General features: G+C 33.6%; 4 protein-coding genes across 6 annotated transcripts; all 4 read left to right on the top strand.

The window, feature by feature from the left end:
* The first annotated feature begins 11,546 nt into the window (after positions 1-11,546).
* LOC123555301 (uncharacterized) lies at positions 11,547-14,583 on the top strand. The gene is made up of 5 exons (XM_045345959.2): positions 11,547-12,282; positions 12,510-12,552; positions 12,711-12,887; positions 13,175-13,319; positions 13,563-14,583. The coding sequence occupies exons 1-5, from the start codon at positions 11,707-11,709 to the stop codon at positions 13,795-13,797; spliced, it is 1,176 nt and encodes a 391-aa protein (XP_045201894.2). The 5' UTR covers positions 11,547-11,706; the 3' UTR covers positions 13,798-14,583.
* A 6,333-nt stretch (positions 14,584-20,916) lies between these two features.
* LOC123553907 (uncharacterized) lies at positions 20,917-26,769 on the top strand. The gene is made up of 6 exons (XM_045343648.2): positions 20,917-21,054; positions 21,851-22,721; positions 22,945-22,987; positions 23,369-23,563; positions 24,966-25,113; positions 25,257-26,769. The coding sequence occupies exons 2-6, from the start codon at positions 22,038-22,040 to the stop codon at positions 25,486-25,488; spliced, it is 1,302 nt and encodes a 433-aa protein (XP_045199583.2). The 5' UTR covers positions 20,917-21,054; positions 21,851-22,037; the 3' UTR covers positions 25,489-26,769.
* Positions 26,770-31,044: 4,275 nt separating this feature from the next.
* On the top strand, positions 31,045-49,710 carry LOC123553908 (uncharacterized). Of its 3 annotated transcripts, none has more exons than XM_045343649.2 (6): positions 31,045-31,177; positions 32,365-33,270; positions 33,543-33,585; positions 33,986-34,174; positions 35,899-36,046; positions 43,974-49,710. In XM_045343649.2, the coding sequence occupies exon 6, from the start codon at positions 44,015-44,017 to the stop codon at positions 45,425-45,427; it is 1,413 nt and encodes a 470-aa protein (XP_045199584.1). In that variant the 5' UTR covers positions 31,045-31,177; positions 32,365-33,270; positions 33,543-33,585; positions 33,986-34,174; positions 35,899-36,046; positions 43,974-44,014; the 3' UTR covers positions 45,428-49,710. The 3 variants fall into 2 exon arrangements, with proteins under 3 accessions (XP_045199584.1, XP_045199586.2, XP_045199585.2); XM_045343650.2 differs by lacking the exon at positions 43,974-49,710 and adding an exon at positions 36,394-39,132.
* A 1,529-nt stretch (positions 49,711-51,239) lies between these two features.
* LOC123553909 (uncharacterized) lies at positions 51,240-57,467 on the top strand. Its single transcript, XM_045343652.2, has 6 exons — positions 51,240-51,256; positions 51,842-52,376; positions 52,507-52,549; positions 53,049-53,243; positions 53,559-53,703; positions 54,266-57,467. The coding sequence occupies exons 2-6, from the start codon at positions 51,849-51,851 to the stop codon at positions 54,498-54,500; spliced, it is 1,146 nt and encodes a 381-aa protein (XP_045199587.1). The 5' UTR covers positions 51,240-51,256; positions 51,842-51,848; the 3' UTR covers positions 54,501-57,467.
* The last annotated feature ends 14,622 nt before the right edge of the window (positions 57,468-72,089 follow it).

The following is a 72,089-nucleotide window of genomic DNA, read 5'->3' as shown; positions in this document are numbered from 1 at the left end:
TACACAAACAATCATACCCGAGGCATACGATTACGTTACGACAATACTTTTTAGATTTTTTATTTATAACATCACACAAGTTAGAAATATTTAAAGTCCGGACTTCTTCCTTGAACTTTGACGACAGTTATGTCATCAGACATGTCTCAAGGTGTCAACACATTCATCGTTTGACACGGTTTTTTCAACATTACTAGCATTGAATGATAGCCAATGTCGTTTGATTTAGCAGATTGGATTAAATTCAACGCAAGCGCAGTCGAGGTACTGATACATTGACCGTTTTGTATTGACAATATAGAAATGGTAAATCTTTATTTCAATAATTCTGAATACGGTTTGCCATAATATAATGGGATTAAAAGTAAAGTTACTAAAGATGCTGAAATCATACCTTTATCAGTCACAACATATTGCATTCAACTGCATCACATTCCAACTCTGTGAAAATACACACAAAGTTAATGTCAATTGAATAAATGATTTGTTTATTGTTTCTAAAGTTTGTTTGACTTTAATGAAACAAGCAAGTTCTTTGAATTGGTATCCGCCATCGCAAGGAGTCACCCTTGAAAAAGAATTCTCTGCTACAAACCAAACTTCTATACAGACTGGTCCAAATATCTTCTCTCTTAAATTTTTCAGCCAGGTCATTACAAAATAAATATTTAATAATTTAAGCACACAACATTTTATATTTTAAGTGTACCTTGTGTGATGTGACTTCGGTTGGGCAGTGCCAGAAATATATGCCTATACACGAATTCGACAAATAAAGCTGAACAGCTGCAACAACCTTCATGTTAAAAACTTACGTTACTGAGGGTTATTTTCAACAAGTACGTGTATTACAGGTGCATTATAAAAACAAGAATGCAGTCTTTACACATACATCATGAAATGCTTATTGCCTCCAGGCCGCGATCATATGGAATAGGTGAAGTATATGCGCGCTGGGGAAAATATTTCATGATGGACCTGTGAATTCTTTACTTATGGGTGAAACAGGTCTCATAAGCGTAAATACGACTAGCTTCTACTGATTATAAAACATACCGTACAATTTGTTGTGAATTAACTGTTGTTGTACTTTTTGTAGTTCAACCGCCACCCTTGTTTAAGAGCAACATTTAAAGAGAATTCCTATATTTTTTTTCCTTTCATAGAATTTTTTTAAATTCACATATATGATAGGAAAATTTGTCCTGAAAACAATGAACAAATAAAAACAATAGGTCACCAGGCTTGTTTTTGTGAAAAATTGTTTTGAACACACCCACTGTTGCTGAAACTGCCAGCGATTTTTGAACATTTTCATAATTTTCTGCTTTTTTATAAATACCAACCAAAATATACATCCAGGCAGCACAATACGGTTTTTTCTTTTTACAGATTTTATTATATACTTATTTGATATCATAGTCATATTTGTAATACTCTATCCTTACAATAATGGGTACAAATGAAAAAAAATATTGTTTCATATTTACTTTTGTGAACTTTTTCAATGAAAAATACCCATAGTGAAGAATATTTTTTTTTTAATTTTGAAAAAACTCTTTCATAGAATTTTTTCTTTTTTTTCTTGTGTATAGATAATTGTATTGTGAGCATAAAAATGGCTAAAAATGTATGGGTCACCAGGCTAAATTTTATGTTAAGACCGCTAGAATACAACACCTGTTCGGACGGAAATGGCGCGAACCTGGCCAAATTGATTACATGTATATCTGCTAAAAGTTAAAAAAAAGTTTTAAAAATTCTTAATTTTTTCTATAATTGAATACTAAATAATCTGAAAGGTGATATTGTCTTATCAGTACTAAGTCAATTATCTTACATTATATGAACAACACTGTCTTTGTACTAAAATGCGATGTGAAAACACAACCACAAAAATAGCAAGATACCTGTCAGGCATGATACTTGTCAATACAACATAAACCAGTATCAACATTTGATTACTGATATAACTTATCAAAAATGTTATTTCATTCAAAATTCCTCATATTTAAGATTGTCTGTAACATGTTTCAACAAATGTTGACTTCAGTCCAGTTTTCCATAGAAAGTGTCGGCTGCGCAGAAAGATGCGCATAAAAAACTATAGGAATTCCCTTTAAGAAACACGTTTTTTTTCATCTTCAAGTAATAAGTAAGTAGACTCGCCCAGTGTAATCAATAACCCACAATTGACCGACCCCTCTGGTACAGTATCAAGACGCATAATCTAACTCTATACATAGAGCGTCTACTTCACCCGATTTACATTCGGAACATTTTCACGCGTTTCGGCCTTTATCGTATGTTTAACATGGGATTTTTGAACCGTCCAAAGATGTTGGAAATGTTTGTCTCATTGTTTATTTTTTTTTTAATAAAAATGTTACTGCTTTCATTGTCTACCACTTTTTTTCCACCCTTGCCTGAAAAAACAGTAATGAGTTTGTACACTGTTCAGACAATTGTGCTCTGTTGAAATTTAACCAAGCACAAGTTTACCTGCATAAACAGAAAGCATGATATCTTAAACGTATGTCACTATACCTGTCCAGTACTGGACATTATGGTAAACGCATCTTTCCTGCACAAAAAAAAGTTTGTACAAATTTCTGGCCGCGATAAACCATTTGACTTGTTCTGTCTTGCCTCCACTTCATTGTTATACAAAGAAGGAGGTCAAGTTTTGTATATTACATGATCAACAACAGATGAGGTGCCAGCCGGTAAGCGAGTATTATGGCGTAATTTATGTCTTCAATCTCTTGCTAATTGATTTGCAGTGCATTTGTATTTATAAATTAGTATTTCAATGAAAACAATCAAGTCATTCTTGTTTTTATCGCCAATTTACCACAGTTCATCATTTAGAAGCTTGGACATTTAACCAGTCGGGCTTACACCCGCGTGGTTCAATTCCTGCACATACAAATTTAAACATCGATAACTGAGGTGACATAAAAATCGAAGGTGTAATGATTTGGTAAGTAGAAATACTGATTGATATCTTAATAAATAATTTATAATTCATTACATTTCTCTCTGTACAAACATGATATTCTGAAGACCATTAATTTCAAAATTGTCTAGAAGTTGTGCAGGCTTTGCGAAATTTGCAGGACCATCTGAATATTTCTGAGCAAGGAGTGTCAGGCCTTTAAACAAATGTTAATTACATTTCAAAACTGATAACCACAAAACGTGCAGCATTTTTTTTTTTGTGCTATACATCGAATTTCGCTTCCATACCATTGCAAAAATTACTTCATCATAATAAAACCACAAGTATTGGCTTATTGCCCTCCGATGTCGTGTCTACATCCCTCTATATACCAGTTACCGTGCATTTTTGGATTGTGCTAAATACCTAAAAATTGAAGAAAAAAATAGATATCATTACACGCATCAACATAATTGTAATTGTACTGGTCATATATCACCACTAGATTATAATAGCATGTAACGCGTGACGTATCCATGCATATAACGCTTATTCCTAGTTTATTAATTTTTGGTTGGCTACGCACTGAGGTCTTCGATCTTTTTGTATAGTTCAGAAATGTCTCGTACTTCAAAATGTCAGCAAAATCCATACTTCTTACAACTTCCTGCCATAATGGCAGGTTTGCCGGTGGTTGACCCCCTCAAGTCCCTCCAGTCTACGCTGTACTCCATGCCTGAAACTTCTTCACAACGGCGGCAGCTCGCATCCACTTATTTTTGCACTGTTTGGCTGATGGTTTGTCGATCGCCGACACATCATTTACTCTAAAATACATAATTTGATTATAACAAGTAACATATCATGCGTACAGCTAAATTTTTACCTGCCATTGTCTTATAAAAACCACTTTTTCTATCTATACTACCTTAATTTACACCTAGATTTTTTTAAAAGCAGTCCAAGCAAAAACTAATGAATGATCATTATTGCATGAATTTTCAACCCTGATCAAATTTCCAAAAGCAAATTTAAAAAAAATCATTTCACTCGCCCACTAGGTTGTTTTGTGAATGAGGTGAATATATTTTGAAAGATATAACAACCAAGGAGCAGAAATGATACAGTTACTGAAGAGATCATGAGGATTGGAAACGTGAAACCAAAAACATATAAACAAACAAACAAATCAAAACTCCATACGTTTTACTTAATCAATGGAAAATTCTGCTTTTACTGCATCATGGAAGATAATAATACTACATGCGAGCTAATGTCATGGGCTCATTAATAATCATGTGAAGTTTGATGATTCCAGCATAACACGCATATTCAATTTCAGACGGACAAAAGCTCAGGCAAACAGCCAGTCTGACAAAGCATATTCTTCATCCTTCCATGGCTACATCTTACATCCACTCTACATCCAGGGCAGGAGCCGGATATGGATTGTCTTGACAGTGTATATCCTATATTCGGTCACAAAAGCAGTGTAACAATTGTATCTAATTACAACACGTCCTGCTAATAGAGTATGTACAATGTGTACTTGTCATGAAATCAAATAAAATAAAGATACTTTTACTAAAACAGCTAACATCAAGATAACCATACCATATTTGTTTAGACTACAGCTTACTTATACAATGTAAATTATATGTAACCAGCATTCCCCCAACCCTAAATATTGATATTAACTTTTCCCGTTTTGAGGTGGGGGAGGTTTCGTTTGGAAAATTGGGGAAAATACTCTCTTGAATTCAGAGTATGATCAAATATCTACGTTATACTTATTCGTTCTATGCTGACGTTCATTTTAGATGAACCGCAAAACAAAAGGCGCTAGGCAGAACGTTCCTTTCCTAAGATTACGTCGTAGTTGTTCTGTTTAGTGAACATAATAACCGGTAAGCTAATTATAATTTTAAATACAACAAAATATGAGCAATGTTATAATAACAAACAATCATATGTAGGTAATGTGCCTCAAGTATTCCTCGGAATGACAAAAACTGCCATAAACCTGTTTTATCGAAATGCGACATTATCAGTTCAACTTTATAGATTTCCTCTGAATTTTCGTAGTTGATGAATAAAAAATTCAGACCTTTTCATGAAAATCTTTAATACTTTCTGGAATATGGCATGTCAAACGTTGCTAAATTATATATGTATGTTGTTATTATTGTATGTTTGTTATTGTTATTCAATGTCTTGTCATTCATATTCTAAAAGTCATTATTGTTATTCTATATTTCGGTATTCTTATTGTATCTTTGATATTGTTATTCAATGTCGTGTCATTCATATTCTAAGTCTTACCATTGTTATTCTATATGTCGTTATTCTTATTGTATGTTCGATATTCTTATGGTAAACGTCATTATTGTTATTCTATATTTCGTTATTCTTTGATATTGTTATTCAGTGTCGTGTCATTCATATTCTAGGTATTACCATTGTTATTGTGGGTTGAATATGGTCCCACTTTTTAACTGCAATTCTGTTGTTTCCGAAATCCTTTAATTTGCCATAGCAAAGTAGATAAAAATGTTGCACACCTTTAGAAGTTTGATATCGGTGAATTATCTTTTAGTCGATCTTCTTCAACTTCAAGGATTATTGTCATTGTCTGTTTTGCTTGTGCATTTTTCGACGAACGCCGTCTAAATTCGTTTTCGTTACCTATGCCACGTGACTTCAGTCTGCAAATCAAACTACTTGATAACGCATTATAGATAATTTATCAAAATGGAAGATTTATGCAACACTCTGCCTGATTGGACGAGAGTGTCAATTTCTTTCACTCTGTTGATTGTGCTACGCTGAGTGAAATATAGACAAAGCGTTTATCCTAAACGACGCTGTTCACAGTTTTAAAGCTAACTTTGGCTCAGTATATTTAGCAAGAATATTGATATATCTCAAAATGATAAATAAGTTTAATAAATATGATAAAAACCTGTTCAAATACCAACATATATCAAATTAAAGAAAAAGCTGATTACGGTCTGCGTATCACATGAATAAGGGTGTGAGAAGAGTCTTTTATGTATAGAAGTGCTTTTTAAAAGCTTTTCCTTGTTACAATTGTCGTCTGTATATGAAAAGGTTTCTTGCTTTTGTGACTTATTCAGATTGCATATTAAAATGAGTATTTGTTTGCTTTGATATATTTGTTATAAAATATTTAACTGATTTATTATATATGAATATTTTTCTTTAGTATGGTATGCAAATATTGAACTCAGTTAAAATCTGTTTTATTATTATATATATGCTATATAATTACTGAATCTCATCACACTGAATGAAGGTACGCTGCATACAGTTTATCTATGTGATATGACTACGGTCAAACTTTGCTTATGAAACAGAAATATTGAAATAATTACAATTGTATGTTTTGCTTGACCTTCACTTTTTATAGGTGTGACGTCATTGTCCAAAGATTCATGAATAGCGAATATGCATTTGTTAAAGCGGGATCAGTTGGCCTATTTTAGAAATAAATAAAAATAATAAATAAAGAAAATCCTTTAATTGATTTTTTCTCATGTATTCTAATCAAACTTGATTTGTAGCATCTTTATTAGGCCCGCAGCCAACTTTGTTCAGCTGGGACATTTGACCCCTTTTAGGGGCTGCTAGAGCTAAAACTAGAAATGCCTTTATACAGCGTCTCACGAACAGCTTGGTGGATCTTTGTCATACTTGGTCTGGAGCATCATTATAAGGTCCTCTTCCAAATTTATTTATATAGGAACTTGGGCCCTATTAGGGACCACTATAGCTAAAAGTAGATACGCCTTTCTTCGCATTAACCACTAAAATGTAATTGATTTTATCAAATGTGTAACAATACCGTAAGGTCTCCTGCTATTTTGTTACAAATGGGGATAGGGACCAATTTAGCTAAAAATATAAACACGTTTAATGACCTCTTCTCATGAACCGCTTCACGAATCTTCATCAAACTACTGCTGTAATTATTCGTCTAAGGATAAACGAAACAAAATTGCAACCCTACGGAACCTTTGCGAAAAATTAAAAGAGAACCATTTAAATTGTTAAAGTGCGGTGTTTAGTTTTGCAATTTGAAAAATGTTAGATGAAAGATGAATGTTAGATGAAAAATTCATATACTTCTTTCCTTATTACAATTCGCCGACCATCATTTTTAAAGATATTTCTTGTTCATACCTTATTTCACTTACGTAGTTTTATTTCTTTCTCCATTGTACTTCCTGGACGTCTCCAAATGTATATCTTTATTTCTATAGTTTTGTATGAAGATTTATTGTATAATTAACTTTCTGGTAATTGAGAAATATCTATGAGATATTTATGAAATGTAATGCTGTTTCTTTTCAACTGTTTTCATTTTTCCAGCATTAAAGCATGTTTTATATATTCACTGAAGTTAAACATATTTTGTGTATATTCACTCGGTTTCGAAAAGAAAAGAATAGGCAGTTTCGGCAGTTATTTTGGTATCATTAAACAAACCCATCTAAAGATTGACATAAACTATACACTCTCTTGAAAGTCACCGTGTCAAAATTATAAAACATGTAAGGTAATTCCACACGTTCGGATCAGAATGTTTTCTACAATGTAGTTTGATTATACTTAGAACATTCAGCAGATAAAAAAGATAGTGCCGTGTGCTTGATTTTTTGCTGGGCTGATTTTAAAAATTTGGACCTCAGCAAGTTTTCATAATGGGAGCCTTTGGGAAAATCACAAATGTCATAACAATTTTGCGAATAGAATTTTTTCTACAATGTAGATTTTAATTAAACTTCTCACAGTCATAAATAAACATATTGCCTACAATATGGTGAAATAAAATATATAGGTCCATGTGCTTGTTTTTGAGATATTTGTTAATGATAAAACTGATCCACACATTTTAAGCTGGTTTTAAGTCATCATTTTGAATTATTTAATGTGGCACATGTTTTAATATTATATTTCAACTGTAGCAAGATAGCAACATTCATTGTAATAAATGTACTTACGGATTGCCATTAATTCATATAATGATTTTCGCCGAATCCAGACTGTATCCTACGTTTTCCGGATAAATGACATTACGCTGTCATTTCCAGTTTGAGGTATATTTAAATCAATAAAACATACAAGCATACGGCATATAGAAAGATAGCGGGCCTGTCCGTCCTTCCGTCTAAGTCTTGTTGTCTTACATTGAGAAAATACTTTATGCTTGCCTAAGTGAGATGGATACTTGGAGCATGATCCTTGCCCAACACGCTCAGCCAAGTATGACATTTACCTTTAAGATACAGGTCTTATGCTTGCTCGGGATATTCAGTCTGACTGAGCAAGCATAAAGTATTTTCAAAATGTACGGCAAAGTTATAATCTGACGAACGGACGGATGGAAGGACATATGGATGCACGGACGCATGCATATTGCCCTGTATCAATATGTCATGAAAAAGCTTGTTATTTGAAAGTTACACATCATGTCAGTGGTAGACTGAAGGTTTGGGGTAGGTGGGGGACAGGTTAGTGGTGGGGGCGGCGGTTAAGAGTCAGCAATTTCCTTTAGTAACATTTGTTTGGGACTGACAAAGATATCATAACCAATCATAACTATTACCGCTTTTTACCTCCTATCTAATTAATACAATCATGTCATTCCGTACTATATATTTGGTGGAGAGAGCATTTTTGTAATGTTTACAATCTGAATGTTAATGTAATCAACAAGAATTACACGGTCATTATAGCTTGCTTCCTTTGGGTAAGTAGGCGATTTTTAGAAAGCTACGAAAGAGATACATCTAATATTTTGTTAGAGTCTACTTACTTAATATTGCCAGCTCCTAAACAACATGTTATAGTAAGGATAATACAAATTTATTCGTGTCATAACATCTGCAGAATCGTTAGGGATTAGTTGGTACCTCAAAGCCACATGTCAAATAGTTTTGACAAAACGTGGACTTGTATAAAAACTGAACCAATTTCCATGTCCAAAAAGGGCCATAATTCAGCCAAAAGACTTAACAGAGTTATGTATTCTTGTCTGCAAGTGTTCAAAGTTTCAAAACCACATACAAAACGTGGACTTGTGCGAAAAAATTGTACCAATATCCAAGTCCAAAAGGGGCCATAATTCAGCCAAAATGGTTGATAGAGTTATGTACTCTTTCCTACAGATAGAGACTGTCATAATAAACAAGTGATAAAAGTTTCAAAGCCATATGTCAAACAGTTGACACAAAATATGAATTGGTACGAAAAACTTTACCAACATATATAAGTTAAAAGGGGCCATAATTCAACCAAACTCCTTGATGGAGTTATGTAGTCTTGCCTTAAACTTAAAAACGTGGATTGTACACAAGTTTTGAAAGTAAAGTTTCAAAGCTTTATTTTGTCAAAATGTGGACTGGTACGAAAAACTTAACCAAGGTGTGACGCCGACGCCGATGCCGCCGCTGTGGTGAGTAAAATTCTTCAAATAGTCGAGCTAATAAAATGAATGATTTCCTTCTAAGTACTGCTTTATTACATTAGCGTATGGATTTACGCATTCATTCATAATTACAACAGGCAAGTCGTGCGGACGGAAGACGAATTATTTCAGCATCGGCAAAAACACGGGGAATACTGTCCGACAAGCAGGAAACGTTAGGTAGCAGGGTACACATAGATTCGAAAATTTTGGGCACGGACAGTCTTACATGTAGCGAGTAGCAATATTGCACTTCCCTTATGAGCAGAATCAGGGTGGCCATTTTATAAATTGCGTGCATGTTTTGTGCTTTTAATTAATGGCAAGTTTAGGATTCTCATACAAGAATAAAGAAAGTTATCAAAACGAAAAATTTTACACCATCAATGAAAAATAGCATGCCAAAATCATCAGTTTTGCACTTTTTGAGCAGCCTGCAATGATCCCGCTGCAAGAACAATGCCCAATTTTATTGCATTTCTCAGTTTAATAGTCCTTACTGAACTTCAGGATATAAACGGAATGGGGGCCCATCCAGCTCGTTTTTTCACAAAATAGCGAAAATGTTCCTGAGTATCAATCAACAAGCACAGAACCCTTCCGTGATTTGAATTTTCCGCGAAAAGGTGCCTCATTGATTCATGCAAAGCTACCAGCAGTTAGTTTTACAACTGACATCAGAATTTTACATGTGTCGGCTGTATAAATATTTTAAAGAATTAACAATCATTATCTCTCACCTTAATTTACAGACATCCAAAATCACGAAGTTCTAATTATAACAAATATTGACGAGGGCCAAAATTCGAAGAGTACCCTGCTACCTTAGTATTCATGCACGCCTTACCAGGATAAACGAGAAAAACGGCCTCCCCGTTTGAAGCGAACGTGGAGGCCAAAATGATTTTTTCTAAAAAAATATAATAAACTTATAATCTTTGAACTACTTTAAATTTCACGTTTTAAAGTATTTTTCTTTGCTGTATTTCATAAAATAATGTGAACAAATTCATTACATTAACAAAGATATATTAGAAAGAATTGCAGTTATATACATATATGTTATATATGGCATACTTAACGAAAAACGCAACGCATAAGTCTATTTTTATAAACAACTACATGACCTTGGCAGATTAAAAAAAAACGTTATGCTCTATATTCTTAATTTGTAAAATGCGTAACTGATAAATACAATTTACAGAAAATATACTGCATGTAATTATGTAAACGGTATTTATATCTGTATATCTTACGTACGTCTATTTATAAAACAGTAATACGAATTACAAAGTAAAGACAAAACTTAATCTAACTAGTGAATTATACAGCAATAGGAAACTGAAAATACATATTGTTTTGCTTGACGTATCAAAATGTCACAATAGAAAACAGGTTTTGTAATACAGGACAAGGTGCTATTATATTGATCTTTATTTCCTTTTCCTATATATATATATATATATATATATATATATATATATATATATATATATATATATAGAAAACATCCCCACACAAGAAAAAGACAAAAAGCCCAAACGGACAAAAATCACTTACTTAATTAAATGTCAATTGTTCACTATCCATTTACATTTAATAACCGATATCTAGCCATATCTATAAATATACAAGTATATTTGCAAATATGCACACATGCGGTTAAGAAGAAGAAAATAGGCAAAAACACATGATTTCAAAACGATGTTTACAATACATGAAAGATAAAATATGTGCAAGATATGAAAAAAGTTTAAAACGCCTGATGCAATAATAATCAAGGTGCTGTATGTTGCAGTGCTTTAGTTTAGTATTCCTTGATATTTATACACTGCTGTCCCATGTTTTGTCATACCGTCCATAGGTAAGCTCATTGAGCTCATTGTCAAAAGTTGTGAAAAATGCATTCCAACGAAACAAGAAACTTTCAAACCAAAAATTGAACTGTGTTATTGTTCAAGATGAAGGGTGTTTGTTAAAGCTATTTAAAACAGTTATGCGCTAACAAAGAACGCGTACATAAATAACATAAGTATATAATTATTTATCTATTATGCAAGTGTCTTTTATATAGTCACTACAATAGCACGTATTTCACAAAGATTCTGCATATCAATGATTGGAATATAAATCTAGCAACGTTTGCCAATACAGAAACGATTCGGAATGCTATCAGTCTAAACAAATTTGTTGTAAACAGTTAAACACTTCGGTTCTGTTTAGTTTCAGAATGTCAGTGTATCTGGATTAAAAGCTGGTTTAAATAATTACAATCATGGACAGGAATATTAACTTATTCAGTTCAATTGTGTACATCATAAAAAATGACAAATTACTAAAGGACAGTTCACGACTTAACAAACAACTGTCAGACAGGCATGAATATAAGCTGCTAGATGAAAACAGAAATCGACCATATGGATATGTATATCTTAAAGAAACGCAAGATATTACGATAAGCGATCGAGGCAGTGTTAAGTCATCTTTAAAAATTCATGACGATTTGCATAGGTTAGACAATAGGAACGTTCATGAGATGTACAAAGGGTTAAGAAAGCTATTTTTGACTTTGGCAGTTCTAGACGTTTTACTCATTGTGATTGTAATATTAGTTATATCTACATATTGTCTGACGATCAAACCTGACACATCACAGCTGCAAACTGGTTCGAAGCATGAAACAATAATTTCTCACTTATTACGAAATCATGTAATCAAGAACGTTTCCTGTGTATCTTGTAACAGTGTGAGAGATATAGAACCACAGTTGTTTCAGGGAACAGGAGATGGCAGTTGCTGCATTAATGGAATTGACTCGCTGATAATGTTGATGAAGGCATTCGATTTTAAGGTATGTGTGCCTGAAACCTTTGGTTACTTATGTCATTAATTAATATTTTTACAGTTAGAAATAACATACTGCAAAGCGTTAGAAATCATTTCGATTTTGGTACACAAAGGTCTTGGAATAATTTCAATCGTTGGTTTGATTTTGAATATTATTTCTTTTGGCGGCGTGTAACCCTATCATAGCTATATATAAATAGTACCATTTGATATATTTTTTACTATTTTCAGACGATGAGTAAGCGCATTTCAGACCTAGATAGACTGCAGAAAGGTAATAATTGTTTTAGCAAATGTGTTTTAGACTACAAAGTATTTCTGTTTTACACAATATGTAATAAATACATACACATGCATTGTAAAATTACAAATGTATATTTACTACGGTACAGAAGATTGAGATTGTTTTTCTATTGTTGTCTTATATTACAGACCTTGTCAGTCTGAAACACAATTTACAGACCATTATTTACAGAAGAAGAGGTCTTCCAACGAGTGATACAGATTATGACCTTCAAAGTCTAATGAATGCAAGGATTAAACAAAACAACAAACTAATCAACATTATTTTGAATCGCAGACGTTCTGTGTTACAGATGTCAGGAACAGGTATATTGATATCGTAGACGTTTTTAAAGTAGAATTAGAAAATTGTAAACTTTTTAATATGCGGTTATTAATGTTTTACAAGTTGATAAGGTTTCAAGGATATCTTCTTGCCATAATAATCATTAACTGTTCAAGTGCAATTTTGTTTCTAAACTATTTGAAGGCCATGTATGTGTTTTAGATTTCAGAATTGACGAGCTTCTTACATGTCATTTCCCAATAGTTAGATTTTTATTTTATTACATACACGTAACGATGACAATAGTTTTTACATAATTGTTTCACAGCATCTGAAAGCGGTATTATTTGGCGTGCACATGTAAAAGAAGGAGAACTTTGGCATGATACAGGCGGTGTTCATGTTAATCAAGGTGGCCGGTACTTTGTCTACTGCAAAATTCATTTCTCAAAACAAGTCTGCGACGGATCAGAGTAAGACTATATTGATGTTAATAGTTCTTGACAATATTAATCTAAGGTTTCACACGAATTTATATTTCTTAGTGAAGGCGTTTATACATCACATCAAACCACTATCGAATAATCTAACCTAGCATTTAATCATAAATCAACAGTTAGTGAAAGAACGTTAGGATATAACTTGAAACTAAATTATTTCCATTTCTTTCATACCACATTTGTGTATTTTAATTTTGTTAGTGCTTACTTTTACAGAAAGTTTGAGTTCAATATTTACCAACAGTACAATTCTGGAATATATTTCCCTGTGGCACATGCACAAAAGGGCTGCGTAAACGGAAGTCGATTTGACGACCATCTAATGGTGCAAAGCGTTGTTGATATAGACCTTGTACAAAATGCAACAATAAACATTCAATATGATAGCAGATACCACAGGTTCATTGACAGAACATTCGAAACGCACATGATGGGGCTATTTGAAATTTGATTGTATTGCATGAATTACACTCTAATGTACAGATACGTTATCAGTTTTATGCCCTGTTAACGGCTTATATCATTTAAAATATATAAATATATTAGATAGATTTATATCGGTATGGAGTGCACATACATGGACATTTAAAACAACATGTATAGTAAATACAATATAATACATACATGAACTTATAAATAGCCACGACAGGCACAACATCACCAAGGATTACACAAAAAAGAGAAAACTCTTATTTCCACTGTGGTTCTTTGTGTTGGTGGCATGACATAGTGAGGCATAGCATAGTTTAAAGAATTATGTAACTAGATATAAGTTGCACAATTATATCAATCAAAGAATTATTTGACTAGACAGAAATTGCACAACTATATCAAAATGTAAAATGCGAGCTTATGTTCAAAATAAAAGAAAAGAATTCTTTGAAAACATTTCATAAGAAGATGATTTTGCTGTTCCTGCTTTAAGTTCTAAAGACTTCAGTACACACGTGTTTGAAATAATTGAAATGAAGCAGTTTAGAATATTTCAGTTAAGTGGATCGGTGATATTTAAGATAATTGATGTATGACTATTCGATCACAGAATCTGTTTTACACATTTCACTCTATGTACTTTTAGCCCTATGTAAAGGTCGTGTAAGCACATTGTATGAACATTATTTGTTTAAATAAAAGTGCTTTATATACCATGAGCTGTACCTCACTCTGTGCTTGTTACAAGTATAACTTCAATATTTCTTTGAAAGTGTTAAAAATAAACGGCTGCGTTTTTAGAACGTATCTTTCCTTGTTGGATATTCATCCTTGTTTGTATTTGATCTATTTACCGCTGGTTATGCAAACGTCATTATACAGGGTATATCTTACACTATATGTTTCTTGCTTACTCAGCGAGAAAGTATATAATTGTTTGACCACGTACCGGGGATATACATTCCTTGCTTTTCCCTAGGGTAAAACATTGCCTAAAATAGCGTGCACTTAACGTATATAGATGGCATACATTATGCAGATAATACCCGGAAAATACTAAAATTTATTTACCATTGCGATCCTTTTAAACGTGATAGGTAACAGAAAGGATCTTTTATGTCTGCCAGTGACAGCTGTTTTATTCAACCATCAAGACAGCGTAGCTTTAGCAAAAACCTTTTCAGGAAATAAGACTTATCAACTTTGTAGATATGCACTTTCTTGTATAACGTTTTATGCTCTTTTTACTTCGATATTGAGCTTATTTTTAAAAAAATCACAATATGTATCGTTGGAACATCCTGATAATATATTAACTATTATCTTATTTTCCGAAAATGAAAACTGTGCGCAAATATGTACTTTCAAGTTCATTTTTAAAAAAATAAACTTATTATCTAAAGCAGATAACATATAAAAAGTCTAACCCGATTGAAGCATACCTCGTGATAACGTTTTCAGAAAATGTGACAATATTTTCCTTAGAAATCTGTTGATTTCAGAAATACAAAATTAATTTAGATGAGTCTGTAGATTACTTACTTTTACATGTCTGTGATATGTTACCATTTACTTTAAAACAAAATATAACAAACTAACTTTAACCAAGATGAATAATATCTATTATATCAAAGAGACTTAAGTATCCGTAAAGTCTTGGTATAAGCCCCATCACATTTAAAACAAACCGAGAAACGTCTCTTAAGTCATGGTCCAAATATTAATGTTTTGGTAATCAGCTGCATCCGCGTAATTCGAAATAAAGGGAACACATATGATACTGCAGTTGGTTTATACATTTTGTACTATAACTTTGGTTATGGTACAATCTTGTGTTGCCAAACAAGAATATTCTTTGTTAAAATATAGTTGTGCGCAAATCCCAAGTACATTTTTTTTTGTATTCTAATAATTATTGTATAGGAGTAACAACTGAACAATATGAAGTTAACTAAATAAAACTCGAATACAAGAATATGAATCCTTCCAAGATACGATATGTGGCACATATCTTTCCATCGTGTTGATTATATGGATGAAGTTTCACTACATACCTTATGGAAGTAAGGCTCTCAACAAAGTTTCCTGTCACAAACTTGTGTATATGTGGGGTGTTTGCGGCCGATGGATGTCCCCTCCTTTGTCCATCCAAGAAAAAATATGCCACGTACATCCATATAAGCGTCATGGGTATCATATGTCTGAAGTGTCTCTGGAATCCTATTTAAAGTCTGAAATCTGAAATTAGTTCGCTTCACCACGTTTTGAAACGGACGGACCGGCCGGTTGTAAGACTAAACCAGCCAACCTTAAAATCAATCCTATAAACCTCGCTAAAACAATGATAAATATCAAACAGGGAATGCCATCTAAAACCTCAGCCTTCCTAAAACGAAACTCCCAGCACGCAGATGTGCACAGTACCAACAAATATACACACACACTCGCATACAAAGCAAACGAACAAATAAAGGAACACAGTGGGACACCGCCTTTGAACGGTCAATGGCAAAAACACCACTGGGGAGCTTAAACCGGTTTATGGTGCGCACCCAACCTCACTCTTACCCCCACCATGTTCCAAGGACACGGGGCAGTGTTAATAAAAGTAATACCCGCCAGGTGAATCTCTAACAAACGCAGTGGAAACGAAAATGACATGACATGTAAAGCACAAAAATGCACCTGTATAATTATATAAAAAAAGAAGACCCTAAGAACCAAAAAATGTATGTACTCAATGCCTTAACAGAAGACAGAGCATCAAAAGAAACACCTTAAGGGCTCGACGAAAAAGGCCAGAAGACAGAAATCGAAACAGTTCAGACCTGGTGGGATTTAAAAACTGCTCATCACAGAGTCCTCCCCCTCTTCCGTCTGACACAATCAAAGAGGGATTTTGTTTGTTTGTTTTGGGTTTAACGCCGTTTTTCAACAGTATTTCAGTCATGTAACGGCGGGCAGTTAACCTAACCAGTGTTCCTGGATTCTGTACCAGTACAAACCTGTTCTCCGCAAGTAACTGCCAACTTCCCCACATGAATCAGAGGTGGAGGACTAATGATTTCAGACACAATGTCGTTTATCAAATAGTCACGGAGAACATACGCCCCGCCCGAGGATCGAACTCGCGACCCCGCGATCCGTAGACCAACGCTCTTACCTACTGAGCTAAGCGGGCGGGCCAATCAAAGAGGGAAACGTAGTGTCCAACTGTAAACGGGTTGAACACTAAACATGCGGTATGTCTAAAAACAGCTGGGTCCTAACCTCTTTCGATAAAACGTTTTATAATTTTACCAAATAGAGTTGGAAAATTACCATGACCCAAGATCTTACGAAATTTGTAAACCACATCCCCATAAAAATGGGGTTTGAAATAACTTCTCGCAGAAGTGTCTTTAAATTACTACTGAATTTCGGTTTCATTGATATGATTCAAATCTCATTTTGAATGATGTCTGCAGATAAGAAGTCGTTCAGTTTGTAAGCAAATGATTCTTTTTTGCCATAAGATACGAAAAACGATGTTTGCTACTTACCACAAACACCAGAAATAAGGGTAACAATGTTTCATAAATGCAACAGTTTGTGGTCATACAAGTACCTAGTTCAACAGTATTTTGAGGTCGCTTTTATATAAGATCAAAAGGTATCTCGATTTGGTCACAATGGTTGCAACCTTTGCTATGATTATTAAAAATAATACATACACTACTTAACTCATGTACCTAGTACTATAACAGTTACCTCACACTGGGTACCTTCCCTTATCTGTTAAAAACATATATATATAGATATCGTTGCAATAAACGCAAATTCCTATAACATGAATATGTATTGCTTATCACATTTGTATTTACTATTTATTAATATACATGTAAACGAATTCGGCGACTTAAAGACACACCTGACAGCTTCCTATATATATAGGCAAACATTTTCCTACGGACAGAATTTTTTTAATCTTTGTGTACTGACTGAGAATCAAGTTTAAAACGGAAATATGTATTAAAAATCATAGGTACCGGTACTTGATCTTGAATTATCTTGCCTTGAAATAGATTTTTCAGCATTTCCGGATTTTCAAGGGCAGACAACTCATGACCAAGTCTTGGTACCTATGATTTGCTTTACTGTGAAATCATTATTATTCGTGGGGGATTAATTTTCGTGGATTTCGTGGTTGAGCTCAACCACGAATTTAAGTCCCAACGAACAAATTGTGCCCACGATAATTTAAATAGTAGGCCTACGCAAACTCGCAAAACAAGCCACCATAGCCGTTCATTCTGATTCGTAGTTGTATGCATGCGGCAATACTAACCTGTAGCTTTCGTGTAGTTTATGGAGGATCCATCAACGATAAACATAGGTATGCGTAGAAACAAAACCGACTTTCATTTAGAAATGTACCCGTAGTTTGTTTATGACATGCTTGTCAAAGTGAAAGTAGATACTAAAAATAGGAGTTTGACGTAGCGTCACGCGCCAGCCGCACTATAATACGGCTGTTATTTGATTTTTTCGGCCCCGCTATGCAATGTTTATACACTAGCCTTTATTTTTATTGACATGTAGTAAAATACTACGACTTTGGAACTATTAAATATTATAAATTAATTGCTAGATTTGCGCCCGATGCATTAATACTTAATTCACATTATACGTTTCTCGGCAGGAAATAACACAATGCACAATTTCAACAGCGTGTAATCTTAGATGCAGACGTGCCATTCATTTTGAAAAAAAAATCGACCAGTTTATAATAGTTTATGAAGGATTACTATGGTTATACTAGTACTACGGATTAAAAACAACATTATTTAAATCTATTATAGTTTGTTTTAATTTGCAGTATAATAACTAGTTTTTGTTTATTTTTAACATGATCAAATGATCAATGATCAACTTTATATTTGTTTCGATTATGAATGCTAATTGTGCTGCTACGGTTTTGACGCTTTTTATTTGGCACCGACTTTTCTGATTGAATATTTCACAGTTTTAAAATGTTTTGCAAATTAGGGGTCATATAATTATAGATAACGCGGTCGTTAATTGGCACATGACCACTCGCTAATCTCCTGCGGCGTAGGTTGCAAATTCGGTAACCATGGTAGGGCTGTTTGACACGTGTAGGTTTAACATGTAAAGAACCCAAGTACCTTTAGATCTATTCCTGTGAAAATTATTATTTTTAATTTTTTTTTTTACAAAAAATGAAAATCCACGAATTTACGTCCCCACGAAACAGCCGTTTTGGCCAAAACCACGAAATTTCGTGCCGACGAAAATAAATGATTTCACAGTATTTTATATTTCTGTTTTTGATTTGATTCTCCGTCAGTAAACACAGTTTAAAAAAGAATTTCTGTCCGTAAGAAAATTTTGCCTCATGTCAATATAGACACTGTGGCAACTGTCCTTGACTATGAACATGACAAAATGATACCTCAAATCCTGGTCTTTCCCATAGACCGAATTTCTTTAAACTTTGTATACTGAATGCAAATGAGGACTAAAACAGAAATATAAATTAAAATGCACAGTTTCCTTGCCTTAATCTTGAATTATCTGCCCTTGAAAATTAGATTTGTTTTAGTATTTTCTGATTTTCAAGGGCAGATGATTCAAGCTCAAGCACCGGTACCTATGGTTTTTAATACATATTTCCGTTTTAAACTTGGTTTTCAGTCGGTACATAAAGTTTAAAGAAATTCTGTCCGTAGGAAATTTTTTGCCTATATACATATAAGCAACTGTCAGATGTGCCTTTAAGGAGTGCAAGTTTATTCCGCGAAAGAACAAGTGCATATTTCTCGATAAAATCTAATAATCGTTTCAGGACACACATATCTACACGTTTCGTTGTTATATATATATTATATTAACTTGTTTATTTACTTAAGAGAAATTGATTTATGTTTTAACACAACGACACAAATCTAAATTTCGCCGAAAATGACGTCTCGCACCAAATATAAAATGTGTGCGTTGTTATGGAAAACCATTGACATCTCTGTTAATACTGTAAGTACACTTAGGATGACATGCAGCTCATTATGAAAGTACGGTACGTATTGAAAATACTCTCTGGAAATGACAACAAGGGAAAATGCCTTTTCGATATGGACTAGTGGTTCATTTTGTATACTTATATGTATAACAGTTTTGTAAAAAGAAGTTTTATTGGCTTTCTTAAATACTTCATAGAAAGATTAAGAATGGACCGAAGTTGCCAATAGATTTAATATTATGTTGGGCTTTATCGTTAATCCATATAAGTGAACTCTAAATAGACATTGTACCCCCAGCCCTACTGATGTCTTTCGTACTGTAGCCCTTCTCTGTGGACTACTGTGTAAACGGCTGCGTGCCTTGAATGTTGATTCTTCTGTTTGACTTTTGTCCTTGTTTTATACCTGATAATTCTATTGCAAAGCTTTATCTGCACGAGGTTTTCGTGATGTTACAGCAATACAATTAAGTATATATATGTAACGATTTAATTGCACTTAAGAACCACACTTGACTATGCTCAAATTGTTTAACTTTCATTGTGGTCTTAAAATTCATTTCCAATAAAAATCTTTAAATATTTCAGAAATCAATCGTTTAGTACTTTTGTTTTTAAAAAGCACACAGTCATTTATGAGGTGGACGCACTTTCATTAATGTATAAATATTAATATTTGTTCTGAAATTAATAATTGTACATAGATACCTTTTCGTCTGGTTAGTTTTTTCAATGTTAACGAAATTAACTTATCTTAGAAGTGATTTTTTTCTCAAGCTGAAAAATTTAATCTTTTATTATATGCAAAATATAACACTGTTTAATTGTTTCTAAAACACTATCCTCACAATGTAGCTGACTATTTTCATTGTTTCACTCAGAGATATATTAAGTCGCTTTTACTGTAACAGTTGTTATCAAATACTCTCCTAAACTTTTAATAGTGAACACTGATTTAATGTAAGATTATTGAAAGTATGGTAAAAACGTCTCTCTTATTAATAGTGGAAAACGCAATAAAACTTGATATACTTCCTGCTATTTGACCTATTGAACCAGTTTCATGGTTGGTATGACCGCTTTTTATACCATTTGATTTGATTTGATTTTCAGAAAATATCTCACTGAAAAGAAACCTGAGCTGCGTAACAGAGAAGTATACATCTATTATACGCAAAAGCGACTGTTACAATTTGAAAAGACTTTATGAAATTTAATATCATTTAGTACTTGCATATATTTCGGATTTGATATTAGGTAGGTATTTTGTCTTATTCTATAAATTAAAGTCTGTCATTTTAAATATGAGCATTATCATTCTGCAAATGCAGTTTTATTAATGAATTGAGAGCTGTTATTGATATTTCAAGACGTTCCATACATTTACAGCCTCCACGTTACCACAATTTCACTTTATATGTCATATTTTAATTTTACTTTATATATCGGCGCAAAACAAACCTTACATTAATTACGTTAACACTCGATTTTTACCTACCATTCATCATTTTATTTTTCCCAACATATTTCTTAAAGTGAATGTACATTGATTTATCTAGTAGGAAACAATCTGTTACGCACAGTAGTGAAACTGATTTGAGGTTTGAGTTATGTACAAATTAAATGTCAAATGATACAACGATGCAACGCAAAACTACACCATTCTTTAACGTTAAACACCACCAAAAACATGCTTTTGATATACTTTCTTAAATGAAAACTACTTGATATGCTTATACAAACACCTGCAATAAAATGACAAGCAAACTTAAATTTGTATAATTTATGCGCTTTACATGATATATTTTATGGTTTGCTGTTTTGCATCTTATGTTTGAATACATAAGAATATTTACTTTTCATGATGTCCTCAACTAATTCTGGGATATTTGTCAATGTTGCAATAAAAGTGAAAGTAATGAAAAGTAATTCAATTCTGGCTCAATGCTTTTGTTTTTACTATAATCATAACAAGTCCTTGGCCTATTTTCTAGTTGCAGGAATTTCTAGGTTACGTTTACTCTATGTAATAAGAATATCTTACCTATTTCAGGATTTATCACCGGTAGCTGTAGTGCAAACTCTCAAAGAGGTTTCAGTCTGGTTTTTGTTAAAGTGTTTCTTTTTAATGTTGACAGAGCTATAAAATAACAAATTTGTTTTTATGACGTGCTTACATTTGAATTTTAAAGGCACATTCATTTTTATTCTGACAAACATTTATTTTCTCAAATGAAGAAATGTATGCACTTTCACGAATCACTAGTGAGAGCTCAACTGCAACAAACGCATCCGAAAGTACTGAACAAACGGATTTATCAGATGACGGCATCGTCGATTGCGACAAAAATCCAAACATACACACGAACAAAGGTTTTGCATATTCGGCTCCAGTACGTAATACAACCACGAGAGACTCAAATATTGAGGATCAGCGAGGAAATTTGCATACTGTAGAAGAAAACGATCATGGTGGATATTTTAAGATACATGTACCATCAGCTGAACAAGAAGTAAGATATGTATGGATAGATTCACAGAGAGGTAACTATGGAACGAAAAGAGAGTCAGTACCGTTACTTGTAGGAAGTGAAAGACAATACGCAGTGCAGGACATAATTAAAAGTGAAGGTTTTAAGAAGGTCTTTGAATCTGAATACGCAGATATTGTGAAGAATTACAAAAGATTAAAGAAACTTTTCTTGATTTTGGCGGTTTTGAACATCATTTTGATTATTTGTGCTGCTTCCGTTATGCCGGTTATCTTGGTATCTCTTCGTCTGGAAAACGGTCATGCTATGTCAGACAAAGGATCGCTTGACGCAAGCATGGAAGAGGCTTTGTTTGAGAAGCTGAATTCCCCACGAGCAAAGGAAATAATTCGGCAACACATGCCCTGTGACGATTGCCGTCGTCTTAGCGATGTAAGCACATATTAACTTAGAACTCAGAAACTGAGCATGTTGTATGTAGTAATTTCGGTCTTATATGCGTTTACTCAGCAGCATAATATAGATCTATAAACCAAATTCTCTTAGTTACATGTTCGTACTAATTTAGTTCAACAATTTTATTGCTTCACACATTGCAGGCAAGATCTTTAGGAGTTTCGAATGACATATAAAATTGTTATTTTTTTTATCACAGAAATTAGAAGCATACAAGTTAGAAATACAGAAAGTCCGCAATGGTAAGTGTTTTTTATGTATTGTTCGTTAGATTGGCCAGGATTACGATTTCTTTCGGACACAAGTTGATTAATGTAGAAGTATACTGGAAAGTTTGTAGTTTTGCATGCAATGAAAATGAATGAACTTCAGTTCAAATCTTTAGATTTAAAGATGGAGTTTTCAAATATGCTATTTTGTCAGTATTTATTATGAGTCGGTTCAAAAGCTCACATGACCTTATGTTGTACTTGTTTGCTATTATGCCCGTTTAAATAAATCTTGTCTTGTCTTGTCTTGTCTTGTCTTGTAAACAAAGGGTTGATCTAAACTACGAAATCTGATGAGAGTAATAGTAACGTTCAAAAATGCATTTCTCGAATTGAACTTTTGTTATATTATAGATATTGATATACTGGAAAATGCAGTGATCAGTTTGCAGCTCGAAGTATCTAACAACACAGGCAATGCATCGAGAAAGAATGTTTTACAGAAAAAAAATCAGAAGACATTTGTACAGAAAAGAGTTGAGGATAACAACCAACTACTGAATAAATTGCTCAACCGGAAACGCTCGTCTATGCAACTAACAGGAACAGGTAACCCATTAAAATAATTAATATTTTCTGGTCCTTTGGGATGACGGAGTCCATTCAATATATTTGTACTACAGTTCCTATTATGCCTGTCCTAGTAAAGGGGACGTAATGGGTGTTGTACTTTCCATTACCTCTCATGAGCAGACTCGATCAAACCGAGTCTGCTGTGATTTTGCTTGGTTGCATTCTATGCTTCCAAAGGATCTTATTACAGATTCTTACAGATTTATTGTTATCCTACTTATTGATTGGTGTATTCTGTATCGGGAAATTTAAAACATTTGAATAGCAGTTGAAATGCTTTTGTCCTACATGTGCAAATCATAATGTATCAGACATAAAAAAGTTAAATGCGAATTGAAACAAATGTAAATCATTCTGACATAGTCACTATAAATAACTGGACATTAATATATTTATTGGATAATGTTACAAAGTTGTTCTTTTTCGAAAAAAAAGGATATTACATTTTCAAAAATAATCGCTCAACGTTAGAACAAGGATCTCGGTCATTATAAGTACATTTATTACGATGTCCGCCAAATAGATTTTCTTTTATCTACAAAAACGTTACAATAATGAGCATGAATTGTCCATTGTAAATCAGTGTTTAATTTTTCTTTTCTGTTATTATTTGTTTTGAACATTTCTTACTTTCACACAATTTGTTTATCTTAATTTGAAATTAAAATACGTTTTTAATCGTTGATTTTTTAAAAAGTTATTTCAAGACTCCCTATATATCGCTTTATATATTTTGTGCTATCGACTGGTCTATAGTTCAACACAAAGCTTTGTTTGCCTTAAAGCTAAAAAGAATTATGGAAACATCGACCAAAAAGCAATTCGATAAGTGTATATCAGTGAATTGCAGATACTATTTATTTGTAAACAAAATAACTCTCCAATAAAAGACTCCCGAAGAGTATATGCAAGTATGAAGATATTTATTTGTTGAACAACGTTTACAATGCGCCCTGTAAAAAGACTAATCAATTTCATGACATGCAAAGAATAAATACAAATACTGACTTTTATCAAATGACTCCTTTTATAAATTAACGGTCTGTAGTTTATTCTATTGACCAATCTATCATTCATCTGAGGTTTGCTTGGGTTATGGTCAAAATTTGAGAAACTTTACTTTGGAATTTATCTTTGATGGCAGGTAATCGAACAAATAACGATATTCTTGTCGGACAATAGTCAAACTAGTTCCTATGGACTTCGCGTAGGTAGTATTACTATTGTCCGACAATCCATTCAAAAAGTGTATAGTATGTACTCGTAATTTTACATTTCGTGGACACTGGTTATCCGTTTAAAATAGTATTGTGACGTACATTACCATTTTAAAGTTTTTACAGCAAAAGCGATACAATCGTTCTTTATTTTATTGTAGTCATAAATGGTCAGATAGTATGGGAGGAAGACGTGTTCAGTGGAAACATAATGTCACATAACAGCAAGGGTATTCTTGTAAAGAGCGGAGGGACATATTTTGTTTACTCAAAGATACAGTTTACAAAAAGAAATTGTACCGGAACTGAGTGAGTATGAACATTTTGAAAGCTTTTACAAATAAGTAAAATTCAACAACATAAATTTTCTGGTTACTTTCACTTAATCTCGTCTTCATTTTGATTGATCGTTATTTTGTGACAAAGACGTAAGCATTTTCTATTTCTTCCAGAATCTTTGAGTATCATGTTATGAAAGAAAAAGAAAGTGCCAATACTACCGCATCGTATGCGAAGCAGCGCTGCACAGCCAAAGGCGATTTTGAACAATCATTGAATGTTCAGAAGATCGTAGAGGTACCTCATACCGAGACAGCGACGTTTTATATTAAATATAATTCTGTGGTTTCTGCTTTCTTTTCTAGAGATTTCAAAACACACGTTTTTGGTTTAATTGAAATTTAGCTGTTAAGTATATTTTTAATAAAGGCGGTCAGTGACAATATGAATAATTAAATATCTAAATAAATATAGTCCTGACTGATCAAAAGCAGGCCCTATCCACACATCATAAACAATATTTAAAATACAATCTGTAAGAAGATCCACTGGATGTACGTAATACAACCAAGCAAAATAGTAGCAGACTGAATTCGTATCATGTTAGGTTTCTATTGTAATAGAGCTATAAGCAGAATCAGCCACCAAATTGAACAAAATACCAGAAAACTTTACTATAACATTACACGGACAAGTTCTTGAAAATGACAAATGTTCATTACATTCCTTTTAAATATAAACAAGCTTGCAATCATAATTACTGCATTTTAAAATTAAAGTTTTGTTTTCGAAACTAAACCCGCACGGACAGGAAATTGCATTTTGAAAATTACAGAAAATGTCAGAAAATGGACCGCACGCATCGATCGTTCCGTAATTTGGAGGTTACATTCTGTATCTGTGTTCAGTAAAGACCCTTAGTCCAGCGAAGTAGCAGTAAACTCTGTTTAAATAGTATTGTTTATGTGGGGGTAACGAAATGTGCAAAATCACGTTCCCGCTCCTCTCATCACTGGTTTATACGAAGCTCAATAATTAAGTAACATAAATAAATCTCGATCCTTTGTGATCAGCTATAAAAACAAAACTAAAAAATGAACATTTTTTGTGTTTGTACTAGCACATATTATGACTGTTGCTTATACCAAACCTTATACCTGCTTTTCAAATGTAAATATTCCAGCAGAACAGGTTTGAATAAATAATTGAAAGGTGCTTTGTGTGAAATTAGTTGTTTTATTGTGATAAATGGCAGTTGTTTTCAAGTCACAGTTTACAGTTATCACATCTTTTTTATTGTTACTATACTTTTTATACACAACTGGTGAAAATATCTATATTTTGTTACATACAGAAGGAAACATAAGCTTGTGTTGTGTTTTGTTTGACAAGTTATATATAAACGCCATAAAGATGATGGAATTTCTACTCTGTATAGAGACGAGCTATCGCTCTTAAAGTCCCCTGCTGGTGCACTGTACATTTTGAAAATATCAGCGGTGTACAAATTGCATTAGAAAACTACACATTTGCATTTCAATTTATTCCCATGACATGAAGGTGTAGTAACAGTTTGTCCGTATTCATATCCTTTGGATACTAGCTTAAAATCCAGACTGATGTTTCAGCAAGAATGAGGAACATCAGGACGATATCTAAATTATCCTATAATATAATTACCTCTCCCGAGTTTTTTTTTGTCATAAAAAGGAAGTGGGGAAAAAATGTTGCATTCAGATAGCTAAATTTGGAAATATCTCTAGTAACCGAAACGGTAACACAACACTCACAAAACAAAAATATTCGGCCATTGCACCTCTATCAGATCTATTTTTCAGTGGCCGAGACTAAAAATATTGAAATTACACTTAGGAATTTCAACGTGTTAATGTTCTATCAATACTCCTGCACCACTTCTAAAAGCCGTTTTCATTTATACTCAGACCATCCTGGTATAACCATATCAGTGATATAGCCAAAGTACAAACACTGTCCTGTCAATATGATGACAGCAATGTTGTTTGGGCAATGAATGTGGTGCGGAAGTAGTAATTTGACAAATCGTTTTATATTTTAATATGCTACAAATGTCCAATAATGAATTACCTGTCATGCAAGTTCTTAAAATGTACTGGCTATACGTGTGTTTCCGAATTGTTACTATTTTTGTCTAGTGAAAAAAAAAACACTTTTAAATCGCATAAATGGTATGTCACATACGTTCCTGATGAAGACTTGCGAGTTATCTTTCTTTATATGATTACATCATTTGTGGTAAAGCAGTCGTATCTAAAGATAATTTTAACTTCACAGGTCTGTAGCCAATCGTAGCTTTGTGATTGAATATAGACCCCTCACGTATGGAAAAGCTATTTCTGAACATTTTGAAGTCTAATCTTGAACCGCAAACATAAAAAACACATGCACTGTGTTATCGAATGCGTAGGCGTAGGATGCGGATGGTTTCGGTTTTTTGTACAGATTAAAAATTAGGTGTTTTTGATGTAAGTAATAAAACATCGTCATCCTTTTATTGTTCTCTCGAATTATTTTTCTTTATATTTTGACGGCGTATGAATCAATTGTTTTTTTTTTTTTGGCCGTCTTCTTGGCACTAGAACAAGGAGTTAAAGGTCTCTTAATTATGTTTTATAAGTTCTTGCCTTTTGTATCATTGCTTTCTGTTTGTCTGTTGTAGGTTGCTTGTACTCTGTTTCCCAATTTATTTTTCAATGTTGAAACAAAAATTCCTTAAAACTAACTTTTTTTGACATTTTTAATTACTGTAGTAAACCTGTGAAAAGAAAATAGAGATAAATCAGCCTACATGTAAAAGTCTTTATGATGTAAAAGTCGCATTTAATCAAACAATCGGAATTGTCAGTTGATATTTTGTATTGTATATATTTAGGGAAAATGAAGTAAAAGAAATCTTTCATGTGTAGATTATACAGTGATTTAAGGAGACAATTGATACCACCTTATTACTGGAGATCTCCCAATATGTACAAGTTCATAGAACTGATAAATTCAGAAAATGCAAGAACGGTTAAGCGTCTAGCGTGTTACATAGTGTAACGTTTTAGTGCCACACAAATCCCGTCGGTGAAAAGCTAGCTCATCACCAAAGGTGATTTAATGCGCATATATACTGTCATCTTACTCCAATGACAACTGACAGGTTTACAAATTTGCATATTAGTGGAATTACTTCCCTTTATGCTTTCAGTAATTGTTACACATAGAAAAGGCATTTAAAATAAGATCGAATGCATCATACAATGCCTGACAATAATAATAAAATGTTGACATATATCACTGATATATAGACTTATAAGGCTAGTTGAATGATATGTGCATTCCAAACATCTTGACAGAGCTTTAAATTATCAGTACATCGTATACATTTTTATTACACATTTTGGTTTGGTGCGTACCGTTTTTATTGTATGTAAATGGAAATTACCATTATTACCTTATTTATTCCAGTACATTACGTTATAACAAGTTATGCAATATCATAAATTTATATATGTCATACAGCAAACTATGCAACAATATAGTACATGATACTAAAGCTCGATTACATGCTGATCTGTTTGTAACTTAGTTTTAAGTATTAATGTCCCATGCATGTTTCCGTATATGTGTAGGGGAAGTTTCTATACAACAACCATGTGATCGCAATCCACTTGCCAACCTTGCCAACTTTTTTTCGGACAAGACAGACATTAATGTGGACACCGACACATTATTCTTATCAATATCTTAGTATATTAAACTAGCAAATGTTCCAAAACATTATGATGTTCCAGTGGTCAACCTTGAGCTATCCAAGGAAGACAACAGTGGATGCACAATTTGATCGCTATTTATTAATGGGAATGACATTTATAATGCTAAAGTTTCTTTGTTGTTGTATAAAACCATTTCAAAATTAAATCGGTTGTGTAATTAGATAGATGTATAAAAATGCTATGATATATCCATGTAAGTGTATCATACCGGCAATGAAAGTGAATATTATGTTGTACAGGGGAACAGAATTTCAAGTCTCAGTCTGCTCATTCCCTCCCTTTGTATAATAATTGTATCACTTGATTCGCTATTGATTTGTGATATTTAGTATGGTCATGTTCTATAAAAAATGCAAGAATAACTATGCACGATATATATATATGTAAACGTATGATTTTATTAGTAATGACAAGTGCAATTTATAATACGGTCTAAGGGAAACTATACGTTTTCTGTTGAGCTGATTTTTATTAATGACAGTGCTAGCTTTGATATAACTTTCTGCTATTGTCTTGGTTAGCCATTGCTATTTCGTATTTTGGAAATATTATTACAACTTTGTATTTATATTGAACACTTCATGTGCAATTGTACGCCATATTATCATGTAAATGTTGCCTCATGGGTCTTATGACCTTCTGGTTGTTTATAAAATAAACTCTTAAACTCTGTGTTCATATAAACAATCATAGCTGAGGTGTTTTGGTACGAAAGGACATGGTGTTATTACTTGGCAGTAACATACTCACGGTTCAAGACATTAAGCTTACTTTTCGTGTATGTATTCAACAGAACGGAAGTGCAAATTAATAGTATATTATTATTAAACGTTCATTTTCTATTGCTGTCTAATGTCAAAGTGATTTTATGGACCTACCCCAATCATAATCCCGGGAAAGGTGTTGTTTAGTTGAGTTAAAAACCGTAATGCGTTTCAATTTTACCCACTGCACATTGCGTTGGAATCATTTTTTGGTCCATCATTTTATATACCTGCACTGAAAATTCCCGATTACGAAGAAATAGTTGTTGTTTGACAGTGCCATACTTACGATTTGATTCAAACATGCTCAGGGGTCGCTTTGTACAACATTGAACCATTTTTATGGAAAGTTTACAAAAACGGCAGTCCCTCTTCAATTTACATTAATGAACAGTTGAACAAGTGTTTGTGACTGGAAGAGTACACATGTGGGATCCTGTCTCACTAGCTGTTTTCAGTCAAACGTGAAAAAAATATGGGAAAGCTCATTGGAATAGAAAAAGTGGAAACTCCAAAGGTCGCTCAAAAACTTGCAGGCCATATTTATCAACCGCTTCTGCGACGAATCCTCCATCGCCGCGGCGTTGGAACCACCACTCCTGCGAAAGATATGGCCAGTGTGAAGTAAGCGAAGACATTTTTACACGCCACACATAACTGTGATAGATAATAAAATGTAAAAGAAGATCCCTTGGAAGCATAGAAAGCAACAAAGCAAAATTATTAGTTTAGTTTTATTAGGTCTATTCATGACAAGTAATGAAATGTGCAACGCCCTTCACGCCCCTAGCACCGGCTTAAATTGAACTACATTGAATGGTATTTATGATCCAAAAGGACCAGAAAATACAGAGTCCAAGTAAGGAGTTTTAGACACTTTAATCAGCCGCAACGTATCGCTTAAACAGTTTTTGTTGTGATAGATAATGAAGTCTATCAGAAGATTTTTTGAAAGCATAGAAAGCAACCAAACAAAAATAATAGCAGAATGGTTAGACATTTCGAAATGTGCAACATTCTAATGCCCATGGAATCAACTCCATGTTCCCAAAGGACAAGGAAATATAACAACACTGATTACAAGTACGGGGAGACTTTTTCAGCCGCCATGAATCACTTAAAGATAAAGGGAGGTAATAAAAGCAATGGATTCAGTATTTCCTTCTACTTTAACGATTTATAAATTTTGACAAATATCAAAGATTGCAATTGTCTAAAATATTAACTAACACAAAAAGTATGTTCTTTGTGTTCGTAACAAAAAAAAATGACTCTTTAAGAGCTTACAAATGTTTTTTTTTTATCTAGAAATAACATTTAATATACTTACGCTATTTATCTGACCTATTTAACGTATGTCTAGGTATATCTATCGACCTTTCAGATACGATTTTATTACGGTGTTTTGGTGTTTTGAAAATGTAAACCACCTCATTAAAGAGAAACCCAAGACGAGTACATACGTAACAGTTACAATATATTATGAATATGAATATCTCGTTTCCTGCACATAATTTGGACATACATTCATAGGTAAGTACATTTTTCTACAGAATGTTGTGTTCTCACTCTTTATTGTATGATCAGTACATGTTAAATATGATCTTTTATAGAGTGCATTTTTATATTTATATATTTTAAAATTTAGGAAATGTTGCTGGTATTTCGACACTTTCTTAACTTCACTTTCACGTAATATTAACCTCCACTTAACTACAAATTCACATTAAATGTCGTATCGTATATGCACGAAAATGTAAATAAAATAGGTCTTGTCAAGTTATTTTCTGAAATACATTCAATTGCTCCTAAACTTATCTTATTTGTCACCACTTTTATACTGACTCTGTTTGGAGGAACAGATTTAAATTTCATTTATAACAATTGTTATGTAGTAACGTACTCAGATTCATTATTCTACATCAAACATGTGTTAAAAATACAATCTCGTCTTTACGTGTGCTGGGCAATAACAGATGTTGCAATGTCACTTTAAGTGACAGCTTATCTCACATAATATGCTTCTAATATAATTATTTTATTTGAAGAAGTCTAATCTATTAAACTGCACAATCATTTTTATCTGAAGTATTCTCTCTGATCTCTTTGATTTTGTGTCTAAAGTAAGCATGAGGCTAAAGAGACGAAAGAAAAATAATAAAAAGGACACAAATCTCTCTCAAATAAAATGTAAATTAGCTATTTGCATAAAGATTTGCAGTTATATATGGTTGTAATACAGTTTAAATCAGGAATGTATAATTTCTTTTGCTGGAGTCTTTGAAAAGCCTCGCCTAGCAGGTTTTATCAAGAATCATATAATTTAATCTTCTTATTTGTACAATAACAAGTAGTCATATTCACTGAAAAATCAACAATGATTACTTATTATCACGGACAAATTCTGACGTTTGTTATGATATGCACAATGTTATATAAGGGATGTTTGTCATTGTTACGATAAAAGAGAAAGTCATGAAAAAATATTTTAGGATATGCTCACTGCCTTTTAATTTTATTTTGAAACTTATTACACTGACCGCTTTCGACATTGTCAACATTATTTACCATAATTTATCTCATAAAAGGTTTCAGTCAGAGCACTTAGGTTGATAACCATATACTATTATGACATCATGTCCCTGACCTGTATCTCTAGTTTCTGGTATTACTACTGATATGTTCACTCTCGGCAATAAAAAATATCTTTTATCTTTCAGGATATATCTGAACACTCACACAGAAATTTTAGTCTGATTCATCTTAATCTATAGCAGTAAAACATTTTGCGGGTTGTATTGTCAAGGTTAATATAAATTAATAAATCTACAGAATTAACATTTTACCTTACATGACGTGCTTACATTTAATTCTCGAAGATATATACTGTACTTCTTTATTCTCGAAATACATTTAATATCTCAAATGAAGAAATGTATACACATTCTCGACTCACTAGTGAAAGCTCAAATGCAACGAACGCATCTGGAAGTACAGAGCAAACGGATTTATCGGATGATATCGTTAGCGATAGCACCAAGAAAGCAACAACACAAAATGGCCAAGGTATTGGATATTTGGGTCAAATACGTATTGCATCCGCCATAGACTCAAACGTAGAAAACCAACGAGAAAACGCGCATGCTCAAAAAGAAAGCGACGGTGGTGGATACTTTAAGATACATGTACCATCGACTGAACAAGAAGTAAGACATGTATGGATAGATTCACAGAGAGGTAACTTTGGAACAAAATGCGAGTCAGTGCCTTTACTTTTAAGAAATGAAAGACAATACGCAGTGCAGGACATAATTCGTAGCGAAGATTTCAAAATATTCTTTGAAACTGAATACGCAGAAATTGCGAAATTTATGAAGAACTACAAAAGTTTAAAGAAATGTTTTTTGATTTTGGCGGTGTTGAACATCATTCTGATTATTTGTGCCGTTTCTGTTATGCCCGTTATCTTGGTATCTTTTCGTCTCGGAAACGGTCATGTGATGTCAGACAAAGGCTCACTTGATGTTGCTATGGAAGAGTTTGTGTTCGAGAAACTGAATTTCCCACGAGCACGGGAAATAATTCGGCAACACGTTCCCTGTGACGATTGCCGTCGTCTTAGCGACGTAAGTCTAGATTAATTTAGATGCTTAGAATAAACACCTTTACTGTTGTAAGCATGATGTATTTACAAACGTATTTTGTGTTTAGTAACTTCGTTGTATGCAATTAGTTAAAAATATCTTATTGTAAAACACGTTATAGGCAAGATATTTTGGAAATTTAAGTCAGAATTTAACAATGATTTGAATTCTCTCTGTAAAAACATTGTTTTACACCGTGGACGTATCTATTACTTTGTTAGGCTTACGTCGAAATGTGTTTATGACTTTTGCAGGAATTAGAAACATACAAGTCAGATATACAGCAAGTCCGTGATAGTAAGTTATATCTTTATTTATTGCACGAAATATTAATGAGGATTTCAATCTCTGCCGGTCAGAAAATAAGTTATATATACAAATTTATTGAAATATATGTGTTTTTGTTTCTTCAAATGTTTGACATGTACCAAAAGTTTTTTGTTTGTTTTTTTGGTTTAACGTCGAACCGACACAATTTCAGGTCTGTACCAAAAGTAATCTAATCACTCCAGTGAAAGAAAAGGTGAATTTCAGTTCGAAGTTTTAGATTAAAAGGGCAGACGTTCATGACTATGCTAATAAAATAAGGATATTTTCTCGGTATTTTTTTTCTACACAGCGTTGATATAAAATAAAACGTAATTATGAACTGTTGACAGTTACGGGTTTGAATTTGATCTATGCTGTGGTATTTTAGGTATTGATACATTGGAAAATGCAGTGATCAGTTTGCACCTAAATGGGTCTAACACAGGCAATGCAACAAGAAAATATATACAGAACAGTTTTCAGAAGACTTCGGTGCATAGAAGAGTAGAGTATAACAACCGACTACTGAATAAATTGCTCAATTGGAAACGCTCGTCAATGCAACTAATAGGAACAGGTATCAGATTGAAAGTTATTAAAATGTAGGAAGTTGTAAGCAATTTATAAAATAATAATTCACTTCGTTATTTGATATATCTGTTTTAGATTTCATGCTTTCATCCCACTTCTTGATTGATTTACTCTGTCAGGAAATTAAGAACAAACATCAGTAATCAGTTGAAATGGTCTTATCCTACAGTTAGTAACTTTAAGTAACTTTAAAATTTACTAAATGTTTTAAATGTAGTTGTCATTGTATTATTGAAAAACGTAAATCATTTTGACATAGTCACTATAAATAATACGCTATTGATAAAACTATCAGATATCATTGAAGAGCAGTACTTCCACGAAGGAAAGAATATTATCTTTTTCAAAAATCACTTAATCTTGTAACAACGTGTTAGCCAAGCTAGATCGGTGCTTTTTATAAATGCATTTAATGCTATGTCTGTCATGTCAACTAGTGTTTTGAAAAGTTCATCAAAGTGTTACAAAAGCGAACATTTATTGACCTGTGTAATGCAGAGTTCAAATCTTCTTTCTTTTCATAATTTCACAATTTGACATTCACACAATTAATTCTTATCCGAAAATTACAGTACGTTTCTAATTGTTAAATGCAAAGAGAACAACATTTTCAAACTTGATATCCTAGAACTTGGTGAACTAAAAAAGAAATCTATTTTGAGTATCTTTGTCTTCGGCTGATCGACACGAGCTAATGTTTATATAATAGTGTTCATCTCATGCGAGTTTGTACATTCTTGTATTTTGTTATAATATACAAGTGCAAGTATTACACACACGCATGCACGCACAACCAGAAATTTTGAAGATAGAATCTGAAATGTGTCCTGTAAGAAGAAGAAATCAACTGGCGGCTATAAAAGTCTCCCCGTACTTGGACTCGATATTTTCCGATCCTTTTGAATCATGGAAAACATCAGTTCTACTGTAATAGAAGTCCGCTTATGCCGGTGCTAGGGTACGTTAGGAGTGTAACATATCTAATTGTCTGTTCAACAGATTCAATCAAACTATACTTACAAACGATCTTTTTCCAGCCGCAGGCCGATATTGATTTCACCTTTACTTCCTATAAATATCTGGGATGAAGGTCATTTAACAGCTTATTAAAACTGTACATTTTGATTGGTGGATGAAAAATTCCACAGGTTTTTCGAATGGAAGAGAAAATATTTTCTTAAGGGGAGCACAGGTGTTCCGAGCTGTATTGTTACACAGTATAATCCGTTGCAAGACTCCTTACTTCATAAACCTGAATCTCCTCGGTAGCTTAAAGTGTGCATTGACTACTGCAGCCGTGCATCCTTTTTTGTTACAGATTTTAAATACTTAGAATAAACACAGATATTGAGTTTTAAGACTCTTTATATAAATCACCTGTCGACATAGATTTGCTGGGCTCAGACAATATTGAGAAACAATGCTTTGAAATCGGATAATAACACACTTACTGAATGTCTTGTCGGTCCATTGTCAAAACTGTTAGTTTTCTGCCCCATGAACTTGAGGCAAATAGTTTTGACTATTTACTGTAAAATCAGTAATATTAATGTAACTCGTTTTATTTCTTAAATTTTATGTATGGACGTTGGTTATCTTTATAAATAGAGTGTTGCAATGTACAGTTAGAGGTATATCATTTTAAAATTCGTAGGTTAGGGGTGCTACAGATTTTTACAACTAAAATCATATTATTCTACTTTATTGCAGTTATAAATGGTCAGATTGTATGGGAGGACGATGTGTTGAATGGTAACATAATGTCGCGTAACAACAAAGGTATTCATGTCAAAAGCGGAGGAACATATTTCGTTTACTCAAACATTAGATTTGAAAAAAGAAATTGTACCGGAAATGAGTGAGTATGAACAAACCTTTATTTGAAAGTGTTTGATACGAAGAAATAAAAGTTAACAACACAGATTGTCTGTGTACATTCCCTTAATCTAGCCTTCATTTAAATGTTCCATTATTTGTGAAAATGATGGACCTATCTTTTGTCTACTTAATAATGGGAAAACAACATTGTGTTAAAGACAATTGATGATATACATGTATATCAGAATATCTTCATGATCATAATTTCTAACGGTCAGTTTTCATCACATTGTATCCAAATTTTGTTCCATTTATCACACAATGCAGCGGTTAGATGACATATCATTCATACATCAATTACAAATTACACATTTCTATATCTTTTAGAATGTTTGAGTATCATGTTATGAAAGAAAACAGAAGCAACAATACTTACACATCTCACGTGAAGCAGCGCTGCTCGGTCCAGTGCGATTTTGAACAATCATTGACTGTCCAGAAGGTCGTAGACGTACCGTTAAGTGAGACAGCAGATTTTTATATTTCAGTGACACCTGCTTTCCTTTCTAAAGATTTCAGGACGCATATTTTTGGTTTAATTGAAATCTAGCTGTGAAGCATATTTTTGAAAAAAAAAAGCTGTCAGTTACTAATTGTAGTGGACCTTCCCGTTCGGGACAATCTATAGTGTTTTCCGTACTTCCTCAATCGAAAATTTATACTAAATGTTGGGGAAGCCAAATTACCATTTTTACTTGTTTGTTTTTAAAGGATACACAATTATGGTATCATTAAGGTAATAGACCCGTAATGAGAAGCTGAAATTTCAAAGCTATTACGTATTATCGTATGCTATTTTGTAACAGAAAACTGGTTTTCAATAACAACTGGAGAATGCCAAACTTGCATACGAAGTACGCAATCTAGCTCAAATCAAAATACCGATTGTTGCTAAGGGTCTATATTATAAATAAAATACGTTATTGTGAACCTTTTTTCTTTCAAAATTTATACCGTTAAAATTGTTTAAATGATCTTATATAAAAACTTTATTAAAATTTTCATTTTTCATATTTTTTTCCAAAATGGATATCTAACCTCCTTATCGGGAAACGGGGATAAATGTTTACACTGAATTGTACGTCACTTGTATGAAAATCGATTCAATGAATCATTGTTAGGTTATGCAAAACTTATTTTTAAAAAAAAAATGAAGATAATTCTAAGAAAAATGTAGGGGAGCTGTCGATAAGATAACAAACTGTATATCTAAGGTTGAAACCGAAGTAAGAAAAATCATAAAATACAATTTTAAGATCGAATGTATTATAATATGCTTAGCACATCATTGTAAGGCCTTTCCGGACTGTCAATTTAGCCGTTTTTAGCCGTAAACGAATTAAATATCGATTTCAGGACACTATATTTTGAGGCGAAATTGACCAATAAATTGCATACCTTGCGAGACCTGTCCCGTGTCTGCAAATTACATACTTAAAGTGTATGCATATATTTGTAGTAGGTGACTAGAGGTAAACGAATGTTCTCATAACCGTTCATTTTCACGCAAAAAATGAGCTGACTCAAGAAGAATGTATGACCGTTCATGTTTTGATTGATTTCAACACCTCACCCGACTGCCACAATTTGATCGAAGTATTCATTTTTATACAGATCATCATTCTTGAGATTTCTTAAGTTAAAAAACGTCAAAATAAGAAAATGAATTTAAATGCCTATGGAATGCAATTACACCTTTTATTTAAAATTGTGTTCTAGCAGCACTTTAAAATTTCCCATGTCACTAACGAGTCTTTTTAGGCGTATTGCAATAGGTAAGCTTTTTTTCAGCTTACTAATTGCTTATTGCACAGACTACATTTCAAAGCTTCAATTTTATTCTACAAACAAAATTCCTATCGTGAAACCAATCTATCGAGACGGGTCGGAACAATCGAATATGCATGAATGAAAACATCAAATTAATCAGAAATGATTGTGGTTATCTGTAAATATTACGTATTTTGTTTTAGTACTAAATGTTAAAAGTTATTGATATTTGTATGGCTTTAAGTACCCTACGACCCTACAAAAATCGATATAAATCTACATATTCCCGATTGGAAAAATTGAAAAAAAGAAAGTAGTTTATGAGGACATTAAAACAGAATTCTCGATCAATTTTTCAGGTTCACTATTGTGTATTTTTATGACTGATACCTTGTGTATTCTTATTCACTGGGCCTTTTAGATCCACCACTTTAGTAAATAGAAAAAGCGGAATGCCACAGGTCACCCAACACGACATAAAGGGAAATGGTCCAGGACCTGTTCATGGACGGTAGTGGACATGCAAGCTACTGTCCACGCCATTGAGCCCCTGGTTGAATAGAAATAGACATTTGTTCCCACGGAAATTAGGGAAAACACTAAATATTGTCTCCTGAACGAGAGGTTCCCCTACTGACAATGTAAGATTATTCTAAAGCAAGTCTGATATAGATAGTATTATGAGAATAGTACATGAAGACTGCATTCGTATCATTTTAGGTAAAGATCATGATTTTGTAAGAGATATTGCTTTATTGTATTAAAGCTGTAAATATTCCATATAATAACATGATTGGTGTATATTTGTATAGGTGTCAACTGTAATATAAGGTATCTAATTCACCACATTGAACAGAAAATGTAGCATAGAACGTAGCCGATCGAAGTAATTATAGTATCTGTTGGATTGTTCACCTCTACCTATGTTTAATATACAATTAAAGCAATACTCAATACAAGAGCTTTTGTTTGAGCTTACACAAAATATGACTGTCGCCTATACAAAGTCTAATGTCTGCTTTTCAAATATGTTCATGCTAAAAGATCAGGTTTATATAATTAATTGAAAGGTGCTTTGCGTGAAGTGCGTTGTTTTGGCAATTGTTTCATGTCACTTTCTATCATGTTGTTTTTATTGTTACTGTTGATTTGTTGGGTTGTTGTTGTTTTTTGTTTGTTTGTTTTTTCATAGCGTTGGTATCTTTATATTTTATCATATGAAGGTTAAAAGGAAACTATAAGCTATTGTTATCTTTTGTTCCATTCATGAGAAATTAAAATCATACAATAATGAAATTTCTATTTTCTGTATATACATAATTATGACTTATCCACCGCTCTTACAGTTTCCTACTTGTGCACTTTACATTATGACATTTATTAGCGGTATATACAATGAGTTATCCTCCACATCCCTTGTTTGAGTGTATTTTGACTTTTGATGAACTTTCTACAAACATCAAATGAGTAACATTTCATAAATGTACATCTTCACTGCATAAAGGCGGTGTTACGACTGTGTCGTTATTGACAACCATAGTGAACGAACCTTACATGTAATTGGTGTTGATCATCAATAATTATATTCCTAACAATAACGGGAAGTATAAGATTATTTATCACTGTTGCATAAGCAATACGTTTCCTTTGTACGATATATTTAGAATGTTGTATAAAAAATAAAAAAATACTTCAAACGTGACGAAAAATTCAAAATGTAGAGCATTGTAGCGATGATAACAATTTGAATTGTCGAAATCGCAATAGTTGGTTCTAATGCATCACACCTACTGGTAGTTACACTAATATAAAAACAAAGAAAACCGTTAAGTATTTTTCCTACAATAAACAAAACTAATTATATTTTGCGAATTAATGCTGAAATTTGTACAAACAGAAAGCGAAATGAAACAGCAGTAAATGTGTGAGCAGCAGTTTCCTTGAATAACTGGCAAACACAAAACAGCAAAACAATTATTGCCTTTAAATCAATTGCACGGTGTAGGCGTTCTTTTTAGAAAATACCATGAATTAATGTTTATTTTCATTCAGCAAGATATATCAGAAAAATGATAACATATAACCTTTTATCGTGCTTTCCGAAACTGAAAGCAGAATGTCTATGTGTACTTTCAGGTTTTGTTTATTTTTAGAACATATTAATTCGTAGAGATAACCTACATACGGTGCATACTTCTCTGGTATATTATTGTAGTTCTCTGATGCGTTCAAATAATTATGTACTTGTAAACTACAAAAACTGAAACATTGATCCTATGTATGTCAGTAGGTTTTAATTGTATGTTTCTTATATTTAACTTCTGAATAAAATACATTTTGCTGCAAAGGATTAATAGGGGCCGACCTCTTTTACTTGGAGCCAAGAATTTTTTTTGCATTCCATGAAAGTCAGATTTTTTTTTCAGAACTAGAAAGCCAGAATATTTTTGAAAAAGTAAACCAAAGATAATTTCTCTTTTTTCTTATAATTGATACCTAAAAGATAAATGAGCCCCAAGGGCCAAATAATAATACTATTGATACCAGATTTGCGAGCACAGCGAGCAGAAACATGCCTTTAAGATGCTATGAGATCTTATTTCTAGGCTTTAAAAATATATGCTTTCAGTTTTTAGAAACGATGGTGCGTTGGGTGCACCCCCCTGGCTCAGATATTGTATACACAGTATTATATAATGTGTGAATGTATACCAGGGTGTAGGAGGGAGGGGAAGACTATTCAAGGAGGAACCCCATCCTGTAGTATTTTGATACTTTAAACACTAAATCCTGCATTCTACTTAGTTTTAAGAGAAAGAGCTTTCTGTCATTAACTTAAGTTTAACAAGTGTTTTACTTTTTTACCTGAACAAAAGTTTATATTTTAAATGAAATTTTAATTATAAAAGAGTTAAAAAGTATAAATATTGTTATTCACATTCTGTGGTCTATGTGTTTGAGAGCTGTCCTCAATAAAATGGTTATCTTATTTTGAGAAAGTGATGTTATATTTCTGTACGAGTGGGTACGTGGGTCCTCCCCCGTAAATATTCACAATTTGTGCATGCCAAATCCTGAATTTAACACTGAAAATTATGGTTGTCGATTACATTAGATTAAAGTAATATAATGTCAACAAGCCTTGGGAAAAAGGGTATTTTGAGTAGAAATCTTTATTAGGGTGCAACATCTGTGTAGGAAGTGGTACTGTAAATGATTTTGAGTATTTCAATAGCCACATGCCGAATTCTAATGAGCTTATCAGTATGGTCTTATAAATAAGAAGGAAATACATATAAATACTCAAAAGATGGCACTTCACTCTCCCACCTCCCTACTCTTACGCCTATGTATACAGTAAATATTACTGTTCATATACTGAAATTATCTGTATAACAAATTGCAGTCAAAATTACACCACATAGCTTTAATACTTTCAAATCAATTGGAGCCAGACATTTTTCAGTGATTTGCGAGTCAGAATTTTTTTAATATGTTGAATAAGATCTGTAAGAAGATCCTTTGGAAGCATAGAATGCAACCAAGCAAAATAATAGCAGACTCGGTTTGATTGAGTCTCTTTTCATGAGAGGTAATGGAAAGTGCAACACCCCTCACGAAATCTATTACATAGATCTTGAATAGACTCCGTGATCCCAAAGAACCAGAAAATATAAAAACACTGAATCCAAGTACGGGGTGCTACACTGCACTTAAAGATTGTAAGTATTATACATGGGTATTATATCTCGTAACTTTACTGTGTATACCCTTTATTATAAAATACACATAGATTGGTTAACCTTTAAACTCTGTTGATAAAATGTTCAGTGTAATTATGTTTATCATTATTTATCAATACAAATGGCAATGCGGAGGTAACGTTAGAATAGGATGAAAAGGGTTATAAACAAAAATAAATTGGCCAAGAATTCGGAACTTACACTTTACAAATCTTCTAATGCAACACTTTTCACTTCTGAATAATATATTCATTGTTAAAGATTTTCTTACCAAATTTCAACCATATATGTACTTCTTTATTTTTCACAATAATCGGGCATCACATACTGGGTGACAATATACATGTATAAAAACGTGAATTGTGCAATAACAAATCATATGTTTTACTATTCTGAAATTTTAGTAAGAGGTTTTATAGCCCGTCAGAATTTACAAAAGAAAAAGGGCTCAATTTGTGGGTCTTGTCGAGAGCACTATATCAGTTTTGAAGGTATGTTCTAGGTCTCACTAGAGTTTTATTCATTTTTTTTAAACATAATTATTAAGATACGGACGTGTATTAAGTAACTATCAAATATTGAAATAGAACAAGTGAAAATTCTGCAGGTCGCTCAACACGACAAAAATGAAAATGCTGCAGACTCGGTTTGATTGTAGGGTAGTGGAAATGCATGCTACCGTCCACGCCCTCTAGCCCTGGGTTGAACAGAATTCAGCATATACTCATGCTACAAGTACAAACAAAATTTAGAGACATCCACAGAGGTGTTCATACGGCGGTCACATGGAACCTTCAATGATATACTTGTGTGTAATTCCATGAATAGCGGCGTATGGTTCCCAGTTAAAACAATGGGTTTGTCCTAAATGAGAAAACAATGGACAAAACTAAACAAACTGGAATTTAGAAAGGGGATCTGAGGCTATGGAGCCTGCATATCACAGAAACTGCCAAAAGACTAACTTAAAAAGCGGGCCCCATATCCAAGGGGTGATTATACAATACCCATGAGTATTGGAACCACCCAGGCCGAAATGTTCAAGCTGAGAAACTAAACAGTATCAATAACACGACAAGTCGTGCTGAACGATCTGAAATATTTGTGTAATGCAAGTGAAGTATTTTTTAGAACCACCAAACACCTCGTCAGCGGCGGACCTCATTATCAGCTTCAATCAAACCGATCCTGCAATATTTTTATTTTGTCTTGTACGACCTGTGGAATTTCCACTGTTTATTTCAAGTAAGAATGTATTGTATTTTGTGTTACAAAAAAAGATTGTATGCAGTCAACTGAAGTCTGCAATTGATGCATGCTGGTACACCAAACCCTATAACTTGATAGTTGGCCCTCCCCGTTCGCCCGATCTTAATTCGATAAACACTTGTGGGATGATTTTTGGCAGTAAATGAGAACTGGTGGTCCAGGAAATCGCGTACAACTATTCTGTTGGGGTCTACATATCACGAAATAGGACTTTCTAAGGGTATTCGCTACCAAGCCCTTTCACTCACATACTATCTATAGCATTTGCACTACAATTGTGCGCTCAGATTACACGAAAAAGTGACATTGATAGTCATGCCTTAAGCAGAATAAAGATGTCTTTCTGTTTTTGTGTGTTCTTTCAATGCAATTCTGCAATAAATGAATGCCTAAATTTGTCACAAATGGGTTTATATCGCAAAATGATTAAATTGTATGATTCCGAGTTTTGATTTTTAAAATGTATGCCACACGTGAAAATTATATTGCTAGTCGTTTTAAAAATAATTCGTTAGTACATTTGTTTAACGTATACATTATTTGATCAAATAACGGTTTGAAAGTACAATACAGTATGATAACTAAGAAACATTTTAGATAGATATCTTTATTTGGTTTCTATTAATTTGAGTATCAAATGTTACATTTTCAAGTAATAATAACTTTGTGGTACGCTTAATAACACATGCTATAAGATATAAATAAACTACATGTATACAAATAATCCTGACTAGTTATTGAGGTGTATTCGTTTATTTAGATATTTCAAAACTACAATTACATTATTAGTAAGGCACTAGGTGTATTCCGATTAGCTGTTTGCTTTTATTGTCTCGGGTGCAGTCATTAATATCTATAAATTATTTATTTAACATGTTTAATACACTAACTGCACTTCGAAATAAGCTGTGTTGATATATTTCTAAAAATATCAGGATTATACGTCGATAAATGCTATATATACTTCGCAGTATATATTAACTATTATTATATGTCTAACTAGTGACAGATTAAATATAATTTGTGTTACAAAATATTAAATTGAATTCCATATCAAATAATGTGTTTGCTGTGAGTGTATACCTTCATCAAATGTTTAACAGACAAGATAATATTACTTTTCAGACAGGTTTTGATCAAGTCAGAAAGTACGAAATTAAACTAACATGGCGGAATATATAGATATTGGAAACAATAGGCCGTTGATGCATTATAACAGACGTGAGTTCCAGTGTATAGTTGAAGTAATTCAGAAACATTTGGGAAGAGATATTGATCTTATCGGATTATTGATATCAATGAAACAACTAGAGATAATAAACAAAAAGCAGTACAGCAACTTCAAGCGTAGATATACAGAATCCGAATCTACAAATTCTGGAGAATATCTGTTACAATTACTATTGCATTTGTCCTTTGAACAATTATGCTTTATCTTCGAACAAGAAGGATATACGGACATTACGGCTGATCTTCGATTTAAAAGATTCACACTTCTTTATAAGAAACTTCCTCAAAAGGAGATGCCACATTCAAAACGGACACATGATTACTATAAAACCCTCAAGAGCTGCATCGACAATGATTCATTTCACGGGAATAAAATTCTGAAATTAAGAAAATTTATACAAGATCAAGATGCAAAAATAGTTTTACCAGGAAATATTTCTGCACACGATCGGCAGTTTGCAATGGAAAGAAAGTCTGCAGCGACAGTGTTATTGATTCAACAACACAAAAACAATGCTGAACGAAAGACGATACTCAATCAAGCAATTGCCACAGAAACCAATGGAATAGATAATACGTCTTTGGAAATTGTTTATCATTCGAAAATGGCTTTAACGGAGGCGCAGGATGGAAACGTTGGTGAGGCGGAAGAACATATGGCAAAAACAAAAGATCTTTGTCGTATTACCGGCCCTTGTTTTGCCGTTACCGCTGCATTCCATGACGTCCAGTACACGTGTAAATCGTTGTACTTTAAGAGTCCATCAGAAGAGATGCTGGAAAATGTTCTCAAGGAAGGTGATATAGGTATTCAGAGTTTAAACGAAGAAAGGGAGGACGTACAAAAGTTATGGAAAAGAATAATGCTTCTGTTCATGGTGTTGTCGTTACTTTTCATAACTCCGGATTTTGTGGTTTGTGATATGAGGAAAGTTAAGACAGCTCACAAGAAACGAGCGGAACAAATTTTAAAAGAAATAAAACGTTGCAGTGACGACATCGAACTAAGACGGCAAATGATTTTATATCTGTGTTTAGCAGCACTCAATGAAGAAAAAGACATATCATCATCCGAAGAATACGCCAAGAAATCGTTGACTGCTGCCGAAAATGGCGGTTGCTTCCGTGATATAGAGAAACGTAATATTAAAGCTTATCTAAAGAAAGTTCAGAGAACAATTCTGATGCGAAGACTCGGCAGATATTTAATTTTATTTGTGTTTGGTCTAGGAATATATCAGTTGACAGAAAATTTTGTTAGTAATGATCAGTTCTATATATTTATTTGCAAAGTAACGTTTACAATAATTGTTTTCATCTGTGTAACGCCATTTTGCGTCACAGAATAGCGTGTGCATTCATATGTATACACCTTTTAACTGTAAGAAGTGCATTCTATTTCCATTGAAACGTATGCACGTAGGCAAAGCAGTCCCAAAAGATTACGTTTGTGTGGTTGTGCTTGGTTACTCATATCACGACGTTCATTTTACCATACGTTGTGAATAGAAAGCACGCTTTGTTACGCGTCGTCAAACGCTCGCTGGTTCATTAAGCGTAGACAATTGATGATACAGTCATAAAGATATGTATTGCTTAAAAAGTATTCAGACTAGAAGAATTTCATCATTTTGAATGTAAGAGAAGAAATGCCAAACAATTTAAGAAAATTTCTTTACAAATTGCAGCATTTGTATTGAACATCTTAAGAAATTAAAATCTTGCCCTGATGTTTATGGTTGCTTTTGATCTTATACAGGGTGTTTCATACTATTTGTTACCATTACAAGCTAATATAAAACGTACATGTAACACATAACGTAGAGATGGTACCTAAAAAAATTAAATTCATCTTTACAGATTTTTTTCAGAGTGAAATGATAGCTCAGTACACCATTTTACTAAATATATTTATGGTTTTCCTCCTCTCCATGTAAAAATAGAAATATTTGATATTTAAAAAATGACTTTCTCAAAATATCTGAAGCAAAATGGACAACTCTTGTATTGACCGTTTTTCAATGATTTTAGGATTTCACCAATTATAGTCTGTATCAAAAGTCTCCACAGCTAAATAAATTCAATAGAGTATAGTGTAAGTTTAGTCTACTTTCAACACTTTGAAAGAGCCTATACTGAACTTCCTTTTGTCTTTTAATAAAGTCAAAATTCAGGACTAGCCAAGAGTCTAAAACTAATGAAAAAAAAACTGAGTGAAAGAGAATGACATACTCTTTATTATAAGCTTACCAAAATCATACCAAACATTTATCTGAAAGAAGTTATTAAAATTTTAAAATGTAAACAAATCCCTACACCATTTTACCATCAATTCATGAATGCACTCAATTCAGGTGATAATTGTTGATATATTGTAAATGAGAGGCCCCAAAAAAAATTTTTTCAGGTTGTGTAAACAGTTTAAGTTGTAAATTAATGTTGATATCTGAAGTTACCCGCTTACCTTGGTTACAACAATAAATAGTTATAAAATAAACATTATAGTTTTTTAGGGTAGTTATGCTTTTTCAGCATTTATTTGTTTTTCATGGAAAGCAATGTTCGTGAGAATTTCATCCAGAAAATGCTGAATTGCTTAAAATACATTGCAGAGATACATATCAGCTACCTTAAAATGTTTTACTTAAACCATTACCTTAAAATGTTGTAATTTCATTTGATGACAATGATTTTTTGTGTTACATTATTTGCAGCAAAGTACTCTTGAACAGTAAGAGAACTGCTTCAAAATGACTAAAGCATAAGAAACACTTTCAAAATGATCCATTGAAATGACGAATATAACCAGTCTAGCTACGTTGTTACACAAACGTGATACCAGTTTAACTTATTTTGTAATTTCTCATTGTTGGATATATACATTTTACATTTTAGTGTATAAATTTTGTGTAAACCAATGTATCATCATTGAGAACAATATATAGCTTTGGCTAAAAGATCAAAACTTAATAACATTTCTTAATGTCATAAAATTTCTTTAATGGAATTTATGCATTATTTTACTTTATTTTCATGCACTACTAAACTTTCAATCAGGGCCTCACTACAACTTATAAAATAACTGTCAGTGTAAGCCATGAGAAAAGTGTGCATGTTGTATATTTTATACAAAGAGATTTAAAAAAATGTAGGTCATATTTTGTCTGCCTGATCAGTTGTTGGTAAAAGGACCTATTTGATTTTTCTTTCATTTTTGACCAATGTTTTATGTTGGCTTCAGTTTATTTGTCAATTCAGAGTTGTTCCCCTTAGATTTTCTTGGGTAGGTACCATCTCTATATAACACAGTCATGTTATATAGTATTCTAAAGGAGACGGAATGAAGTTTTACGTAATGTAAAAAATAACGGAAAAAGTTGACGTCATAAACGATGTTATCAAAACAAGTCATATTTTCAAGACGGCGTTGCGCTTAGAAATGTGCACAGAAGTAGTTAAGCTGTATTATGAAAGTTTTTCACCAGTCACAGTCATTAGAATGCAAAAACAATATCCTGAGGATGAGAAACTTAGCAAGATGCAAGTGCACAGAATAGTTAAATGGTTTGAATAGTCAGGGTTAGTAATTGACAGACGAAATGGTAACACCGGCCGACTGAAAGCAGTCAGGTCTTCAGAGAGGACGTCATCTTGAGCACTTGTTGTAAAATTGAACCTTTTCTGGGACACCTGCACTTTACCGGTACGCACTTTCAATAAATATACTCCCTCTTTATTTTTATGGGGGCTACCGCCCCCACATCCCCGTTTTTCTTTTTTATTTATTGAATATATTATTGTTACAATTTATTTCAGTGACTGTAACAAGCACACCCTGCCTTTTAAAATCCTAGCAGGAAGTGCGTACTGGTAAAGTACATTGTATCCCCTTTTTTAAGTAAACCTGCTGATGTTATGTATCAAATAAAACTTTGTTATATCTCCTATCGCTTAGTGACTTTCATTTAAAAGTACATTCCATATTTTGAAAAATTTAAACAGCGAAATGGTAACAGGTATTATGGAACACCCTTTACAACCTAAATAAGAATTTGATCTCATTCGTAAATTCATTTGAATAAATCATGTGTTGGAAGCTCAATACGTCTTATTAACATTGCATATGAATTGTTTGTTGGTAATCCGAACCCAATGAAATCGAAGCCTTAGTTTATATTCAAACTTTTAGAACCATATTAGAATAAAATGTATTTATCAAGCTATTTTTATATTTAAAACAATATTTATAGGTTATTAACTTTGTATGTGGATATATGCACGAGTTCTTCAGCGGCAATAATATCCGCGAAAGAACGAGTGCATATATCCACATATAAAGTTGATAACCTTTTTATTACATACCCACAATCAAATAATTAATTTATGTCTAAATTATCGTTCTGTAACGAAAGACAGAAAAATACGAAAAGAATTTCTCCAAAAATGTAATAAACAAATCAAACTGACGCGCATTAGTATTTTCCGCGAAAATGACGTCAACTTGTTGTCGCAACATGCGCGTGGACGCCATAGACATCAAGCGATTCTTTCCATTACAACGTTAAGAAAACATTCCACGTCCGATATGAAAGTGTTCCACGTCAATATGGAAAAATATTGCACGATCACGGCCCATTGAAATTCAGTGGAAAATAATGTTAGGTATGTAATAAATAATATTTGTTGTAATAAACTTTATTTTGAGTTATATGACCAAAGGAAGTGCCTACGCCTGTAATGAAATTTATCTATTTACAATGTATCTTATACGTAAAATCTTCCTCTGGCTACACTTCCTCAATGAATTTTAAATGATATAGCTTGTGAGCATAATGATTTTAGGGATCAGGCAAACCACTCAATGTTTTAATTTAACAGCATACAACTCAATAAAATGATCTGAATCTAGACGGGCATTTTTTTATAGTTATGGGCATTGGTCGATTGGCACGTAATGTGCCCGTGACATAAGTACCGACCTGCAACAACCTCTTTGCAAGGTCAATGCTACAAAAGAAACCATCAACCACAACATGATATCCCTTATTTAGCAAATTACAATTTGACAGTAGATCCAACACGACTCGGTTACCTTGTAGACCGACAATAGCTGGTTCGAACCGCTTTCCGAGGTAACAAGTCATCTTTTGGACATATCCGTTAAGGCTATCTGCAAGTACCCAGAACTTTACACCAAACTTTGCTCGCTTTGTCGGAATATACTGCAACATTGACGTTTTCCCTCTCGTTGCTACCAAGGTTTCATCTATACTCAGATTTCTGGAAGGAGTGTAATAATGCTGGAACATTCTGTTTGCAAAGTCTAAAAGGGGCTTGAACTTAGGTCCGGCCTAGAATCACATGAAAAGTTCGCATTTATACTGATGATTCTCGTCCTCAAAATCAAATTAAACATTTTATCTTTTATGTAGATTGAAATAAGAACATGTTAACGTCGTGAACAGTATGAATGTCTTCATAGTGCTTTTCCATGAAAATTGATAATATACTTTCATCATTGAAATGTAGCTCATTACACTCGTACTACGAGTTTCTTAGTTTATTTATTCATCTCCTTGTTGTTTATCAGTTAGTGTAAAATAAAAAGAAAACTATGTTGGTTTTCTCATGGCGCGGCTCTTATATGGTTTTGACAGACTGTAAAATTGCAATGTTAAGGAACACTCGTGAAGATAGTACACATTATGTAGTAAAGCTTACTTGTACAACTGGCTTTGGCGTCCTGGTATTTTTAGATTATCCACTACGTGAAAAAACGATTTATCCCCATATTAAAGGAATGCCAGGACTATTCAATTCAAATCGGCCCAAATCGGTCCTTGGCACTCAACGTAGTAAACAACATCGGCCCAAAATCGGCCCTTGGCACAGAAGTGGTTAAATTTCTGAAGGCTTGAACTACAACATTTGCCTGGTATTTTTGTAGAAGTTCTCGTCAGAACATCGCATAGATGTTAATTGAAAATACCTTGACCTATGCGACTTTATATATCTGTCCAGACTCCTTGATGCTTAGCGCATGTATGTTATCATATATAACATTCCACTGCCATAAAGGTATAACCAAGATGCCTAGTAAGCATTGCCGCAGCAGATTACCACACTCTGCATCTCTGTTTCAGTTCCAGATGCCCAGCTTCTGTATGCTACCGGCTGTATCCTTTAACTACCTTAGAAGAATGACTCAATTGTACACGTCCCCATTCTATAAGCTGAAACTCATCCTCTGTCAATGAAGCCCTAAGAGCGTAACTAAAGTAATTGCTTATAAAGTTATTGTGACAAATTATGTGTTGATTCCTCGGTGTGTCTACATCAATTTGCGTATGATGGGACGAATGATCTAACTTTGTTTTTGTTTTATTCATTTTATATGCTTACGCTACCCGCGCAGGTATGGCCGTTTCCAGCCAAACTTATCAATCGTAGGCCCAGTGAAATTTGAATTTTGAGACCTGTTTTCAATTGCAGGTCGATGCCCGGATGTTTTCAAAATCATAGTTAATTGTATTATATATAAAAAGGGGCCCGGATATTATTTTTAGAAGATGTCTGGGCCTATTGGTAGTGTATTTTCTGTTTTTTAGGTTGTTTTGAGATGTTACTTTCCGGACAAATTTGTCAAAAGTTCAAAAAGTTTAATAAACGAAAATCATCTATAAAGAGACCCGTGGCTCCCCTCGTGACTTACACACAAAATATCCAAGGGACAACAGCCCGAATGATCTAACTGATATCTGTATACCTGGTATACATTAGCACTGTGCTGTCCAAAGAAGTGCGCTCTTATAGAGGTAAATACACCTAAAATTTACGACAGCCTTCTATAAACTTGCTCGTATTTACGATGTTCGTATCTACATGAGTTATTGTCTACTTTAATATCAATATCATATGTTCACGTTCGACAATTATTCTCTAAAAACTCAGATATTTAACTATTCTAGTATGTTATAGCTTGAAGAGACAAGTATTGTTTATGCGGTCGATTTCCCGCCACACTAAAATACCTTGACCTACTGAACGAAATATTATATCAGAAAATTACTATCCGGTGTTTTCTTTTTCAGTGCGCGGAACAGAAATCGAAAGCAAAATACTTTCTTTTATACTATGTGCACGCATAGATGACGGACGCATTTTATATTATATTTGTAGTAATTAGTAGTAATCAAGTTTCATGAAACATTTTAAAATCTAAAACGATTATTTCATTAATTGTAATAAACAAACTTTTTTTTTATCATTATTTTCTTGTAGAAAGAATATCAGTTCGGGCATAACTGCAGATTTTCTGAGAGTCTTACATAATATGTTGTATCGAATAATTTAGAGTTAACAACCACCAAAGAGTAAAACAGCAATGTTTCAACAGCATGACCTACTGATCGCGAAATTATTATTTTAAGAAACGGCCAATACAAATTAACAAATATACTTCGCGTTCTATATACTGTATACTAGTACGTTTCTATACTATTCTGTCATACATATATCATAACAATAAAATTGGATGCGCCGTACTTTTTTTTTAATTTTCTAGTGGATTCCCAGGGAATGATTACCTGTTCCTCGAACTGAAAATGAAAGTAAACCTAGGTAAACCTATAGTGACACATAAGATAAACCATTTATTTACTATTACATTTTAACTCTACGGATTTTAACAAAACAACTGAAAAAATAAGTTTATTTGTAAAAAAAATAGCAGGTTAAACAAAGATTTTAATTTTACTTTTCAGTTGGATAATGAGTGGGTACATACAGGCATCGGAACCCTTCCTAAGTGACAGAAAGGATTTCTCTCCTCATATTGACCGAGACGTCCGACCAGCTGATATTCAAGAGAAAATGATTCAAGGAGGTGATAACGAAAACAATGTTCTTCAAATGCATGATGTCACACATGAACAGTTTGCAAAACTAAGTGAAGACTTTGGAAGCTTGAAAAAATTGATTATGATTTTGGTAGTTTCAAATATTATACTTATCTTTGTGTGTTCTGTCTCAGTTGTTTACCAAGAATCGGAATATGCGAGTAAAACAGTAGATCTCGTATCAAACTCTGTGACATCTGTTGATGAAGTTAAAACAATCATACAGGAAAATCTTGAATTAAATGATTCTCTGATTAATGTGCAGAAGCATATTTTCTGTGCATTGTGTGACACTATGAGAGATGTTGAGCCGTATTTTTTCGAGTCCAATAGAAACAACGAATGTTGCATAGGAAATATATCAAATCTGATTCGACTTTTGCATCATACATTTTTAAAGGTATGTCATAAACCTTTTCCTAATGCACCATAATATTTTCCTTTTAACATCAGATATACATGCAGTAGCGAAAGTGCCATTTATATAAAAGATTATGCTAGGATAAGTTTTTCTTTTCTTTCTTTTACAGAACTTGAATGAATACAATTCAAAAGTAGCAGGTCTAGAAACAAGTAAGTTGTAATTTATATTTATACAAACAAAAATTCATAATAATAAAAAAAACCCAACATATGAGAAGTATTTCGTTGATATATCCGATCAATTATATAAAACAAGAATATTTCAATTTATAATACAGTTGTAAAACTTGAAAAAAGAAACGTGTTTATCAAATGAATTTTGTTCAGACAGTTATCAATATGAGAAAAGAAAGACGATATCATAAAAGTAAAGGTTTATGGCTAATTTTAAGGCATAAAGTATGTAATACCACAGTCACACATACGGCGCAAATAGCTACGTCGAGCTACGGATAGAAACGTAGTAACCCGTATCGATCCGTACCTGAGCCGTACGAATTGGTACGAACTGATACGGCTTACTACATTAAGGTACGTCTCAGGTACGTTTCAATACGGGTCGATACGGATTACTACGTTTTTATCCGTGGCTAGACGTAGCTTTCCGCACCGTATGTGTGACTGGGGTATAAATGAGTTGCTTTTGTAGGTATTGAAGATGTGAAAGAAGACATCGACATTTTACAAACATCTTTGTTCAGCTCAAACAAAATAAATTCGACAGATAGAGCAAGTGATGGTATTCCTAAAGAGAGTACAATGTGGGCTAAAATACAGAAAAACAACAGACTGATAAACGCTATGCTGAATCGCAGGCGTTCAGTATTACACTTGTCAGGAACAGGTACTAAATGTTTGAATCTGATACACTTTCGATATTTTCCGCTTAAATTTCCTTCTTTAAAGAAGTTCAATAATCGGTACAAAGTATCAGTTTCCTCTTAAACTGCCGTTGTGCAAATTGCATTTTTTTATAGCTTGAAATACATTAAGATATATACTGATGGTAGAAACAGTTGCAGGCAATTATAAAGACATGATTGCAAAATGTATGAACAATTTCTTACTGTGTCAGTATTTGCATCTAACTTCTTATTATTTCTTGCTTCCCAACAGTTTTAGATTTCAAATTCCGACTACTGAATATTTACTCTTTCAGCTGATACCACTAGAATCCGTTGGACAGAAGAGGTGCAGTCAGGCGACTTGTCGCATGATGAGCAGGGCATTCATGTGAGAAGTGGAGGGAAATATTTTATCTACAGCAACATTCATTTCTCGAAAAACGTCTGCGACGGAACAGAGTATGTTTTATGTTTTCATAATATACAGAGTGTGTTGATAAATAATGAATAAAAAGGACACTTTAAAGTAAATTTAGTTGACTGTACATTTCGAAGAACAATTTATTCTACATAAAAACATCTGACTAGATTATTTCTTACCTTCGTGAAGACATGAGTTACTGGAAACCCATCTAATGTAAACATTTTGCAGTATTGTATTATTTTTCTTCAGTTCGGTTTAACGTCACACCGACACAATTATAGGTCACATAGCAATTTGCAAGCTTTAGACGGTAGAGAAAGACCCCAGCTGCCCTTCCGTGCATTATTTCATCATGGACGGGCACCTAGATAGAACCATCTACCATCCGTAAGCCAGCTGGATAGCCTCATCACATGAAGAATGTAACGCGAGGCTCGGACCCACATCACTGCGGGACATGTGGTTCGAAGACGCAACCTTAAAAACTCTGCTGCGTAGGCCTTAATAATATATTTAGCTTGAATCCTGAAATATTCCTGATCTATCACAGTTATTTTCTTTTTTGCTAATTGCACCACGATGTTTATATATCTTCAGAAACTTCGGATACAGAATAGATCAAATATACAGCGGGAGAGAATTCATACCAATTGCTAGAGTGGAAAAAGTCTGTGCAACTGGCAGTAGCATAGATACAGGTTTACTCGTGCAAAGTGTGTTACAAGTTGGCCTTGGACAGCATGGAACATTCAGAATTCAGTACGATAGAAACAATCAGGAGTTTATAGCAAAAGGGAACAAACTGCATAGCATTATTGTTTTTGAAATTTGAAATGTAGGACAAAAATGTATATATTTGAGAAACTGACGCTGAAGTGGAAAACAATTTATCATTGCTTTCTTGTTTGATGTTTAATTATAACTTACAAAGGAATCTGATTTTTGAATAATGTTTCATTTTCGTATTTATACACCATTTATGAAAGCCAGTTTATCTAAACTACATATATCTCTATACAATTACATGAAGCATGTATGACTGTGTCATTACTGATTGTATATCGTCGTAATAACCATACAATATCTATACTTTTCTTCTATAGAATGCGTGAATATAGCTCTGTCTTTGATTTTAGCGGTAAAAATATTGATTGATAAGAAACTGTTTTATCACAAAACGTAAATGTACAGTTTTCCCAATACAAAACGACCAAACATTAAAGAAATGTCTTTCCGCTTCGTGTTTTTCACCGGACGAAACACTGGTATATTTTGCTTGAGAAATTTCGTAAGTGTTATCCCGAAAAAAAGGAGACAAATTAAATCACAAAAGAGATTAGTTACAGCAATATTGTATACGATCACCATCAAATATTTTGTTACTAGACTGTTAGATATTAAATATGACCGGCTTTGTTACCATACTGAGTCTATACAATAAGGATCATAATTAAACCTATTTTATATTGCATCCAAAACGAACATTATACACGAGAATTGCAAATGATATACACATGTACTTCTTTTTCATTTGGCAGAAGAGGAGTGTTTCCATCGTGGCTGATCCTTCATTTCAGTCTGGCGTTTCACTTTTACTAGTATTAATACTGAAAAACAAGATATTTGAATGAGATACCCGTTATGGTCGTTAAACATAATTTCCTATTGTATCAATTAAAGGCACAACTACTAGTTTCTTTCATCTATCTACATAATTATGCAAAATTTACTGCAATAGACTGTATTAGTTCAGACAAGTTTTATTTGTAAAATGTTTTACTTGTTATTTACCCCGCGACTCTTATAATGAAAGAGCAAATAGCACCCCAGGGTGAGATAGACATGTCTTAGATGCAACAGTGTTCTATGATTTAGACAGAAAATCCAATACATTGTTAATTATTCGTTTTACAGTCTGATTGGAGATGCAAAGTGGCTTGTGTGACAAAGATTAGTAAAAGGTAGGGGGCCAGAAACGTCTACCATGCATCCTCCTAGACTTTTTTCATAGGTACCAAATGGTTCAGCAGGACTAACTCTTTCAAAATAAAAGATGTTCCCATGAAAAAATCTTTTGAACTATATATGATTTCACTGTTTCCATGGCAACCGTTCATTTTTGAAAAGGACAACCATACAGATGATAATCAGTCATATCTTGGTCAGTTTTGGTAATAAAACAATAGAAATAGTATCAAAATGGAAATGGAGCTTAGTCATTGACTTTTTAAAAAGTGTATCTTTATGTTAATTAATTAATTGCAAATTCATGAGAATGTTACAAAATGACAAAATTTTGTTAGAAAATAACATTTTCAAAGTTTTCATTCAATTTAAATGTACCAAACAGTTCTGAATTGGCCTTAAAGTCGCTCAGTTTTCTTAAATAGTATTTTGTATCTCTGGTGGTATTAGTTTTACTACAAAATATGTATGTTTAGCTAATTTGCATAAAAAGAAACCAGTACCACAACCAATGTCATAGGAAACAAGATAACACTACAACTGAATAAAGTGGTATAGTTAATTGTTATCAATAAAATAACAATTATGTGAGCTATATTGTTTTGGAAATATAGTTTGAACACAATTTTGAAGGAGGAATCATAATGTAACATATTTTACGCATGTTACGTTACCATTTAAATAATCTTGTTTTATTGCATCACTTATTTAGAATGTAGCAGACAGTTTTGAAACAAGATAACACTACAACTGAATAAAGTGGTATAGTTAATTGTTATCAATAAAATAACAATTATGTGAGCTATATTTTTTTGGAAATATAGTTTAAACACAATTTTGAAGGAGGAATCATAATGTAACATATTTTACGCATGTTACGTTACCATTTAAATAATCTTGTTTTATTGCATCACTTATTTAGAATGTAGCAGACAGTTTTGATCTTATCTTAAAGTCTCTCATTGTTTTTCTAAAATAGTATTTTAGTTACTTTGAAGGTAAATAATTTTTCCACATTAGGTAATTAAGCTCATTTACATAAAATGAACCTATGCAAACAAACATCTCTGGAAACAAGATATTGCTAAAATTGAACATCATAATAAAATAAACTGTGATCAATAAAAAGGTGATTATATGAGAGGCATCATATGAAAATATAGTGTAAATACTTATCTGAAGGAGGAATCTGTTTGTAACATATTTTACACGTGTTACGTTACCTTTCCAGTAAACTTTGTTTTATTGTGTCGTTATTTTCTTAGAAAATAGTATAGTAATATTCTCAAGTTATTAAATACTTTTACAAAATATTGTAGCTCCATAAGTCTCAAGCAGTGATATTGTCCCGTAACGACGCTTTAAAATATGTTACCAATGTATTTTGTTGTTTTTAGAAACATGTAGGAAGAAATTTAAATCACTGTTATCATTATTATCATATCATTGATTTCTTTACATTTTAAAGTATTATTTCTAACATTTTTTCTTTTATTGTTCACCAAGAAATAACCTGAAATATTTATTCCACACTCAATGTTCGTTTCATTTTGAATTACTGTACATGTGTCTCTCAGTTTAGCTAATTATGTTGTTCTTCTATTTGATGGTTTCATTATTGTCGTCTATAATGACGTTTTACATCGATTATGTTTTTGTTTTTTTCTGTATATATTCTGTATATATCAATTATGTACATATCCCTGCACAAACACTGATATAGGGTTACGATTTTGAGCTGCCTTCATGGAACATGCGTTTTCTTAATGAGTGATCGTGTAGTGTATCTATGCAGCCATTTACGAGAAATAAAGCATTTTGTTTTTGAAATTCAGATACACGTGCATTATAGTGAGATATTTATGCGCCCATTAATAAGATATTAACTGCTGAAAAGCAGCACTGAACAAAAACTAAAAACCAAGATGAAATATACAGGTAGTTGAAGTAATCCTTAGATTTAAACTTATGAATTTGAAAAACGCTGTCAAGAATGTGAACAATATCAAGTTGTTGAAAACCAAATTGTTAAGAATACAAGTACTTAATACTATTAAGGAGTTCTAGGAAGATACCGAGTGTGCCTTCTGAACGACACTTGGAAGTTGCTGAAAACATTTTGCCATTTTGCCATAGAAATGATAATAACATCTTTAAGAAGATCATTTTGGAAGCAAAGAACGTAACCAAGCAAATAAATAGCAGACTCAGTTGGATCAAGTCTGTTTATAAGAGGTTATCAAAAGTGAAACATCCCTTTAATACTCTCCCTAGCACCGGTTTAAACGGAATTCTGTTTTAGAAAATTTGAATGGACTTCATGATCCCAATGGACCAGAAAATGTAACAACAATGAATACGCATCTTCTTGAAAAAGTGACATAAAGCATAATAACGGTATCGTTGATGGATAAAGATGACAGACAGACAGACAGACATTTTATTTCAAATCAAATAGGCTAAAAAACCCATGATGACATACATAGTCACAAATACAACAGCGGACAGTGTACAAAAGAAATATATATACAGTGACATATATAACACATACGACTAGCAAAACTGACATTGCGTTCAAATGAAACCCTATTAGATGAGGTAAGTACATGTATTCACCCGGAGAAGGCCGGTAGAAGGTAGAAAGAAGTTACCAAAATAATGTCTTAGAAGAATACATTCAAATATATTAACATTACTGCGACATTTCACCTTTTCGTTTAATATTTACCAGGAAGCAGGATAGCAATGAGGCTGGTAAGCCGATTACAAAAAGTAGTTCCACAATCAGTTTAACTCGTTATTATGTAACACATTTGAAAACCACATTTGAACAGAAACAACTACAAAAAGACAACAACAACACAATGCCACATTAGCTATATAAGTACAAATGTATATATAATACACAGTACATATTATTATGTACTACAAAGATGAATGGATGTTTAATCTTGGTGACCACAAACACAAGTTAAACCATCTGTATACTCTGTAAATTACTTTCATACTATAAAATCAAAAGTAAATGCAAATACTTTATGTTAATTTGTAATAACTGATTTTTTTCAGCAAAATATACTGGGATGAGGTTAAGTGGAGTTCAGATTATTAGTACTTTCAAACTTGCACCTATAAAGTTGTTTTAATTAAGATGGGTTTTATGTGACAATTGTCAAGACAATATCAAAATACCAAATAAAATATTTGAGCCGCGCCATAAGAAAACCAACATAGTGGATTTTAGTGGATTTGCGACCAGCATGGATACAGACCAGCCTGTGCAGTCTGGTCAGGATCCGTGCTATTCGCTTTCAAAGCCTATTGCAATTTAGAGAAACCGTTAGCAAACAGCACGGACCCTGAAAAGACTGCATGGATGCACAGGCTTCTCTGGGTCCATGCTGGTTGCAAAGTCACTATGTTGTTGTTCTCATGGCGCGGCTCATTTGTTAATTCAGCCTTTACCAGTAAAGGAGTTTTTTTATTTACACATTGCAAGATATGATTTGTTATCCATATTCTTTTATTTGAAAAAAAAATCAAAGCTGTTCAAATGCTACAACCCGCATTCTTATCGAATATGTCCTGCCCATCATTGATTCCTTCTATTACGGCAGATGGTATTATTGATATTGTCTGGAAATAAGCAGAAAGAATGCAGTACAATCAGTACAATCAACCAATTCTTTAAAAAAGTGTTAAGACTACAGAAACTTCAAATTTGCTTCTCAATAATTGTACCTTAGCTCCTTTCAGCTGTTGTAATAATGTTGGTGATTTGTTTCTAACTTCTGAGTATTATTCTCCAATTATCATTAGTATTAAAATACAAGAAAAAATAAGCATCCTCAAGGATTCCTCAATGAAATATTTATTAAAATTATAAGTTACCAGTCTTTGATACCTTCTCCAAATCTCTCAGTGAATTCACTGCCCCACCTCAACCTGTCTTCCCCATATCCTTCCTCCTGATCTGCTCCTTCTTCTTTGTCTGACTCTACATAAGACATTGTAATGATGTTTGAAATATAAATCTTGACAAAAATATATAAAACATATATTTTATTGTCAGCCCGGTTAGCTGAATCAGTTTAACACAAGAAGTTGAAAGTTGTAATTCTAGACGAGGGTTTAAACTGAAGTCCACTGTATGGCTACTATATATAGTTAAGTAAATGATGAAATGAGGAACAAAGTGCTAAAATAACAGATATTTTGTACAAAGACCGACTCCACAGAGATTTTCTGTATTTGATAACTTCACATTCATTTTTTAGATCATAAAATGAAATTCAGAGCATACCTTCATATCCTTCCATTTTTTCATCACCTCCTCCACCGACCTGTCTGACCCTCCAATACAGTTAATTCTGGAAGAATTTAAAATTTTAAATGAGTACAAACTGAAGGTCAAATGTGTAAAACAACTTAGTATTTATTTACTTATAAATCTGACTCTGTTAAAAACTCTACTGGTTTTTAAAAACAAAAGTCAGTGTAGTCAGTTAAAAACTCATTCAGAGCTTATGTTGTTTTGTTAGATCTTATATATGTCTTGCCGACAATAAAACCTGTCTTGTCTTGTATTTATTATACATGACACTTTCAAGTTTGTTTTGATTATAAATTATTACATAATTCTATAATTCATCAGTCATTTGTAGATCTATCTGAACACTGTGTTTGTGTCCACAAAACACAAAATTACAGCATTTGCAAATAAAGAAATCAGTATGCCTCTTCTCGTAATTCAGACAGTCAAAAGTCAGCACGCGGTCCCAAAACGTCCTATCATTTGGACTATTATAATTGTATCTATACTGTATGGCGTTATTTTCAGCAAATGAATGTCTTTGTCAACAACAGGATCATTCACATTACTTTAGATAAATAGATATAGGTATTTCAATGCGGAAATATGAAATGAAAAAATAAACCTTTCACAAATATCCCTCCAGAAATTCTCCTTTTCCTTCACACTGGTGTGTATCCGTGCCTACCATAAATGATAGACACGTTATCTGTGCATGCGTTAACGAGGACGTTGACTTCATTCACGTGCCAGTTTTTCTGGTGGCTTTTACTTTTGTAGTACATGTAGCGGACATCTTGTTTTCATTAGAAACAGACGATTTTGACATAAGTCACGTGACCCGGATGTTACCATTTCAGACTGCATCACTGTTTTTAAGGGACCGAAGATGTACGACCGTGTTCTTAAAACGGTTCGGCCGTAGTTGCAGAAAAAATCTTAAATATCTGTCTTACGTTGCGACCGGTGTAATGAAATATTTCGACCCCCATAGAATAACGACCCCCAGGTCATTAGTCTATAGAAAATGTGACTCCTTTCCTGTAAAATATTGACTCCCCTTATAAAAAACTGACTCCCTTTGAAAACTCTATAGAATAACGACCCCCCGGTCATTATTCTATAGAAAAACTGACCCCTCCAAGTAAAATACTGACTCCCTAAAGATGACTCCCTTCGAATCTCATAGAATAACGATCCCGGTTATTATTCTATAGAAAAAGTGACACCTTCCATGTAAAATACTCACTGCCGAAATTACTACATTCGAACTCTCATACAATATCGATTCCCGGACATTATTCTATTTAAAAAAGTTACATTTTCCGTGTAAAACACCGGCTCCTAAAAAGACTTTCGACGATAATATCTATTAAAAAGTGATCCCCACCAAACCTAACGGACAATTTTACTAGATCTACAACTCTAATACCCTCCATTGCCAATAGTTAACATTTTGATTGTACTACTACTACTGGTGCCGCTACTTCTATTGCTATTACTACATGTACTTCTTCTTCTTCTACTACTACTACTACTAGGACTTCTACTACTACTACTACTACTACAACTGCTACTACTGATACTACTATACCTGCTTCCACTAATACGTCTTGTACATCTACCTCTTCTTCTCCTGCTGCTGTTGTTGCTGTCACTTATTCCTCTGCTGCTGCTGCTGCTGCTGCTGCTGCTGCTGCTGCTGATGCAACTGCCACTGCCACTACCACTGCCACTACTACTACTACTACTACTACTACTACTTTCTATTGTTGCCGCTACCGTACTTTACTGCCACTGCTAAGTATTGCAACTTCTATTAATACTAAGTTCTATGCTAGCAGTTTCTTGTGCAGTTTTCTTCTGAAGAATCACTTCATACCGAAGTTTGCAGGGATTATTGGCACTGGTGTGTTTTGTGAACGTATTGTGAATTGTTATTTTCCTGAAAAAAAAATGTATACACCAAGATACAGCGTTTAGAAATAGAATCCCTTTTCCCGTTGCGGAATGCTTTGATTTCTGTGTCAAGTGATGGTATCTGGGGCTAATGGTCAAACGGAAGGACGGACGGACGGACAAGGGCAAATCTATATGCCCCCCTCCCCCGAGTGGGGGCATAAAATGCAGCAATTAGGCCTTAGATACACGAGTTATCACTAAATTTGACCAAATGACCGGGGGTCGTTTTTTTATGGGAGTCAATATTCTTCGTGAGGTTCAGTTTACTTCACGTGGGGGAGTCATAGTACTATGATCTGGAGGTCATAATACTATGACCGGGGGGTCACTTTTTCTATAGAATAATGACCGGGGGGTCATTATTCTATGGGGATCGAAATACTTCATTACACCGGCCTTACAACCGACCTCGATGATGAAACGGGACCCTGGGTGTAATCCAACTTTAGGCACATATGGAAGATTTGTTTTGGCGGATATGTAGCCTCGTTTAAATAATCAAAATTCTTTATTGTTATTTTTTATTATAAGATAGGTTTTACTGGTTAGCTTGTCAAGCTTGTTTTGTTTTATAGAATACATTCCATGATTTTTTTAGCAATGTTAGAAGTACCAATATATTTACAACAGATTTTAAATCAGATAGATTTTCTGTGATGCAGAAGCGCCATAATGGTTAGCTATACAATACAATTAAATGTCTTCATTTGTGAACAAAATGTTGCTGGCTTTTTTGGTTTTATAGAAACATGAATAATTATATGGCAATAAGATGTAAAGTTGCAACCCATTTTTGAAAGATGCTTATGTAATATTAACCTTAACCATGCTAAATGTCTAAAAATGGACTGTTATATCTTTCAGTTTGGGCAGTACCATCTATTATTTGAAGGGGTATTTACTGAAAATTTACTGACTGAATTGCAAGCAGTGCAGACCTTGATCAGCCTGCATGGATCTTGGTCTGCACTGGTCTGTGCAGTCTGATCATGATCTGCACTGTTTGCCATTCAGTCATTATCTTTTTGAAAAGCACCCATATATTGTAACAGTTAATGGTACTGTCCAAATTGAAAGATGGACAAGTTCATTATAGAAATTTAGCAAGATAATGGTTAATAATGATACAATAACATTCTTTGCCTTGTCTGCTAGATGATGTCTGGTGCTAATTTGTTTCTTTTTCTTATATGAAAAAAATGGTGATGTTGACGCAACATCGCATAGTATTTAGCACCATACCCGCCATACTGGTGCAGGGAAAAAGTGCTGCTGATGTCCTGTTTGAGAATCAAAATTATACAACAGAATGAGGTTACCTTTAATTGGCACAATATCTCCATGCATGCTTTAATTCTTCTGTGAGACGTGTAACGTGTCTCCCTTCACTAATATTATTTTCAAAACATGGTCACATTTACATCACATTAACCTTCCATTTTGAGCCATACATGTGCCAACAAATAGTTCTTGCAGATTTAATCCAATATTTTATGTAAAAGATATTTCAGAATAAAAAAAATGTATAGTAGAACCATAATTTAAAAAACTTAATCCTCCATATTGGTTGTACGCCATGTGGAATAAATCACTCAGGCTTAGCCCTTGTGATATACTGCATTAAATTGTATAACCTAATTGATGTGTTAAGATATTAAAACATGATTTTGCTATATTTTGTTTATTAAATATGTGATAAAAAAAATTAAATATACTTAAGCAGTTTTCACTACTTTTGGTCAATGTGATCAGCAGTTTAGGTATATTTGAGCCATGCCATGAGAAAACCAACATAGTGGCTTTGCGACCAGGATCCATGCTGTTCGCTAATGGTTTCTCAAATTGCAATAGGCTTTGAAAGCGAACAGCATGGATCCTGACCAGACTGCACAAATGTGCAGGCTGGTCAGGATCCATGCTTGCCGCAAAGCAACTATGTTGGTTTTCTCATGGAGTGGCTCATTTAATGAGCAGTGCAGAATATCTGTCTTTTTAAAGCAGCAACAATAAGAAATCTAAAATCATACTTCAGTGTTAAAACTTCGATTTAATGAGTATGATATAATATACATGAATTCTACTTGACATCAGTTTTACACTATATGAAGCTTTTTAGCTCACCAGTCACAAAGTGACAAGGTGAGCTTTTGTGATCACGCGGTGTCCGCCGTCAGTGCATCCGTCCGTAAACTTTTGCTTGTGACCACTCTAGAGGTCACATTTTTCATGGGATCTTTATGAAAGTTGGTCAGAATGTTCATTTTGATGATATCTAGGTCAAATTCGAAACTGGGTCACGTACGGTCCAACACTAGGTCAGGTCTAAAAATAGAAAATCCTTGTGACCTCCCTAGAAGCCATATTTTTCAATTGATCTTCATGAAAATTGGTGAGAATATTCACCTTGATGATATTTAGGTAAAGTTTGAAACTGGGTTACGTGCCGTCAAAAACTAGGTCAGTAAGTCTAAAAATAGAGAAACCTTGTGACCTCTCTAGAGGCCATATTTTTCAGGAATCTGTATGAAAATTCGTCAGAATGTTCATCTCGATGATATTTAGGTCAAGTTTGAAACTGGGTCACATGCGGTCAAAAACTAGGTCAATAGGTCTTAAAATAGAAAAACCTTGTGACCTCCCTAGAGGCCATATTTTTCAATGGATCTTCATGAAAATTGGTGAGAATTTTCACCTTGATGATATCTAGGTCAAGTACGAAACTGGGTTATGTGCGGTCAAAATCTAGGTCAGTAAGTCTAAAAATAGAGAAAAGTTGTGATATCTCTAGAGGCCGTATTTTTCATGGGATCAGTATGAAAGTTGGTCTGAATGTTCATCTTGATGATATCTAGCTCAAATTCGAAACTGGGTCATGTGCGGTCAAAAACTAGGTCAGTAGGTCCAAAAATAGAAAAACCTTGTGACCTCTCTAGAGGCCATACTTTTCATGAGATCTTCATGAAATTTGGTGAGAATGTTCACCTTGATGATATCTAGTTTAAGTTCGTAACTAGGTTATGTGCCTTAAAAAAACTAGGTCATTAGGTCAAATAATAGAAAAATCTTGTGACCTCTCTAGAGGCCATATTTTTCAATGGATCTTCATGAAAATTGGTCAGAATTTTTATCTTGATGATATCTAGGTCAAATTCAAAACTGGGTCACATGAGCTCAAAATCTAGGTCACTATGTCAAATGATAGAAAAAATGACGTCATACTTTGATTGGTAGCCAGTGAAGGTCATACAGCGCTTGGTTGGAACTGTCATATTTTCTTCGATCTAGGACACATGTTCTGAATTCGTTGCATTTTGTTTACTTGGCTTTGAACACTACCATACAGAATGACATTATAATAATCTAAATGGGATATCACCAATGAACGGACAAGGGTTTCGGTAGCCTCTTTGGTAAGATATTCCGGATACATTTTATTCTGAAGTAGTTGAGCATTGCTGTTCAAATCATGTGTAGTGGAGTTTACAATATTTCATGTTTAACACGTTTCAATAAAGTGCTTTTAACACAAGATGTAGTGTAATAGTTCATCACATGTGTTCTATATTTAGCAACAGGCACGGGTATCAGACCTGGGATGAAACTATTATGACCAGGATGTTTTCACCTGAAATCGACCCAAAATGAAATAAACGTAAGAACTGACGCCCTTCAAATGAAGTCAGCCATACATATAGCCTGTGCCTGTGAATTATCTAACATCATCAATTTGTGCCAGTAACCAAATTGCGTAATGTATTATCATTGTTTTTCATGGTTAAAGATAAAAGTGTTGTTTTTTTATAAGCTACTTTCGTGATTATGTTTAATAAAGGCATTTATATAGAAATACCATCCTGCCTTTTATTTTCTGTAAGAAATACATTCATTTGTCGAACAAAGCTTCATAGAATCTGCGTTTTGTAGTTCTACACCTAAAGAGCAAACAAAAGTGATTCATGCAGTACCGGTACTTTAGTTGTTATGGCAACAGAAAACAAACCCTTTTAAATGTTCATCTTGGAAGAAAGCCATCCTTTATTTTTGAATTATTTTCTAACTAGTCTAAGTCAGATCTTGTGTTACATTGTTCATCAGTTTGGAACAGACTCTCTTAGATGGCTAGTCTTGTGGTCTTGTAAGAAAAAAATCCTCAAAATTCTGCTGTAGGCACAATTTTCAAAAATTCCATGTTTTTAGCTCGCCTGAGCACAAAGTGCTTGGGGTTGAGCTATTGTGATCACTCATTGTCCGTCCATTCTGCAACTCTACCTGCAGTTTTCCAGAATCATTACCCTTTTTAACTTTTTTTTTTAATTTTTATAAGTCCAATATCTTCATTACCTTACCAAGGTATGCAGTTAGAACTTGCTGTACTTGCTCATAGTGACAATGTACATTAGTGTGACAATATGCCTAACTCTATCTGCAATATTTCCAGAGTTAAGCTGTCAAGTTGAACTTAAAAAATTAAGGAGAAGTTTTTAAAAGAGTATGGTACCGTGACACTATGTTAAAACTTCACACTCATCTTTCAGGTAGTAACACAAGGTTAAAGCAGAAGTCCCATCTCCAAAACTAATGAAGATCTACACAGATGTTAGTTGCAACTTAACAAGATTCTTAGATAGAGAATCCATTTTACTGACAACCTTCCAATAGTGTAGTGTGTTGTTATGAGACAGCTCATTTGTCATTTTCTTGGACTAAATGTTGCCATAGCAACCACATTTTTGCTGTAGAAACAAATAAAAAGACATGCAAAATCTGCATATTGGCATCTTTCCATTTTATAAAGTTTCATGAAAAAATATATATATTTCATACTTTTTAAGTTACTACAAGATCCCACTCTGTGTGACAGACTGATTATCCCCCGCCAATGAAATAGGGAGAGGGGTATTGAAATGGCGTTGTCTGATCGTCCGCAGCCATTCCTCAGTAACTAGCAGGTAGAATTTCATGAAACTTGAAATAAACATGAACCAACATACTGCGATGATGCCCTTCAAGTTTTTCATTTTGGTTGGTCAATTTCCCTTAGAGTTATTGCCCTTGATTTAATGAAAAATGCCCAAAATGTCCGTCTGCATCCATTTCTCAGTAACTATCAGGTAGAATTTCATGAGACTTGAAATAAACATACACCAACATACTGCGATGATGCCCGTCAAGTTTTTTATCAGATTAGTCAATTTTCCTTAGAGTTATTGCCCTTGATTTAATGAAAAATCCACGTCTGCAGCCATTTCGCAGTAACAAGCTGGTAGAATTTCATGAAACTTGAAATAAATATGAACCAACATACTTCGATGATGCCACTCATTTTTTTTCAATCGGTCAATTTTCCTTACAGTTACTGCCCTTAAATTGTTTTAAAATCTACAGATTTGTACATAACAAACCAACCCATAGGTAGAATTTCATTGTTTAAAAATCTACAGATTTGTACATAACAAACCAACCCATAGGTAGAATTTCATTAAACTTCGTTCATTCTTTTCCATGAACTTTTAGTATAAACGTGAAGTTTTGTACCCACACCTAATCACCACCTTGCCTTGGTCACACCCTCTCTCCCCCTTCCCCCCCCCCCCCCCCAAAAAAAAAAAAAACAAAAAAAAAACAAAAAAACAATCATTCCTTTTTATCATTAATTTTCAAATCTTCCATGAATATTTATAAGCATGCAAAGTTGTACCGTTCCCCCACCTCACTCTCCACTCGGTCTTGCCTACCACCTTGATCATGCATCCCCATCCCCCACCCAGATTTTTTTTTTAATTTTTAATTTTCCATCAATATTTATAATAACAGGTGAAATTTTGTACCCTCACCCGGTCACCTCCACTGCCCCCTTCCCCCCCCCCCCCCCCCCCCCCCCCCCCACACACACACACAAAACGCATTCATTTTCTGTTAAAATGATTTTGACTAATGAAATTATTTGATTCTTCGTAACATCCTTAACTTTTTGTCAGAAATATTTTTATGCCATTCCTCACCTCAAGCCCTTTGGGCGGGGGATACCAATTCTACAGATGATGGACAAACTGTAAGTTTTATCCAGTAAAACACAGGAAAGTAATAAAAGCAGCTTTTTACACATTTCAATACATTGTAGATGTAAATTTTAGTCTGCTTAACCTTTAGTCTGCTGGCAGCACGTGATTCTGCCTTTGCAACCAGTGCAGACCAAGATCAGCCTGCACTGTTTGCTATTCAATCGGTAAATTTTCAGTGAACACCCATCCGAATAACAAATGGCACTGCTAAAATTCAATGATGGACCAGTTCATTTTAGAAATTTAGCAGGCTAAAGGTTAAAGCAACATCCAAGTCTTCTATTTTTGCTTTTTAGCTCATGTCACTTTGTGACAAGGTGAGCTTTTGTGATCGCGCAGCGTCCGTCGTCTGTCCGTGCATAAACTTTTGCTTGTGACCATTCTGGAGGTCATATTTTTCATGGGATCTTTATGAAAGTTGGTCAGAATGTTCATCTTGGTGATGTCTAGGTCAAGTTCGGAACTGGGTCATGTGCGGTCCAAAACTAGGTCAGTATGTCTAAAAATAGAAAATCCTTGTGACCTCTCTAGAGGCCATACTTTTCAATGGATCTTCATGAAAATTGGTCAGAATGTTTACCTTGATGATATCTAGATCAAGTATGAAACTGGGTCATGTGCCATCAAAAACTAGGTCAGTAGGTCAAATAATAAAAAAACCTTGTGACCTCTCTAGAGGCCATATTTTTCATGGGATCTGTATGAATGTTGGTCTGAATGTTCATTTTGATGATATCTAGGACAAGTTCGAAACTGAGTCAACTGCGGTCAAAAACTAGGTCGGTAGGTCTAAAAGTAGAAAAACCTTGTGACCTCTCTAGAAGCCATACTATTGAATGGATCTTCATGAAAATTAGTCAGAATGTTCATCCTGATGATATCTAGAACAAGTTTAAAACTGGGTCACATGCCTTCAATAACTAGGTCAGTAGGTCAAATAATACAAAAACCTTGTGACCTCTCTAGAGGCCATATTTTTCATGGGATCTGTATGAAAGTTGGTCTGAATGTTCATCTTGATGATATCTAGGTCAGTTTGGAAACTGGGTCAACTGTGGTCAAAAACTAGGTCAGTAGGTCTAAAAATAGATAAACCTTGTGACCTCTCTAGAGGCCATACTTTTAAATGGATCTTCATGAAAATTAGTCAGAATGTTCACCTGGATGATATCTAGGTCAAGTTCGATACTGGGTTACGTGTCTTCAATAACTAGGTCAGTAGGTCAAATAATACAAAAACCTTATGACCTCTCTAGAGGCCATATTTTTCAATGGATCTTCATGAAAATTGGTCAGAATTTTTATCTTGATGATATCTAGGTCAGGTTCAAAACTGGGTCACATGAGCTCAAAAACTAGGTCACTGTGTTAAATAATAGAACGATGTCATACTCAGTTCAAAACTGGGTCATGTGGGGACAGATGAGCGATTTAGTACCATCATGGTCCTCTTGTTTCACATGTGACAGCACAAGAACGTCAACTCTGATTTTTTTTTAATTTACCTCCATTCCTGTACTTTGCAAGTACTGAACAGAATCAAATGGTGTACTGGTAGATGGAAATGAGCGGAAAACCTTTTCTGATTTACTAGTACCCTGGTACCTCCCCTCTACAGTTTTGAAACACATAGGCAGGGGATGTGGCCAACTCTCTGTACAATTATTTTGAAAATTCCTAATCCTGAAACAGCACTTCCAAGCTAGTCTGATAAAGGTAGACAGAATATATAATCTCTCATTTTCCCAGATAAAATGTTATCACGATTTATGTTGGTAAGCATTGCCTTTTAGTAATTCGCTTTCACATACTTTAGTAACAGTTCATGTAAATTTATAATGTTGTTATATTTTATCAGCCATCTTAAGGACGGTTGAGGCAGTTTTGTGGAAAAAAAATTCCAATAATAGAATTTATTTAATCTTTGTATATGAGCACAGTGTCGTGGTAGAAACAGAATAATGAAAAAATTGAAGGTCACCGTGCTTGTTCAGAAATTGTCTGCCCGTGAATATGCAGATTTGAAGAAAAATCCAGTTTTAAGGGCAGATAACTCTGAACAAGCACGGTGACCCGTGATTTTTTTGCATCTTTTAGTTTCTAACATGTTCATATACACCTATTGGGAAATATTTGCCCCATCTCTCGCACAAGAAATTGCAGTGTGCATCTTCAACATGGCCATATAGGAAAAAAAAAAGAATCACAAACTCGTGTTGGAAACAAGATTAATTCATAACCTCTAATGGAATGGTCACAATATATGGTATATCAAACATCAATCTGACTAAAGTACATCTCCTATTACGCTACAACCACCTATTCATAGCCTCGTTCTGACGACCCTTTCGCTAGCCAGTCAGAGCTTAACTTACAATATCTTGCAAATCTACCTGTAGCCTTGACTTTTGATATTGCGTGTATCAGTGCTATACACTGGGCACGTTAAAGAACCAGGCTGTCTATTCGAAACGAGCTAGGCTAAGTTAGCCGGATAAGCCTGTATCTGATTTCTGATCTCTCTGTCGTGGGGGCTTTGTCTCACTCTGTCCCTCTGGTCAGATCGCTCTGTGTCTGTACTAGTAGAGGATGAATTATGCGCCCTATGTGGCTGCATTTGAACTATGTAAAGCGCCTTGGGCGCTATATAAATCTGGTAAAATTTAATGTACAACGCCAGTGAATATACTATGTGTAAAATTAGGCGTTTAATCAAATAAAGCAGTTTCAGTTTTTTGATATTTACAATTCTTATGTCATTATTTGTCAGATAGCCGTAGGCCACTTACTTTGTAAGCGCGGTGTCCCGGGTTCGAACCCTGGAATGACTGCACATTTTTCTTACTCTTTGAATTCGAGCAAGTCGTCTGATTGGTTAAAATAAAAATAGCAATACTGGAAATCCAAAATATACAGAAGACGAATGTGAATGGGTCGTTCTCAGATCTTCGTTTAGAAGATCAAGTACTTTAGTCAGATTGTATCAAACATGTACAATGTATTTATATTTCATTTAATAACATTAGAATATAATATACAGTATGCTCCAACAGTCTGCAAGTCAAACAAGAGCCATTTTTAAACACGAATGCCCCATCCCCATAGGTGACTTGTTGGGAGTGAAGTAGGTAGCTATGACCTTGACCTTTAACCAAATGACCTCAAAAATATGATCTCCTACAAAGACTGACAGCCAAAGTATTTTTTCACTGTAGAGCAGAAATGTTTATCACCTACTGAACCCCAAAACCATACGAGTCGTACTTCAATGTAAATGACATGTGAAACCAAAATTTGTAGTCCTGTTAGGCGCCATATAACCTATACTGTGTTGGTGCGCCGTAAAACCCAAATAAAAAAAAAGAAAAATCATTATACTGTCTACAGGCCGTCATCCTGTAAAGGTAAATCATTGTGAGACCAAGCATTCTCTAAATTTGTTGACCAGGAACCAAACAGTATACCAATAGACCTACTAACGCACAGCCAGACAGACAGACAATGAGCAAAACAATATGTCACATCCATTTTGAAGGGGAGCATAATTAATTGATAACCATTCAGGGTAAAAAGATGTGGCCATGACAAATGCACCTAGATATGAAATTTATTCTATTCTTCTAAATGAACTCATTTCCTCAAAGCATACATATAGAATACAGAATATATAAGTATCGTTACAAAAAAAATCAAACAATAATTATGAGGATACATGTATTAATTAAAATAAGCACCACAAACACTTTCTAACAAATCTTGAAATATTGGCAGTTGTCCCTTAATTTAAAACAATAATCACGAATCCTAGGTTGTTTTGTGTGATGGTGTCTGTCTTAGTTTATATGTTTATTTAGAACTTCTTCATCTATAGGTGATTCTCTTCATAAGCCCTGCTGCAGGAGTGTTGATGCTTTGAGATTTAGGATCTGAAAAAGCCAGAAAGAATAATTTTATACTCAATATTATCCGAGTCCTTTTTGGGCAAAAGTTTCAATATTTATCTTTAGGTATATACTTCTTATGAATATCCACATTTTTCTTAAGGTAGTTCCGCACGTTCCAATCAATTTTTTTCTACAATGTAGAATTTGAATAAACACTGACTTTTCAGAACTTTTTG

Source organism: Mercenaria mercenaria, chromosome 7 (genome assembly GCF_021730395.1).
Source record: "Mercenaria mercenaria strain notata chromosome 7, MADL_Memer_1, whole genome shotgun sequence".
NCBI classification, from domain to species: Eukaryota; Metazoa; Mollusca; class Bivalvia; order Venerida; family Veneridae; genus Mercenaria; species Mercenaria mercenaria.
This window is presented reverse-complemented; position numbering and strand designations above follow the sequence as displayed.

What these genes read in the sequence shown, in the direction of transcription:
- LOC123553907 (XM_045343648.2), top strand. Translation starts at nt 22,038, where the DNA reads ATGTATGCACTTTCACGAATCACTAGTGAGAGCTCAACTGCAACAAAC. An exon ending in ATTGCCGTCGTCTTAGCGAT is followed by an intron (nt 22,722 to 22,944) that starts GTAAGCACATAT and finishes TTTTTATCACAG; the next exon opens with AAATTAGAAGCATACAAGTT. An exon ending in TATGCAACTAACAGGAACAG is followed by an intron (nt 23,564 to 24,965) that starts GTAACCCATTAA and finishes ATTTTATTGTAG; the next exon opens with TCATAAATGGTCAGATAGTA.
- LOC123553908 (XM_045343649.2), top strand. Translation starts at nt 44,015, where the DNA reads ATGGCGGAATATATAGATATTGGAAACAATAGGCCGTTGATGCATTAT.
- LOC123555301 (XM_045345959.2), top strand. Translation starts at nt 11,707, where the DNA reads ATGGACAGGAATATTAACTTATTCAGTTCAATTGTGTACATCATAAAA. An exon ending in TGAAGGCATTCGATTTTAAG is followed by an intron (nt 12,283 to 12,509) that starts GTATGTGTGCCT and finishes TACTATTTTCAG; the next exon opens with ACGATGAGTAAGCGCATTTC. An exon ending in CAAGTCTGCGACGGATCAGA is followed by an intron (nt 13,320 to 13,562) that starts GTAAGACTATAT and finishes TTACTTTTACAG; the next exon opens with AAAGTTTGAGTTCAATATTT.
- LOC123553909 (XM_045343652.2), top strand. Translation starts at nt 51,849, where the DNA reads ATGAGTGGGTACATACAGGCATCGGAACCCTTCCTAAGTGACAGAAAG. An exon ending in AGTAGCAGGTCTAGAAACAA is followed by an intron (nt 52,550 to 53,048) that starts GTAAGTTGTAAT and finishes TTGCTTTTGTAG; the next exon opens with GTATTGAAGATGTGAAAGAA. An exon ending in AACGTCTGCGACGGAACAGA is followed by an intron (nt 53,704 to 54,265) that starts GTATGTTTTATG and finishes ATATATCTTCAG; the next exon opens with AAACTTCGGATACAGAATAG.